Genomic DNA, 72,089 nt, shown 5'->3' on the forward strand with positions numbered 1-72,089 from the left:
ATACATTCAGGATATGAATGAGAAATTTACCAAGGAGATAAATATCTTTAAAAAATAACAAGTTTTGGAATTAAAAAATTCATTGAAGGAATAACAAAATACATCAGAAAGCTTCAATAATAGACTGGAACAAGCAGAAGAACAAAATCTCAGAATTTGAAGACAGTTCTTTTGAAATAATCCAGTCAGACAAAAGTAAGGAGAAAAGAATAGAAAAGTATAAATAAAGCCTTCAAAACGTTTGGGACTACATAAAATGACTATAATATATATTAAAATTTGTATTATCTTTTACTATTGTATTATAATTTTAAACTCTTTTTTCCAGATAGTTATGTGTTTTATTGATACCCATTTTTGATTTTCATACTTGATTTGATCTCTTTTTTAAATTTTATTATTATTATACTTTAAGTTTTAGGGTACATATGCACAATGTGCAGGTTTGTTACATATGTATACATGTGCCATGTTGTTTTGCTGCACCCATTAACTCGTCATTTAGCATTAGGTATATCTCCTAATGCTATCCCTCCCCCCTCTCCCAACCCCACAACAGGCCCTGGTGGGTGATGTTCCCCTTCCTGTGTCCATGTGTTCTTATTGTTCAATTCCCACCTATGAGTGAGAACATGCGGTGTTTGGCTTTTTGTCCTTGTGATAGTTTGCTGAGAATTATGGTTTCCGGCTTCATCCATGTCCCTACAAAGGACATGAACTCATCATTTTTTATGGCTGCATAGTATTCCATGATGTATATGTGCCATATTTTCTTTTTCCAGTCTATCATTGATGCACATTTGGGTTGGTTCCAAGTCTTTGCTATTGTGAATAGTGCTGCAATAAACATACATGTGCATGTGTCTTTATAGTAGCATGATTTATAATCCTTTAGGTATATACCCAGTAACGGGATCTCTGGGTCAAATGGTATTTCTAGTTCTAGGTCCTTGAGTTTTCATTCATTTTGTCTTCCATTGCTGATACCCTTTCTTCCAGTTGATTGCATCGGCTACTGAGGCTTGTGCATTCATCACGTAGTTCTGGTGTTGTGGTTTTCAGCTCCATCAGATCCTTTAAGGACTTCTCTGCATTGTTTATTCTAGTTAGCCATTCGTCTAATTTTTTTTCAAGGTTTTTAACTTCTTCGCCATTGGTTCGAACTTCCTCTTTTAGCTCGGAGTAATTTGATCTTCTGAAGCCTTCTTCTCTCAACTCGTCAAAGTCATTCTCTGTCCAGCTTTGTTCCATTGCTGGTGAGGAGCTGCGTTCCTCTGAAGAAGGAGAGGCGCTCTGATTTTTAGAGTTTCTGGTTTTTCTGCTCTGTTTTTTCCCCATCTTTTTGGTTTTATCTACCTTTGGTCTTTGATGATGGTGATGTACAGATGGGTTTTTGGTGTGGATGTTCTTTCTGTTTGTTAGTTTTCCTTCTAACAGTCAGGACCCTCAGCTGCAGGTCTGTTGGAGTTTGCTGGAGGTCCACTCCAGACGCTGTTTGCCTGGGTATCAGCAGCGGAGGCTGCAGAACAGTGAATATTGCTGAACGGCAAATGTTGCTGTCTGATCATTCCTCTGGAGGTTTCGTCTCAGAGGGGTACCTGTCTGTGTGAGGTGTCAGTCTGCCCCTACTGGGGGGTGTCTCCCAGATAGGCTACTCAGGGGTCAGGGACCCACTTGAGGAGGCAGTCTGTCCATTCTCAGAATCAAACTGCATGCTGGGAGAACCACTACTCTCTTCAAAGCTGTCAGACAGGGACATTTAAGTCTGCAGAGGTTGCTGCTGCCTTTTGTTTGTCTGTGCCCTGCCCCCAGAGGTGGAGCCTACAGAGGCAGGCAGGCCTCCTTGAGCTGTGGTGGGTTCCACCCAGTTCGAGCTTCCCGGCTGCTTTGTTTACCTACTCAGGCCTGAGCAATGGTGAGCGCCCCTCCTCCACCCTTGCTGCCACCTTGCAGTTTGATCTTAGACTGCTGTGCTAGCAATGAGCGAGGCTCCATGGGCGTAGGACCCTCTGAGCCAGGTGCAGGATATAATCTCCTGGTGTGCCGTTTGTTAAGCCCATTGGAAAACCGCAGTATTAGGGTGGGAGTGACCCGATTTTCCAGGTGCTGTCTGTCACCCCTTTCTTTGACTAGGAAAGGGAATTCCCTGACCCCTTGCACTTCCTGGGTGAAGCGATGCTTCACCCTGCTTCAGCTCATGCACGGTGTGCTGCACCCACTATCCTGCACCCACTGTCTGGCACTCCCCAGTGAGATGAACCCAGTACCTCAGTTGGAAATGCAGAAATCACCCATCTTCTGCATTGCTCACGCTGGGAGCTGTAGACTGAAGCTGTTCCTATTCGGCCATCTTGGCTCCACCTTAAACTTATTTTTAAAGAATATTTTCAATCTACACTTCATTGAATACACAGATGTGGATCCCATGAATATGGAGGGCTGACTGTATTATCCAAAACAAAATGAGCCTTCAACTCCTTCTGTAAAGGGGAGATCGGCCTTCACCACTTCAGTCATTATACTAAAACATGATCATTTCTTTCCCATTTCAATCACAATCTTCTTTTGATAGCCTGTAACTTGTGTGTGAACTATAAAGTTAGCCACCTGCAACAAAACCTATATGCAATAGAAGGGTAAAGAAAGAAGGAAACATTAGTATTAAATATACCAATTCATACATGCATAGATATGGCTAGCTACTGTAGTACTTATTTCTAAAAGGCAGAAGATGACATTTTTAATTTCCTTTACCATTATCTACACCATATTCTTTTCAGCTGTGGAATGCTTTGACCTTCCTAGTGTATATCTGGTGGGACTGAAACCTTCATTTGTGAAGTGTCTGAGTCTTCAGTGATTCTGCTATATTAAATTGCTGCTGTTTTCCATCATCTTTTACTCCTGGATATGACAGTACAGGAGATGCCTCAGAGGACCCCATTGGTTGTTTAACAGCAACACCCTCCCCTATAATAATCAGAACCATTCACTTCAGCTAACGAAATAATTGACTTTTATGCCCACTGTTTGGTGAAAAAAAATGCCAGTTGCTTTTTTCAACCCCTCATTAAACTAACTATGGTTGTGTACCCTGGTCTCTTGAGTGCTGAAATATCCAAAACAGCATAGCCAAAAGCCAGAATGATAGAAACAAACATTTTGTCAGTGGACATTAGGTGTAACAGGGACAGGCATCCCTTCTAATTTCTCTTTAAGAAATCCGTTTGTTCCCTGACCTATGAATTTTGGTTATGGATCTACAGAGCCTATTGGAAGATACATTCCATTTATAATCTGACCTCTGTAAGTCCTCACTTATAGAGGACTTACAAATACGCCATAATGGCATTCTGGTTCCTTCAGAATTAGAATTAACTCAGACCCAGTGAACAATAATCCCCAAAATGTTTGAAGATTTTCCTTTCTCCAGTGTGCAATGACCTTTGTAAATAGCTGTAGTTTTCTTCAGGGAAGACTAGGAAGGATGTTGGCAGTTCATACTGGAGAAAGCATCACAACATCATTCCCCAATGATACTCAGCCTCTCAATCATTCCAGATATACTTGTGTTGTAAACTTACCTAGGTCTCAGTAGTAGTTGAGAGATGATGATCTCACATTACGGTGATTTAAATCAAGTTTTTGTTCAGTCTACCTAAAGTTTTTGTCTGTTTGTTTTGTTTTATGTTGTTTTTAGTTACACAGATTATGTAGAAACATAGTGGACTTTGTATCTGATCTGTACTTGGAATGTTCAATTAAATAGCCACTCCTCAAATGCCTGTAGGTAAAACCATTCTGAAGACCAGCCTGTCCCTACTCACCATACTTCCATTGGTGCGGTGATGCTTCTTGTTCTCATTCAGGATCTTATCATTCTCAAAGAAATATGTTGTTTCATTCCACTGATAGCATCTCACACCTTCATTCTTATCTTCATATGACAATCATTGTGTCTGTTGTTTCTATTACCAATGTATTTCTCAATGCCTTTGTGGAATGAATTCCTTTCAGGGGACAAAGTCAGGAGATATTTTGATATGTTTATTTCAAATCAAAATCCTTGTTTCCCTGACTCTTTAGATTGCCTTTTCTAAATTTTACCAAGGAATTTATGACATTTCAACCTCATTCAATATATGTCACCTGCTATAATCTGAATGTTTTTTTGCCCCCAAAATTCCTCTGGTGAAATTCTTGCCCCCAAGGTAGTGGTATTGGGAGATGGGCCTTTGGGAGATGATGAGGTCATGGGGTAGAGTTCTTATGAATGGAATTAGTGCTCTTATAAATGAGACCCAAGAGAGACCCCTTGTCCTTTCCATCATATAAGGACACAGTGAGAAGATGACATCTATGAACCAGAAAATGTGCCCTCACCAGGGAATACACCAGTAGATTCAGATACTGAATCTGCTGCCACCTTGATCTTAGACTTACCAGTCTCCAGAACTGTGAGAAATAAAATAGCTTTTTTTTACGAGCTACCCAGCCTATAGTATTTTGTTATAGCAGCCTGAATTAACTAAGATACTACTCTTGAGATAAAGTTTTAAAGAAAACATTGAGCAAAAATTAGAACAATATTCAGCTTCTTGAGCCAGTGTATCAAATTCAGAATTTCTAGTAATTTAAAAATTACATATTAAAAATTCATGCTGACCTAAAATATTTTCTCTTTTTTTACCATATCACTCTCAAAATCCATTTTCATGAAGATTCTCCAGATATTTGCGGATGTACATCTAAAAAATCTTTCAAAATCTGTGGCATTTAAATGTTCTTCCTCCAGGCTAAACATTTGATTTGGCTGCCTGGAAAAAGCTGAGATGTGATTCTGATTATAAGTCTGGAAGCAATTAAAAATGGTGGGATTGGGAGAGGAGAAGATTTGACACTGTATTGCAAAGAAGAAGTCATTGCAGTATCTTCAAGCTAGTCAGAACTGGCCTTATAAAACAGGAAAATAAAGAATGTTTCAGATTGCAAGGAAACATAGTGAAGGGTAAGATTTAGAGCACTTGGAGTTATTTAAATCCTCCCAAATATCACCATTTCAATTTGAAAATTCTACTCTTTCAAGATGAATCATACCCTGTGTCTTAACCTGTATCTGATTTAGTTGATATTTAGATGAAACGTTGGAGTTTAGACTTGAGTAGATGTTGGAATGAGTGAAGATCTCTGGGGCTATTGAGATGAAATAAATGCACTTTTCATATAAGAAATACATAATTTGTGGGGGCAAGAGCAGAATGCAATGGACTTAATGTTTACATCTCCCCCAAATTCAAAACGATAAACCCCCAATCCCGAGTGTAATGGCATTTGGAGGTGAGGCCTTTGGGAGGTCATGAGGTCATGAGGTTACAGCCTTCATAAATGGGATTAGTGTCATTATAAGACATGGCACCAGACAGATGCTCTCTCTCTCTCTCTCTCTCTCTCTGCCATGTGAGAATACAGCAAGAAGGTGACCATCTGCAAATCAGGGAGAGGACTCTCACCAGACACCAAATCTGCTGGCATCTTGACCCTGGACTCCTCAGCCTCCAGAACTATGAGAAACAAAATGTTTGGTTTTTGAGGCATCCATTTATGATATTAATTATAGCAGCCCCAGATGACGAAGACAAGAGGCTACTAGTTGTTAACTAGAACCTTACTGCCTTTAAACTCAAATAAACAAAGTAATCAACTCCAGGTTCTGATCTTTGAAGAACTATTACATGTGGCCATTTTTGGTGTCTATTACTATAATGGTCAGAATTTTGTTTCAGGTAAGAGACACTACTAGCTATTTTAAACAAAAGTGATTTGACACAGCGGATTGAGCACTGACACATTATTGGAAGGTGTGATTTTATGTGTGCCTTTGTCTAGGCCACAATACCTGGATATTTGATCAAACCTTATTCTAAATGTTCCTGTAAAAGTATTTTTTAGATGAGGGTAACATTTAATCAGCGGACTTTGAGTAAAGCAGGTTACCCCCCATAATGTGGGTGAGCTTCTTTCAATTAGTTGAAGGCCTTAAGAGAAAAAAAACTGAGGTCTCCTGAAGAAGAGTGAATTCTGCCAATAAATCGCACTTACACCTGAACTGGAACATCAAAACTTCCTTGAGTCTCTCACCTGCTGGCCCACCTTGTAGATCTTTGACTTGCCAGCTTCCACAGTGATGTGAGCCAATTGCTTAAAATAAACCTCTCTATCTGTCTGTGTATATACACACACGTCCTATCAGTTCTCTTTCTCTGCAAAAGAAGAAGAGTTGATTCTAAACTTGTCTCAGGGATTACTCTTAAAACACATTCCTGAAATGCCAATCTAGGAAGATAGCAACCTTGCCATAATTGAGGTATGGGTATCAGGAAACAGGAAACTGACATGGAAATTTTGGCTACAGAATTACCTCACTGTAGTTGAAATCCATGTATAGAAAGCACATCTAAATCCATACTAAATATTTTAGGTCTGCACTGCTAAATTAAATTAAATTAAAATAACAGAAAAAAATAAAATGAATGCCCATGTCCTGCCTCTTTCTTGACATTTATAAAACTAAGGAATTGTCACTGTTACTTTGGCTAACAATGTTGCAGAAAATTCAAGGTCCTCCATGACTCTCAACAGCAAGAAGTACAAGAACCTCAGAAGTGTGGCCTCTTCTTCACTTGCTCTTCAATATGTCCTGCACATCCAGCAAAATAATGGGTATCTTGACTCTTAATGCACATGCCATCTTTCCAGGTGGGTGTGGATGCATCTGGTCTTAGTGCCTAGAGGTGATGACTTCTAGCTCTGAAAGCTGTAGCTCTCTGAAGGTGCTACGTACACAGCCTGCATGGAGTTTTCTGCCTACCTTTTTCTTCCTATTTCAGATAGGGGAGGGGAAAATAATAATGGAACAGATGGAAATAGAAGATTGATATACTATATCTCTAGAGTATTTCAATTTTTATGTTTCTATTTATATTTTCAGTACACATACTACAATATTGAAAAAACTCTTTTAGATTCTCTAAGTGCAAATTACACTATTTCTGCCATCTTTAATCTCTGGAAAGCTTGCAAAATGTAATAACCCACAACAGAGGCCAAGATTTTCACCACAGAAAGGGATCCCAAGTGTCAGGGCTTACCCTGTTTCCTACAAAGGGCCATCTTCTGGTCCTGTGTTCTCCTTCCTAGTTTTTTCTTCCATACTGTTTGCATACCTTATCAGACAGCTGGTTACTATATAAGTAAGGAAATTATTGAAGTTACTGTAAGAAAGATGTAATCATATTTCATACCACTAATTGCAAGAATGGAATTAGTTTATATACTTTGGCTTACTTTTACACCAATTAGGTGCATACCTACATTTTACATCTTGCATGCAAATTTCTATCTTGCAAATGTAAGTTTTAATATACTTGTTTCCTCATTTATCTTTCTTACATTTTTAGGAGACTTCCAGCCACTCTTTGGTATTAATGAATCTTTAAGAAAAAGGGGTTCCTTTGTCCTAATGTCCAATTTAATCTTCTGGTCTCTGCTCTGTGGATTATGAGGAGCTTATGGAAAGCATTTGAAATAGTTCAAGGCCTCCAGTTCAGATGACAGAAGCCACTCTGCACATTCCAGAATCACCCCTCCCACATGTGAACACATACTGGTAAAACACTGGTAAAGTCCACATCAGGCAACATGTGGACTTTAGGAAGGGGCTTCCGTAAAGGGTGTTCCTGTTTGTTAACTCGTTAACAAATTCACTACTTGTAAATTCAAATTGTGGAAATTCAGGGATAAATATATAATGATAAGGGGATCTTCATATCACAAATTCATCTAATACTTGGTATTCTTTCTGTTATAAAAAGCCTTATCAGTATCAATCAAACACAGCATTCTGCTTTCCTAGTAGTCAGACTACCAGGCACAAATTATGCAGAAAGCATTAAAAAATAAAATTTATTACAGCAGACCCTTGCAGTTATTGTTTTGGGCTATTAGAAAGCCTTCACATTACTGATTTTTAATATCATGCTACCTGACCCTCCCTACCCTATTAACCACATTCTTAGTCCCCACAACATAGTTAGAGAAGTGACCCAGGCCTGGCTTGTTACAATATTTTATTCCTCTGGACTCTGGGATTGGCCCAGTAAGGGACACGTTATTCAAAGCAATCAGAGAGACTTGCTGTTGAGTTATTTAGAGAAGAAGAAAAAAATATTTTTTCCTCTTGAATCACATACTAGAAGGGTATGAAGTTGGGGCTGCTATCAATCATCTTCCCATCACGCTGAGGCCTGTCTTCAGTAAGAATGAATAAGGAAGCCAAGTAGACACAAAATTGATACCCTCTTTTTGCCCAGAAAAGCTGACTTTCAAATATAACACTTACTTGTTTAAGCAAGCAATAGGTTCAACTATTGGTTTCAAATATTCAGTAGTGACTCATTTCTTGTGTGAATGGAATGAAGAATATTGCTGAAAAAGTATTAGGAGGCCCAAGCTATAAAAAATACGACCTCTTCTGTCTCAGCTGTTGGTTGACCGTTCATGGTAATGGATCTATTGTTTTGTCTTGAGCATTGTCCTCTACTTTTGATTTATTTTAATTTACAAATGCTTCCATTGAGGAGGTAACACCTCAATTCCAAAATTTAAATGTAACCCAGTAAATCAAATCATTTTCAGGCTGAAATAAAAGGAGAATATTAAGGTTGAGATAGAGAACATATTGTAGTAGACAGGAGATAGACCTTGAAAGTGGACAGTCTTCCACATCTATTATCTATGTGCCCTTGAAAATATTCCTTAATGTTTCTAAATCTCAATTTCCACCATCTGTAAAAAGCAATAGTAAAATCTTCCTCACAAAGTTACTGTGAGGATGAATAACAAGACAAGAATGTCAAGTCTAATACACTGGAATATTAATTCTGACTTCCTCACCTATTAGATGGTACAGCCTTGGGGAAGTTTCTTTCTCTCTATGAGCCTTAGGCTCTTTATCAGTAAAAAGCATATTAATGTCTACTTCATAGATTTAAATTTAAAATAAGGTAAATTGTTTAAAATGCATAGTGATGGTTCTGGTGTATAGTAAGTGCTCAATAAATAGTATTCTATTTTTTGTTAAGATATATAAGTTACCAAGCACAGTGCTTCCAACACATTAATGCCCAATACATTTATTTCCTTATCTTCCCCCACCTTCAACCACTGAATATTGAGAAGAAACAGACATTGCAAGAAAGAGAAAGTGTCAATGGAGTGCTGAAACTGGCTTGTACCAGCCTGCAGGAACCACTTGTTAACTGATTTTTCTTTTTTTTTTTTGAGACAGAGTCTCACTACATAGCCCAGGCTGGAGCACAGTGGCATGATAGCTCACTACAGCCTCAACTTCTTGAGCTCAAGAAATTCTCCCATCTCAGTCTCCTGAGTGGCTGGGACTATAGGCACATAACACCATGCCCAGGTAATTTTTGTAGAGACAAGGTTTCACCATGTTGCCCAGGCTGATTTCGAAGTCCTGGGCTCGAGCAATCCGCCTGCCTCAGTGTCAGCACCCCACTGACACTTTCTTCAAAGTTCTGGGGTTACAGGTGTGAGCCACTGCCCCAGGCCCAATTGTTAACTTTTGAAGAATGTTGTGAGCCAATGTTTAAACAATTTTATTTAAAAAAATAAAATTATATAAACCTACAATAAAATAAGTTATACAAAAACAAAGGCAATAAATACTAAAAACTCATCACTTTCTAATTATTTTACTATTATCTATTTTAAGAGGTTATATAAATCTACTGTGTCTGTATCATGAAATATATTGGTGGGCTATTGCACATCTATTCCCAATTCCATGGTTACTGATATTATATTGGTAACTTGAAATTGGCCATTATGACAGTATTTATACCAGGGAAATCAGCCAATGCTGCAAATCAGATTGTTTTTCCCCTCAGAGAGCCAATAGTTAAGCGTGTCCAAGCGCACCACTGCAAAGGGCATCCATTGGATACCAAAGAGACTGTCCCCTGTTTACAGAACTTCCAAATCTGCACCAGGGTAACTTTTGGTTCTCAAATGATAACCTTATTCATTAGGAAGTTTTCAAACTTTTAAAAAGTAGTATGTTAAAAATAAGGTACAGAAATTGTACCGAGATTCTGATATAGTGGGTTTGTGTGGGCTGGGCAACTTGAGCTCCAGTTCCTATGTGTCATTGAGAAATGAGATGACAACAGCAGAGATGCAGCCATCAGAAGATGCCTCCGTCACCTCTGCTTCATTCTGACAAAAATGAAAGGTACATGGAAAATACAGTACCACTTAAAATCAGTCATAGACTTTCTAAATAAAGACTTTGATCATTAGAGCTGAACAATAGCACTCCATTTTTGTCTTGCAGTTGCCGCATTTAAAAATCCAACAGTTATTTGGTTTTCATTTTTATCCCTAATGACAGAGGAGATAAAGAAGAAGAAAAGAAGAAAGGGAAAAAGGGGAAACAAAGAAAATCACTTCCAGAAAGTTAGTTATTGTTCAGAGCAAGGACATTGGAGTCCCTGTTAAGTTATACATATAACTTTTAGATTAACTGAGAAAAATAATCATGGATGATCCTCAGCTACATATATTCTTAGAATTATTTACATAATTCAAGGTGCCCAGAAGAACAGTTATAGAATACATGTAATTAATGAGAACAGCTATTTTCCAGATAATAAACTGTTATTCCTCTAACATAAAGTTTGACCCAAATGTTAAAAAAATTAAGAGCACAGATAATATCTGTCAAGTTCCAAATTGATAAAATAAGAATCACTTTTATTCATCTTCTAGGACTCAAATGTCTGCTAAAAGTCCATCATAAAACAGGTAGACCCTTCTTCATGTTATACATATTAGATAAGGGGAACAGCAAGTGAGGTCTGATGGAAAGTGGCCAACTCTACAGATTATTAAGCAAAATGATTTCCGAAGGCCTGAGGATATGATGAAAATGGACACATTCCATGTAGCACATTGTATTTCTGGAGTTGTGTATGGACATTCCAAAGCACAACTGTGCTGTCCATGTAGCCTTGCTTAGATAGAATTGCCATTCCATATAGTGAGAGGGGCACTCTCAGGGTGGTACAGTTTTCATATGCTCTTTCTAACCTGTGTTTCCAGTGAATGATTGGCATAAACAACAGGCCAGGCTGTGACTCTAGAATAGACAGAAGTCAAGTCAGTGAAATTACGACTACAGATGGCCCTTATTTCCCTTCACCTAACCCCGTTTTCTTCAAAATGTTATTCAGCTACATATCAAAGACATTCACATGTTCATATAAAATGTAAAACTTATGAATTTCTTCTGCTGCACTGTTGATAGCCTGACCATTTCCATCAATATCCCTGTGCAGGCATAGAAGTCTGCTAAACTTCACAATTAAACATATTTTCAGTTAAATAATGAAGGATACTAATGAGGTCTTAAAATTAATTTTATTCTCATGAAAAGCTGTTACAGTCTTTCCAACTGTTTCTGTTGTTGTTGTTTATACAACAGTCTTATACTCAACATTATTCTTTTTTCTTTTGGCATACTGACTTTTTCATGGATTTCATTGTAGTGCTGTGTCTTCGGTTTATTCGGGCTGTTATAACAAGGTACCCTAGACCGGGCAACTTATAAAAAATAGAAATTTATTGCTCATAGTTCTAGAAGCTGGGAAGTCCAGAATGCCAGCATATTTGGTAGCTGATGAGAACTCACTCTGCTCCAGAGAGAGCATGATCTTGCTGCATCCTCACACAGTTCAAGGAGTGAACAAGCTCCCTCAGGCCTCTTTTCATGACATGTCTCATTCATGACAGCTCCACTCTCATGACCTGATCATCCCCCAAAAGGCCCAACCTCTTAAAACTATCACATTGGGGATTGGGTTTCAATGTGAATTTTAGGGAGGACATAGGATCATAGCACCCTTTTAGCAAGGGCCATTCTTACACTAAAGACTAAACAGACTGATTTTCATTCCCGTTTCACCATTTGACTTTTCAGGGACTTTTATTATCACTATCACTTCAGGTTCTGAGATCTTGCTCCCTCTGAATTAACACAGCTTATAGAGCACCTCACCATGGCGCAGTAGTCTTTTGCTGTCACACACATATAAATGCACACATGTATACAAGTACACCAAAGTTTAAGCCGTAGGCTCTGCTGAAAGTTTAGGAAAAATGTAGACTCCAAAACAAAAGTAACTTAAAACTGAATCTTAGATATCCCTGTTATTTAAAAAAAATCCTTGGGTATTCTCCTATGTTATTTGAGTGTCCTCTCTCTTTTATCACTCATATTTTTTTTCTTTTCTTCTCTGTTTTATTTTCATTCCCAACTTCCTGTTTATTTCTAACATACCAGCATTTAGGTCTCTGTTAATACCTGGTCTTCTACTGACCCATCTTTTGCCCCAAGCACTTTATTTAGGTAGCCGAAAAACAAACAGAACAAAGAAATCCGGTTTCTTCTTTAAGAGAATTTGTGGTTTTGGCTGTTACTATATGTTTTTACTCTACCTTATACTCATGAGTCAATCATATAAAGTAGATAAACAGCTTAAAGCATGAGTTGTGTGAACTAAGTTATGCAAATTAGCTTCACCTCTATGTATATTATATGTGAATACCTGTTTTTATGTGTAGAAATAGCCATGTGCAGCACATTCATTTACACAAATGCTCATTAATGTCCCCAGAATGTTTAGTTTCATGAAATATTGCTGGGCCACAAGGTGCGTTTACCACCATTTCCTATTCCTTATTTTCCTTCCTGGGAACATCTGAAATAGAGGAAAAATAATAACGAGTTATTTGGAGAAGTCTTCGAAACAGAACCACGATAAATGCAACATACAGAGCATGAACTTTAGAGTCAAACAGATCTGGAACTTAATTTTCATCGTTCTGGTTACTGAACGATGTGACCAGGAAAAATTACCTGAGCCTTGATATACTCTAAAATTGGTAATAAAATGCTCACTTTTTTTGTTAGACGGAGTTTCACTCTTGTCGCCCAGGCTGGATTGCAGTGGTGTGATCTCAGCTCACTGCAACCTCTGCCTCCCAGGTTTAAGTGATTCTCCTGCCTGAGCCTCCCAAATAGTTGGAATTACAGGCGCCTGCCACCATGCCTGGCTAATTTTTTGTAATTTTAGTAGAGATGGGGTTTCATTTTAATGTAGGCCAGGCTTGTCTCGAGCTCCTGACCTCGTGACCGGCCCGCCTTGGCCTCCCAAAGTGCTGGGATAACAGGCATGAGCCACAGCGCCCAATCGATAAAGTGCTCACTTTAAAAGATTATGTGAAAACTTAAAAAATGAATGTAAAATTCTGAGCACCATGTCTAGCATACAGTATGTGTTTAATAAATATCAGCTATTATTAACGGTTTTATTAAGATATCAATCATTACATGGGTCAACTATCTAGAGGCCAAGAAAACTCCTCTGGGCCTTCACTCTTCAAATGCAGTTTATGTTACCTGAAGTATTCATGCTTTAGTCCTTCCCAAATGGACATGGAAAATTGGATGGTAACTTGCTTCTTTGCATTATATGTCAGCTTCGCACACTAGATCTCATACCCCATGTGACCAGCATTGATCTCTCTTTCACAGTCACTACAGGAATAGGGGTAAAGGAGATGCACCTCCCTAAGTTGCTAGCACAGGATATCTAGTTGCTAAATAATAGGTAATAAATAATGTTATTTCCCTTCTCATCACTATTACTGATCCAATTTTTATTCAGAATCCACAGATTATCACCTTAACAAGATTTCTAGCCCAAGAGCTTCACTTTCCATTATCATTGCCTAAGCACTAGGGACAGTGGCTCTCTTTATACACCTACTGAGCAAAAGACAATGACATTTGTCTGTGATTTTCTTATGCCTCCCCGCCTGGGTACTCTGTCTGTGTGAGGGAATATCACTTGATCTCCCTCATGGCCATCCTGGGACTCACATAAATTAAGGGTTCACTCCTGTAAATTCAACATTTGTATAGAAATATACGTTCTTTCCATTGTCCCCACATTGCTCCTTCTCTATCCATGGGCCAGTGATTTGCATCCAGTATACACTTATTAACTATTGGCAGGGTTAACTATTTGCAGGGTCAATAGGACATCAGGAAATCTGAGCATGGGGTAGGGATTTTTTTATATGTATCCCTTATTAATAAAAACTATCAGCAGCATATCTTTTAGTATCATATCAGGGCATTAATCAGCCTACACAAGGATACATAATTCTAACATACATTTTTCCCTATTTAATTTTTTCTACTTTATAAAATTATTTTATATCCGTTTTAATTTTTGTCAAACATTTTTATATCAATAGTAACATTTTTATATCATTATAATTATATCTGTAGTAATTATGTGATGGATCAATTTGAGATGATAATCAGGATCCATATTTAATTAAAATATTGAATATATATACAGATGCTCCTATACTTAGGATGGGGTTACATCCTGATAAACCTATCACTAAGTTGAAATTATCTAACTTGAAATAGCTAGTAGCTAAATAATAGGTAATAAATAATGTTATTTCCCTTCTCATCACTATTACTGATCCCATTTTAATCAGAATCCACAAATTGTCACTTTACCAAAATTTCTTTTTTTAAAAATTTTATTATTATTATACTTTAAGTTTTAGGGTACATGTGCATAATGTGCAGGTTTGTTACATATGTATACATGTGCCGTGTTGGTGTGCTGAGCCCATTAACTCGTCATTTAGCATTAGGTATATCTCCTAATGCTATCCCTCCCACCTCCCCCCACCCCACAACAGTCCCCGGAGTGTGATGTTCCCCTTCCTGTGTCCATGTGTTCTCATTGTTCAATTCCCACCTATGAGTGAGAACATGCGGTGTTTGGTTTTTTGTCCTTGCGATAGTTTGCTGAGAATGATGGTTTCCAGTTTCATCCATGTCCCTTCAAAGGACATGAACTCATCATTTTTTATGGCTGCATAGTATTCCATAGTGTCTATGTGCCACATTTTCTTAATCCAGTCTATCGTTGGACATTTGGGTTGGTTCCAAGTCTTTGCTATTGTGAATAGTGCCACAGTAAACATTCGTGTGCATGTGTCTTTATAGCAGCATGATTTATAATCCTTTGGGTATATACCCAGTAATGGGATGGCTGGGTCAAATGGTATTTCTAGTTCTAGATCCCTGAGGAATCGCCACACTGACTTCCACAATGGTTGAACTAGTTTACAGTCCTACCAACAGTGTAAAAGTGTTCCTATTTCTCCACATCCTCTCCAGCACCTGTTGTTTCTTGACTTTTTAATGATCACCATTCTAACTGGTGTGAGATGGTATCTCACTGTGGTTTTGATTTGCATTTCTCTGATGGCCAGTGATGATGAGCATTTTTTCATGTGTTTTTTGGCTGCATAAATGTCTTCTTTTGAGAAGCATCTGTTCATATCCTTCACCCACTTTTTGATGGGGTTGTTTGTTTTTTTCTTGTAAATTTGTTTGAGTTCATTGTAGATTCTGGATATTAGCCCTTTGTCAGATGAGTAGGTTGAGAAAATTTTCTCCCATTCTGTAGGTTGCCTGTTCATTCTGATGGTAGTTTCTTTTGCTGTGCAGAAGCTCTTGAGTTTACTTAGATCCCATTTGTCAATTTTGGCTTTTGTTGCCATTGCTTCTGGCATTTTAGACATGAAGTCCTTGCCCATGCCTATGTCCTGAATGGTATTGCCTAGGTTTTCTTCTAGGGTTTTTATGGTTTTACGTCTAGCATGTAAGTCTTTAATCCATCTTGAATTAATTTTTGTATAAGGTGTAAGGAAGGGATCCAGTTTCAGCTTTCTACATATGGCTAGCCAGTTTTCCCAGCACCATTTATTAAATAGGGAATCCTTTCCCCATTTCTTGTTTTCGTCAGGTTTGTCAAAGATCAGATGGTTGTAGATAGGCGGCACTATTTCTGAGGGCTCTGTTCTGTTCCATTGATCTATATCTCTGTTTTGGTACCAGTACCATGCTGTTTTGGTTACTGTAGGCTTGTAGTATAGTTTGAGTCAGGTAGCGTGATCAAGTGGGCTTCATCCCTGGGATGCAAGGCTGGTTCAACATAAGCAAATCAATAAATGTAATCCAGCATATAAACAGAACCAAAGACAAAAACCACATGATTATCTCAATAGATGCAGAAAAGGCCTTTGACAAAATTCAACAATGCTTCATGCTAAAAACTCTCAATAAATTAGGTATTGATGGGACGTATCTCAAAATAATAAGAGCTATCTATGACAAACCCACAGCCAATATCATACTGAGTGGGCAAAAACTGGAAGCATACCCTTTGAAAACTGGCACAAGACAGGATGCCCTCTCTCACCACTCCTATTCAACATAGTGTTGGAAGTTCTGGCCAGGGTGATTAAGCAAGAGAAGGAAATAAAGGGTATTAAATTGGGAAAAGAGGAAGTCAAATTGTCCCTGTTTGCAGATGACATGATTGTATATCTAGAAAACCCCATTGTCTCAGCCCAAAATCTCCTTAAGCTGATTAGCAACTTCAGCAAAGTCTCAGGATACAAAATCAATGTACAAAAATCACAAGCATTCTTATACATCAATAACAGACAAACAGAGAGCCAAATCATGAGTGAACTCCCATTCACAATTGCTTCAAAGACAATAAAATACCTAGGAATCCAACTTACAAGGGATGTGAAGGACCTCTTCAAGGAGAACTACAAACCACTGCTCAATGAAATAAAAGAGGATATAAACAAATGGAAGAACATTCCATGCTCATGGATAGGAAGAATCAATATCGTGAAAATGGCCATACTGCCCAAGGTAATTTATAGATTCAATGCCACCCCCATCAAGCTATCAATGACTTTCTTCACAGAATTGGAAAAAACTACTTTAAAGTTCATATGGAACCAAAAAAGAGCCCGCATCGCCAAGTCAGTCCTAAGCCAAAAGAACAAAGCCGGAGGCATCACTTTACCAAAATTTCTAACCTGAGAGCTTCACTTGCCGTTGTCATCTCCTAAGCACTCGGGGCAGTGGCTTTCATTATACACCTGCTAAGCAAAGGCTGGTGACATTTGTCTGTGATTTTCTTATGTCTTTCTATGTAGAATTTCTATGGAGACTCCTAGAAAATCCCACGGACTCGTGATTTCACCTGTAAAAAGGAGAAATGAGAGAAACCATTCAATTAGTTTGGTACATTCAAACTAATTGTAACACACCTAACTTACCAAACATCATAGCTTAGCCTGGCATATTTTCAACATGCTCAGAACACTTACATTAGCCTACAGTTGGGCAAAATCATCTGTCAACACAATACACTGTAGAGTGTCGGTTGTCTACCCTGTTGATCACGTGGCTGATTGGGAGCTGTGGCTCAGTGAGAGAGTATCCTACCGCATATCGCTAGCCTGGGAAAAGATGAAAATTCAAAATTTGAAGTATGGTTTCTACTGAATGCATATCACCTTTGCATCATCATAGAGTTGAAAATTCATAAGTTGTACTATCATAAGTCAGTGACCATCTGTGTATATAAAATCACGTGTAAAAAAAAGGAAGAAAAATATAAGTATGTGTATGTGTATGTGTGTATGTGTATGGGCATATATATAAATGACACAGTTCGGATTTGTGCCCCAGCCCAAGTCTCCTGTTGAATTGTAATCCCCAATGCTGTAGGTGGGGCCTGGTGGGAGGTGATTGGATCATAGGGATGGATTTCCCCCTTTGGTGTCATTCTCGTGATAAAGTTTTCACGAGATCTCACTGTTTAAAAGTGTGTGGCACCTCCAACCTCTCTCTCTTCTTCCTGCTTTGGCCATGTTAAGACGTGCTGCTTCCCCTTCACCTTCCACCATGATTGTAAGTTTCCTGAGGCTTCCCCAGCCATGCTTCCTGTACAGCCTGTGCAACTGTGAGCCAATTAAACCTCCTTTCTTTATAAATTATCCAGTCTCAGGTAGTTCTTTACAGCAGTGCCAGAACAGACTAATACAATGTATGTGTAGGTATCTATATACATACATACATACATACACACACACACATACATATATATACATATTTATATATATATATATATATGTACACAGTATGCTTACTGGATGAGGTTGTTCAAGAAATAAAGATAGTAAAGACATTCAACTGTGTATGCAAAGCAATGAGGTTTGTTTTTGCTAATCAATGAAAAAAGAGAGCAAATTTGTTCCCAAATAGTGTCAAGTTAATCAGATAGCTATACTACAACCATTTATCATCAGGCACCCATCCTCTATTGCAACCATGTAACCAAATATCCTCTCACAATCATTTTTGATTTTGCCTTCCCAAGACTGGTTTCTAAATTTAGAAAAATAAAATTTTAAAATATCCTTTGACACTAAGATTATCTTTCAGATTTCCTAGTAGACTCCTAGAAAATGCCATGGATTTGTTATTTTACCTGTAAAAAGGAGAAATGAGAGAAGCTATTCAATGTTTGGTACATTCAATATTTTTTAATTAGTTAACACCACTGTAAGAGCTATATGGGGAGATTTGTAAATCAAAGAGAAGCTTGGCCTTCCCTGTGTTGATTTTTTAGAGATAAAATCATCAGCATGGCACATGAATACATATGTAACTAACCTGCACGTTGTGCACATGTACCCTAAAACTTAAAGTATAAAAAAAAAAAAGGAGATAAAATGTTACTAATATCAATGTCCCAAAGACTATATACTTTAAGGAATAAATTGGGGGGCCTTGGTGTCTTCTATATCCTAGCTGTGATTAGATGTTCTTATCCTCAGGGGAAACATTGATCAGGCCCTGATGGGATAGCTGTGCACTGCACCCAATTGAGCACTTTACTTTCTTCCATTTTGTTACCGATTACTGTAATAAATTCATGACAGCCCTTCAGTTTCGTCAACAGATGGTTTCTGAGTTATCTGATGCTTGCCTGAAGTCTCTGCTATACACTTCAAGTTACAGTCTGTTTCTTCAATAAAGTGGGATGGTCTCAGAACCTTGTGAAAAGGACCATACCTGATATTCCTAACTATTGATATTTCAACAAAAAATATGTGGGTGCAAGCTTCAGTGCTTAAAGCTGAAATAATTTAGACAGCTTTCTGACCATAGCAAACTGAGTCTTTTCAGTCCAATGAAATGATTTTATTAAAAGAGATTGCTGACTGAAACTCTAGAAGAAATAGTAATTACTTATGGAAAAGTGAATGAACTGATAAAGAAAAATTACCTGTGATTTTTTTTTAAGTAGCATGGATATTGTTTTAATGCTCTATTTTCTGATTGATATATAAGGGAGCACTTTGCCTTTCTCTTTATTTATTGCGAATCCTCAATTTAGTAGACTGTGCCTTTGTAACTAAAGCAAAACTTTAATAAATGGTATCTGATTCTCACTGATTCCTCAGAATTCTGAAAAAATACTTTTACTGGGCCTCATTACTTTTCATGGTAATAAATTTATTTGCACAGTTTCAATAAAAATCTGTTCTCTTACTTAACAAGATATAAATAGACAAATCTGAGATAGGAGGCTGGACTTGACTCTGGAGGCACAGCTCAGACACTGGACCAAATTGAGGACTAGCTAAAACAGGGAGAGGTAGAAGCAGCTTTCCACCAAACACGCCCACCAGTGTGCCATGCCAGTTTACCATTGCCATAGCAACACCAGGGAGTTACTGCCTCTTTCCATGGCAATGACTTGATGACTCAAAAGTTACTCCTCCTTCCCTAGAAATTTCTGCACAAGCTGCTCCTTAATCTACATATAATTAAAAGTAGGAATAAATATGACTGCAAAACTGCCCTGAGCTGCTACTCTTTGCCTGTGTGGTAGCCTTGCTCTGCAGGAGCACTCATGGAGCTGTAACACTGCTACTTCAATAAAGCTATTTTTCTTTTCTGCCTCTGGCTTGCCCTTGAATTCTTTCTTGGGCAAAGCTAAGAAGTGTTATGGGGTAAGCCTCACTTTGGGGCTTACTTGTCCTGCATCAGATTGATTTTGCAACAAACTCCATGGTTGGTGTGTTAGTCGTGTAAAGAGTAATGCTCATTTAATCAGCTATGACAAGCCTACCACTAAGGTGCGAGGATTTATTTGATATATGAAGTTAATGCCTGCAAAATCCTCCCAGGAAAGCCAGGTTGGTCTCTGTCTTTCTTACAGGGTTCCAGCTTCATAGCTGATTAAAAAAAAAAAAAAAGTCACTTCTTAGCAGGCCAGGGACCTTAGTTCACTTTAAGTAGATTGAAGAGAGAGAAATTCACTTACATTTATGAATAAAGCAGGTGAGGAAGTTTCTTGGGCTATGGTTCCTATCCCTAGGTAGAAGAATAAATAATTAGAAGCATTTATAAGTCAAATCTAAGAGTTTTTCTAAAAATTTCCAGGCAGAAGCTAATCACTGGTTCAGTGTTGCTCAATGCCAAATAGCTCTAGATTTACTGAGCAAACTCAAGAGGCTAACAAAAGTAATTAACTCCTCTTGCTCTACATATGTAAGTAATCAGGCCAAAATATGAGACTAGCCTTATTTTGTTAATCAAGAATATTTTTGCAGATTATTTGCAGCCAAAACGGGAGACTTAAAAAAAATAGTATCTAAAATCTAAAAACAAGTAAAAAGTTGGGGAAGGCATGTCCTTTCAATATCACTTGGGTGCTGTTTAACAAGACTACTGGGTGATTTATTTAATTCTCTAGGAGGATGTATATGTTTAATTTGTTATTCAGCATTTAGTTTTCATCCAGACATACGTTAATTTGTGTAATTCTATTCAGTTGAAAAGAAAACCTCAAATTTTGTGCTGTCATTGCCCTACAGGACATTAAGCAGTTTTTAAAACTTAACCCAGAAATCTTATTCTAACCTGCCTTTCCTCCCTCCCTCCTTCCTTTCCTTCCTCACTCTCTCCCTTCTTCCTTCTATTTTTTTTGTTTTTATTTAATGCTTGTAAGTATCCAGTTTCTCAAATGTTTTTGAAACTAGTTTTATCATCTCACTAGTTTCTTTTTTTTTTTTTTTTTGAGACGGAGTCTCGCTCTGTCACCCAGGCTGGAGTGCAGTGGTGCCATCTCGGTTCACTGCAAACTCCGCCTCCCAGGTTCATTCCATTCTCCTGCCTCAGCCTCCCGAGTAGCTGGGACTACAGGCGCCCGCCACCATGCATGGCTAATTTTTTGTATTTTTAGTAGAGACGGGGTTTCACCCACTGTGTTAGCCACGATGGTCTTGATCTCCTGACCTCGTGATCCGCCCGCCTCAGCCTCCCAAAGTGCTGGAATTACAGGCGTGAGCCACCGCGCCCGGCCACTAGTTTCCTCATTACTAACTTAAACATTTAAAAATATGCAACATTTATATCTATAGGAATTAATTCTTTGAGCTTCTGTAAATTATACTTTGATACCATTAGATCACACCATATAAGAATCTGTTTATTTTGGCTATGAGCACAGCCTCTTCTGCATTTCTTCTGTAGATAAAAATATAAGCTTTTACTTATGTGTGTATAATAACATTGCTCTCCTGCTTCTAAAAAGGAATTGAAGTAGCTTTCATTTAAAGTAACAGTGTGGCATGTTTGAACCCATGTAGAATCCTCTGCTGGATTTGAAAAATGTCTGAGCAAGTAGTTTGACAAATGAGTGGGAGATACTCATCAGAATACCATTTTCCTGATGATCTGTGAAATGTTTTGGCACTGAGTGCGTTCTAGAGAACAGAGTGCCCATTTGGTGTTATCATTTCAGAATATCAGTTTTTTCAATGGTGGCATCTGCAGTGGTACCCAACAGAGTGTGTGGTATCCAGTAGGAGCTGGTGATACCCAGAAGGAGAGAGTAGCATCTGCTAGAGTAGCAGCGGTGCCTAAAGCAGTGATGATACCCAACACAGCAGAACAGCCTTTGGAGGAGACAGCTGCCGTATTGGCAAATGGAAGCAGTTCAGAAAGGAATTAAGCAAATGTGGTCCAAGTGCATTGCTTATTAGAACTTGCTAGAAAAAAAAGAATTTGACATCAATATTACTTTAATGATGTCTCTTGAATATTATTAATCTGAAATCCATTTTTGATAGGAACTCCCTGGAGAATGACTGAAAGGCAGCTTTTTTGAGTTTTATTGTTAATTGTAAAGAAATTTGCATGCTCTCAATAGTGAGGTGGTAGTGTTGTTATTCTGTTAGGGAAATTAAGGAGTCTTAATGTTTTCACCTAAACAGAGCGCAAACCTCTTCCCACGCAAGGTGAGTCATAGCATACCCAGAGGCAGAACCAACAAAGCCTTCAGAAAAGAGACTCAAATCTGATCCAAAGTGCAAACGAGTGAAGCTGGGAACAGTCTACTATCAGCGGTTTAGAAACCACTTGATAATTAGGATGTCTACAATAGAGATTTTATTCTCTTCTTTCTTTTCTCACTTTAGTAGATTGGTGATAATAAAGAAGTTCACCAGCTTACTCAATTAATCTAAAAGACAGACTGTATTACCTGAAAGAAAATTAGATAAGTGTAGCAATTAGTAGAAAATGTGTTATTAATACTATTCTGGGAATGCAATGGATTTAAAGTATTGTCAATGACAATGAGAATACATATAGCTACTGTGGTAAGTGCAGGGTGTTTGTTAAATGAAAGTTACTAAATAACATCCAGTATTGAGTCCATTGGTTACAATTCTAAGTATCCCAGTTGTTTTTCTCTTATAACAATTGTGAGACTATTGAGAGCAAAATGGAAACTGAGTTAAGTAATAATTGCTGAATGAGAACCCAGTGTTGTAAGCCTCCTTTGATTGAAAGGAGGCACTATCGATTTCATTGCTTTTAAAACCCAAATTCTGCTTCTGAAAAAATCTGACTTTTGAATTACCTCACGTTGCTAAGGCATGTAGTCAGTAATGGAGCTAAACTATGTTGGATTTTGGAGACTAGAGCTGTGAGCTAACTAATGATGCAGGGAAAATAGCAAGCTAAAATTTATTTTTCTTGCTAAACATGTTGCTGCTTAAGAAGGCCATGCCCTTCATGACTAAGAGAAAGATTTTGGTAGAAGAGAGAAAAAAGACAAGGATGATCTTGGAAGAAACTGTCAATCTGCTGCTCACTTCGATAGTAACTGGGGCATTTTATTATGACTTAATGTCATGAAGGAGAGATTAGGGAGAAATTTCTGAAAATTTTTTTTTTTTTTGAGACGGAGTCTCACTCTGTCGCCCAGGCTGGAGTGCAGTGGCACAATCTGGGCTCACTGCAAGCTCCGCCTCCCGGGTTCATGCCATTCTCCTGCCTCAGCCTCTCCGAGTGGCTGGGACTACAGGCGCTGGCCACCACGCCAGGCTAATTTTTTGTATTTTTTAGTAGAGACAGGGTTTCACCGTGGTCTCAATCTCCTGACCTCGTGATCCTCCCGCCTCGGCCTCCCAAAGTGATGGGATTACAGGCGTGAGCCACCGTGTCCAGCCTCTGAAAAATATTTTAACACACCCATATCTTAAACATTCTTTTGGACTTGTGTAGTATTCAAAGTATTTGCATAAAATGGAAATGCAGGTTTTGTAGAGTTCATTAATCATGGTATAATTAATGAGGGTGTTAGGGGTCTTGAGACAGCTGGTCCATTTCTTCTACAGAAAGATAAGCAAACTCTAAAGAAAAGATGTACTTGACCTGCAGGGATGCAGTTACAGAGTAGGAGGTGAGCCTTGGTCTCTGGATTTGTGGATGATGTTCTTTCACAGACTGCAGTGCAGTACCAGAGGAAGCTGTATTAGATAGAACCTTGAAATAGTCCAGGGCAACATTTCTCTTTCTCCTCTCTAATCAGCCAGGATATACTGAAAGTTTCTTGTTTTGATCAGTTTTGTGTGGTAGATTTGATGATTCCTGTGTCTATACAGGTTCTTGCTACCATGAGGGACCAGATTCGGCTGTCAGTTGGAGAAATGTCTTTGACTTTTTCTAACTGTTAATTTCTTTCATCCTTTCCCTCTAAGTCTAACAAAATGTATTCAATGTTTACTATATATTTTAATTCAAACTTTCATTAAAGTACTAAATGATAAAAGGAAAATCATTTTATCATGAGTTCCAGGTCAAATCAGTCAGTGTTCTCTGGATGTAAATTCAGACTGATTCTCAGCAGCAGATGATCTAAGTAAGAAAAAATACTTTTATATCTATTAGTGCTACCTATTCTAATAATTCAGAAAGGAGTGTGAAAGGTAGTCAGCAGTAGATAGGGAAAGGTTTATGAGAGCCTTAATTGCTACTTAAAGGAGACCAAGATCAATAGAATTCAGATTCAGAGGTGGGCTTCTGTGTGTTATTTGGCTGTAAAACTCTGATGTGCCTGAAAGGTAAGGTGTATATAAGGCATGCCAAGGGGGGTGTCAAAGAATGTGGCCACATTAGAGATGGCCTGGCTTGCTGGGCTCTGGAGTTTGGACACTGTGGAAGCCATCAATTATTTGAGTCAAATGCATATCAGAATTGAAGCTGTTTTTCATGGATATTAAGCCAGCAGCAATTTACAGGAGGGATTCCAAGAGGTAAGAGAGGAAGCATAAACAGCATCCAGGAGGCTGCTTCAAAAGGCTACGTTAGAAACAGTGAGAGCTTGAGCTAGGGCTTTGACTGAAAATCTGGAAAAGATAGGGTAGATATAAATGTCCCTGTCGAAGCAGAATCAATTGTACTTAGTGCCCAGTAAGAAGGCTGGATAGTGGAAAAGGTATTCCAAAGAAACACTAACATTCGAAGCCTGAAGTGTTATGGTGTTAACTTTAACACAAGGGATAGGGGTCAGGGATAAAATTTGTTGAATTTTGTTTGCTAAATTCATTCCTTCCCAATCAAGATTTGATAATTTCAGAACTGCAGAATATTCAGGTACAAAATGACTTTAAGAGGCAGCTGTTTCCATAAAACATACTTGACAGTGCTTCTATTTTTCTTCATATGTACAAGGAGACTTCAAAAAGTTTGTGGAAAACTGGTATTAAAAGATAAAAATATAAGATTTATTTCTTGACATAAGCTCTGTCACTTTCAAGACAGTTTAGTGAGTGATGATACCAGCCATTTAGTCTATCACTAAAGAACTGAGGGTCCTGGGAATTTAACCATGTCAGTGCAGTATTTTATATATATAAAGTTAACTGAGGAAAAATGGATGCCTTTCCAGATTTTTTAAGATTAGGAAACAAAAAGAAGTTAGAATGAGCCAAATCAGGATTGTAAGGTAGATGCCTAATGATTTTCCATTGAAACTCTCTAAAAAAAAAAATTACCCTGGTTTGCAGGAGCATTGCGGTGGAGAAGGACTCTCAGGTGAAGCTTTTCCAGATGTCTTTCTGATAAAGCTTCAGTTAACTTTCTCAAATTATTCTCATAATAAACAGATGTTATTGTTCTTTGGTCCTCCATAAAGTCAACAAGCAAAAGGCTTTAAGAATCCTAAAAAACTGTTGCTATGAACTTTGCTCTTTATTGGTCTGCTTTTGCTTTGATTGGACCCTTTCCACCTCTTGGTAGCCATTGCTTTGATTGTGCTTTGTCTTCGGGATTGTGCTGGTAAAGCCGTGTTGCATCTCCTGTTACATTTTTTTGAGGAAATGCTTCAGGATCTTGATCCAATCTGTTTAAAATTTTCATAGAAAGCTCTGCTCTTGTCTGCAGCTGATCTGGGCACAACAGTTTTGGCACCCATCAAGGGGAAAGTTTGCTCAACTTTAATTTTTTAGTCAGAATTGTGTAAGCTGACCCAGTTGAGATGTCTATGCTGTTGGCTTGTTTTTGGTGCTGTTAATTGTTGATCCACTTCAATTAGTGCATGAACAGGATGATTTTTTCCCTTGCAAACTGATGTAAATAGTCCACCGCTACAGATTTCATCTTCAACATTATCTCGTCCTTTCTTAAAATAAATTATCCATTTGTAGACCAATGATTTATTTGGGGCATTGTCCCCATAAACTTTTCATAAAGGCTCAGTGATTTCACCATTCTTCCACCCAAGTGTCACCATAAATTTGGTGTTTGTTCTTGCTTCAATTTTAGCAAAATTCAGGTTCCTCTGCCAGGAGCTCTTTTCAAACTGATATCTTATCCTTTTTAGTTCCTCAAGCTAGACCTTGTTCAGGCATGTTACAATAAGTTAGTAAAGTTTATTTTGGTGCAAACAATTTTTTAATTTAATGCATAGTTTTTCTTTTGTTTATGTATTTATTTATTTTTATTTTAAGTTCTGGGATACATGTGCAGAACGTGCAGGTTTGTTACATAGGTATACGTGTGCTATGGTGGTTTGCTGCACCTATCAACCCATCATCTGGGTTTTAAGCCCTGCGTGCATTAAGTATTTGTCCTAGTGCTCTTCCTCCCCTTACCCTATACGCCCTGACAGGCCCTGGTGCATTATATTCCCCTCCCTGTGTCCATGTGTTCTCACTGTTCAACTCCCACTTGTGAGTGAGAACATGTGGTGTGTGGTTTTCTGTTCATGTGTTAGTTTGCTGAGAATGATGGTTTCAGCTTCATCCATGTCCCTGTGAAGGACATGAACTCATTCTTTTCTATGGCTGCATAGTATTCCATGGTGTATATGTGCCATATTTTCTTTATCCAGTCTATCATTGATGGGCATTTGGGTTGGTTCCAATTCTTTGCTATTGTAAATAGTGCTGCAATAAACAGTTTTTCATAATACACATTTTTCCTGAAGTTTTTGAAGTCCCCCTCATATTATCTTTAGAAAATATATCTCTATGGCTTTATTTTTATTTGCAGATAGCTTGCAAAGTATTCTAAGCTGATGTTCTTGTTTTTGAGAAAATGGTTCTCCAAATAAAGACCAATAATTTTCTAATATTTAATCTGAAGTTTCTAGGTGATTATTTATGGTACTACAATTAAGTGACTCAAACTTTGCAATTAGACCTCATTATTTATTATCTCATAATCTAATAACATTTTTATATTACTGAGAGCTGCTCATGTTGTTAATGACTCATTAGCATGACTCCACTTGCAATGGGAATGCAAACCAAATACTTCCAAAAGTAACCAATACCCAGTTTTGATTCTGTGGAGGGCAACAAAGCAGGAGTCAAAATAAATGGAGAAGAATGAGAAAGACATTTTTTTTCCAGAAGAATGCTAGTTTAGACATAACATAAATGTAAAAATTTTCCCCATTTTAATTTTTCTAGCATACTAACATTGAAAGATTACATTATGGATAACATTCCCTTGAATTGAGTGGTTAAGTTTATAGCCACAAAATAGCCAAATTTGCATAGCTTTGCTTTCAGATATTTCATTTACTACATGGAATTATTGCAAGCAAGTTTACTTGGCCATCCCTTAGCTCTAGTAGAAAGTAAATATACTTTATGTATTATGTATGTTATATGTAACTAGCAATCCTTCAGCTTTGTGTGGATTTTATTTCTCTTTCCCAGCTGTAAATTTGAAATGTTAAAACCTTAAGGTCACATTCAAAAGTGAATTAATGAGAATCCTAATGCCAATGCAAACTCAATATGCCTAAATTTAATGATAGTTAAAACTAATTTCATGCTCATTCTATACCAGGCCATGGTAAGTACTTTACATATATCACTTTATGTAAACCTTTCGCAGCTCCTGTGGTGGTATTTTATTCTCCATATTTTCACAGACAAACTGAGATTTTGAGTATTCCAAGGTCATGAAACTAGGACATAGAGATCAAGAATTACACTGAAATCTTTCACTAAATTACTAATTGTCCCCTATATTGACATCCAAACTCTGGCCTAAATAAAATCATGTAAATTGTTGGTCAATAAATTAAATAAAATAATGAATTTGGCAAGGATAGAACTGTGAATGTCCCTTGGCAAAAGGCAGCTGCAACCCAGAAATCATATCAAAAGGAGCTTTAATGGAGTCTGTAGCTTACAAAAAGCCCCTTGTCTTCTACCTTAACTTTCCACAAGTTAGAAGGTAAGTCTAACCTTATCACATATTTTTCACAATCACATTTGTAAAAGGAAGCCACTCTCATTGCCTTTCCTTTGGATTTCTCTTTATAAGCAGCTCTAGTTGTCTTCTTCGTGGATATGGTGACAGTTTCCATGTAGAGAGCACAAATGAAATTCTGCTATAATCCCCAATCCAGATCCCATTGCTCCTTAGTAGGTTAGCTGGTATATACTGCAGACTTGTAAGAAAAATGGCCATTGCATGTAAAAATAGATTTGTTCAAAGAAAAATCAATATACAGATATTTGACAAGAGGCAAAGGACAGCGACACCAATTTCCTTTTGAAATATGTCTTATTCTCTCTCAGTTTTTCCATCCAGGGTTCTTTTGTGTAACAGATGGTATTCCATGGACACTCACCATTTAATCCTCTACATGATAACTTCCAATGGCAAGCCCCTGAGACTCTTCTGAAGGCCTTTCTCTGCCACCAGAGACCATTCAGCCTGAATAGGACAGATGGGAAAATTTGAAAAGTTACTGTCCCTTGGGAACAGCCTACTAGTGACTCAAGGGTGTTGGGGATAAATAGTCCAGCTGGCCTAACTCTCTACTGGCATAACTCTAGTCATATCCTATCTTGTCTCCCAGAGTTCCCAGTGGGTCTGAGCTCGATTCACCCACAGAAATAACCTGTATGCTAAAGCACTTTTGTTGGCTTCTCTCCCCCTTGTCTCATTTTCCCACATGTGGCATCACCTCACAAATAAACTAAGTATATCCAAATCTCTTTCTCAGGGTTTACTTCTGGGGAAACCCAACCCGAGACATCTAGATATTATCAAGGCAGCCTTAAAATCTCCCTCCTGCTGTGACACTGCTAAGGAGCACAGAGGAGGGCTCCTTGACTTCGGGAGGGCAAGAAAGGACTCCCAACGAAAAATAAACGGAATTTAAGCTGAATCCCAAGAGGGAGCTATGAACTAGTCAAAAGACAAATAGAGGCAGGGAGTTGGGAAAAGTGGACACTGTAAGTGGTAGAGTCCACATATGAAAAGGTCTGAAATTTGGCAAGGCCCATGGTAAGTATGGAGCATGGGCAAAGGAAAGTTCTCTGCCTCTATTCCTCCTTTAATACATGGAGGATTTTAAGGCTGCCTTGATAATATCCAACAGCCTGGAACCCAGAGCTGTTGACCCCAAACTGTGCACCAAGGCATCCTGGAGCACCATAGCAAACTCACAGGGACATCACAGGTTACTTAAATTCTGTGTAGGCAATGCAATGATGCTCTATATGTATGTATAATGAAGATTACTTAAGAAAAAATGGAAATACTTTTCCTTCAGTTTATATGAATTACATCTTTACTGGCTACTAAGTTGCCAGGATATAAATACTCATTACATTGTTTAGACCTCACTATGTAATAGAGGGAACTGTTAGGCAATTCTTTGTACCTAGGGATAACATGAACATATTGAGATTCTAAGGATTCTGTTAACTGAGGAAGTTTTGGAACCTCTGACCTAGAATAAGGAAGGGATATGGGTGGCCAGAAATAAAGTTGGAGAGGTAAACAGCAGACAGGTTTGAGGAGTCTAAGTTTTGTCCTGAAGGAACAGGAAGCAACACGTTCAAAGTCTACAGTTGAGAATAATTAGGACAAGAAATGGGGGAAGAAGGGGAGGGACCTATGGCACAGACAGGTGGAGGCAGGGAGAGCCACATGAACTCTTTAACATTTTTAGCAATAATATAGCTGTATGAATTTTCAATTGCTGTTATAACTTCCACCAACTTGGTTGCTTAAAACAACATGAATTTTGTCACCACCAGCCGTGCCTTACAAGAGCTACTGAAGGAAGCACTAAATACGGAAAGGAAAAACTAGTACCAGCCATTGCAAAAGCATACCAAAATGTAGAGACCATCGACACGATGAAGAAACAGCATCAACTAACGGACAAAATAACCGGCTAGCATCATAATGACAGGATCAAATTCACACATAACAATATTAACCTTAAATGTAAATGGACCAAATGCCCCAATTAAAAGACACGGACTGGCAAATTGGATAAAGAGTCAAGACCCATTGGTATGCTGTATTCAGGAAACCCATCTCATGTGCAATGACACACATAGGCTCAAGATAAAGAGATGAAGGAATATATACCAAGCAAATGGAAAGCAAAAAAAAAAAAAAGAACAAAAACAAAGAAAGCAGAGGTTGCAATTCTAGTCTCTGATAAAACAGATTTAAATCAACAAAGATCAAAAAAGGCAAAGAAGGGCATTACATAATGGTAAAGGGATCAATGCAAAAACAAGAGCTAACTATCCTAAATATATATGTACCCAATACAGGAGCTCCCAGATTAATAAAGCAAGTTCTTAGAGACCTACACAGAAACTTACACTCCTACACAATAATAGTGGGAGTATTGATAGTGGAACACCCCACTGTCAATATTAGACAGATCAATGAGACAGAAAATTAACAAGGATATTCAGTACTTGAACTCATCTCTGGACCAAGCAACCCTAATAGACATCCTCAGAACTCTCCACCCCAAAGCAATAGAATATACATTCTTCTCAGCACCACATCACACTTATTCTAAAACTGACCACATAATTGGAAGTAAAACACTCCTCAGCAAATGCAAAAGAACAGAAATCATAACAAACAGTCTCTCAGATCACAGTGCAATCAAATTAGAACTCAGGATTAAGAAACTCACTCAAAACTGCACAACTACATGAAAACTGAACAACCTGCTCCTGAATGACTACTGGGTATATAACGAAATGAAGGCAGAAATAAAGATGTTCTTTGAAACCAATGAGAACAAAGACACAACATACCAGAATCTCTGAGACACATTTAAAGGAGTGTGTAGAGGAAAATTCATAGCACTAACTGCCCACAGGAGAAAGTAGGAAAGATCTAAAATCAACACCCTAACATCACAATGAAAAGAACTAAAGAAGCAAGAGCAAACAAACCCAAAAGCTAGCAAAAGACAAGAAATAACTAAGATCAGAGCAGAACTGAAGGAGATAGAGAAATAAAAAAACCTTCAAAAAATCAATGAATCTAGGAGCTGGTTTTTTGAAAAGGTTAACAGAAAAGATAGACCACAGGCAGACTAATAAAGAAGAAAACAGAGAAGAATCAAATAGACACAATAAAAAGCGATAAAGGGGATATCACCACTGATCCCACCGAAATACAAACTACCATCAGAGAATACTATAAACACCTCTATGCAAATAAACTAGAAAATCTAAAAGAAATGGATAAATTCCTGGACACATACAGCCTCCCAAGACTAAACCAGGAAGAAGTCGAATCCCTGCATAGACCAATAACAAGTTCTGAAACAGAGGCAGTAATTAATAGGCTACAAACCAAAAAAAGCCCAGGCCCAGACAGATTCACAGCTGAATTCTGCCAGAGGTACAAAAAGGAGGTGATACCATTCCTTCTGAAACTATTCCAAGAAATAGAAAAAAAGGGACTCCTCCCTAACTCATTTTATGAGGCCAGGATCATCCTGATACCAAAACCTGGCAGAGACACAACAGAAAAAGAAAATTTCAGGCCAATGTCCCTGATCAACCTTGACGTGAAAATCCTCAATAAAATACTGGCAAACTGAATCCAACAGCACATCAAAAAGCTTATCCACCATGATCAAGTCGGCTTCATCCCTGGGATGCAAGGCTGGTTCCCAAATAAATAGATCAATAAATGCAAATCAATAAACATAATCCATCACATAAGTAGAACCAATGACAAAACCATATGATTATCTCAATAGATGCAGAAAAGGCCTTCAATAAAATTCAACACCACTTTATGCTAAAAACACTCAATAAACTAGGTATTGATGGAATGTATCTCATAATAATAAGAGCTATTTATGACAAACCCACAGCCAATATCATAGTGAATGGGCAAAAGCTGGAAGCATTCCCTTTGAAAACCAGCACAAGACAAGGATGCCCTATCTCACTACTCCTATTCAACATAGTATTGAATGTTCTGGCCAGGGCAATCAGGCAAGAGAAAGAAATAAAGGGTATTCAGATAGGAAGAGAGGAAGTAAAATTGTCTCTATTTGCAGATGACATGTTTGCATATTTAGAAAACCCCATCTTCTCAGCCCAAAAACTCCTGAAGCTGATATGCAACTTCAACAAAGTCTCAAGATACAAAATCAATGTGCAAAAATCACAAGCATTTTTATAGACCAATAATAGACAAACAGAGAGCCAAATCATGAGTGAACTCCATTCACAATTGGTACAAAGAGAATAAAATACCTAGGAATACAACTTACAAGGGATGTGAAAGACCTCCTCAAGGAGAACTACAAACCATTGCTCAAGGAAATAACAGAGGACACAAACAAATGGAAAAGCATTCCATGCTCATAGATAGGAAGAATCAATATCGTGAAAATGGCTATACCTCCCAAAGTAATTTATAGATTCTATGCTATCCCCATCAAGCTACCATTGACTTTCTTCACAGAATTAGAAAAAAACACTTTAAATTTCATATAGAATGAAAAAAGAGCCCATATAGCCAAGACAATCCTAAGCAAAAAGAACAAAGCTGGAGGCATCATGCTACCTGACTTCAAACTATACTACAAGTCTACAGTAACAAAAATAGAATGGTACTGGTACCAAAACAGATATCTAGACCAATGGAACAGAACAGAGGCCTAAGAAATAAAACCACTCATCTACAACCCTCAGATCTTTGACAAACCTGAGAAAAAAGCAATGGGGAAAGGATTCCATATTTAATAAATGATGTTGGGAAAACTGGCTAGTCATATGCCAAAAACTGAAACTGGACCCCTTCCTTATACCTTACACAAAAATTAACTCAAGATGGATTAAAGACTTAAATTTAAGACCTAAAACCATAAAAGCCCTAGAAGAAAACCTAGGCAATACCATTCAGGACATAGGCATGGGCAAAGACTTCATGGCTAAAACACCAAAAGCAATGGCAACAAAAGCCAAAATTGACAAATGGGATGTAATTAAACGAACGAGCTTCTGCACAGCAAAAGAAACTATCATCAGAATGAACAGGCAATCTAAAGTATGGGAGAAAATTTTTGGAATCTATCCATCTGACAAAAGGCTAATATCCCAAATCTATAAGGAACTTAAACAAATTTACAAGAAAAAACAACCCCATCAAAAAGTGGGTGAAGGATATGAACAGACACTTCCCAAAAGAAGACATTTATGAAGCCACCAAACATATTAAAAAAAAAAAGCTCATCATCACTGGTCATTAGAGAAATGCAAATGAAAACCACAATGAGATACCATCTCATGCCACTTAGAATGGCGATCATTCAAAAGTCAGGAAACAACAGATGCTGGAGAGGACGTGGAGAAATAGCAATGCTTTTACACTGTTGGTGGGGGTGTAAATTAGTTTAACCATTGTGGAAGCCAGTGTGGCGATTCCTCAAGGATCTTGAACCAGAAATACTATTTGATCCAGCAATCCCATTACTAGGTATATACCCAAATGATTATAAATCATTCTCCTATAAAGACACATGCACACGTATGCTTATTGCAGCACTGTTCACAATATCAAAGACTTGGAACCAACCCAAATGCCCATCAATGATAGACTGGATAAAGAAAATGTGGCACATATACACCATGTAATACCATACAGCTATAAAAAAGGATGAGTTCATGTCCTTTGCAGGGACATGGATGAAGCTGGAAACCATCATTCTCAGCAAACTACCACATGAACAGAAAACCAAACACCACATGTTCTCACTCATAAGTGGAAGCTGAATAATGAGAACACATGGACACAGGGAGGGGAACATTACGCACCGGGGCCTTTAAGGGGGTGGGAGGCTAGGGGAGGGATAGCATTAGGAGAAATACCTAATGTAGATGATGAGATGACGGGTTGATGGGTGCAGCAAACCACCATAGCACATGTATACCTATGTAACAAACCTGCATGTTCTGCACATGTATCCCAGAACTTAAAGCATAAGAAAGAGAGAAAGAAAAAGAAAGAAAGAAAAAAACAAAATACCACAAATTTATCGTCTTATAATGATGTTGTTTACAAGTTTGATGTGGGTCTCACTGCACTCAAATCAAGGTATCCAGAGGGCTGCATTCCTTTCTGGAGGTTCCAGGGGGAATCTATTTCTGTTCCATTTGCATATTTTAGAGGCCATTGAGATGCTTTGGCTCATTGGCCTTACTCCATGTTCACATCTGGTAACTTTACATGTATCCATCTTTTCTCCCTGCTAACATTGCCCTCTGATCACAGCTCAGAAACAATTTCTGTGATTACAGTAAGCAGGCCTGGAAATGCAAGATAATCTCCCCATCTCAAGGTCCTTTACCTTATTCACATCTGCAAAGTTCCTTTTGCCACGTAAGGTAAGATTTACAGGTTGTGGAGATTAGGCTGTGAACATCTTGGGAGGCTATATTCTTCCTACCATGGTTTTTGTTCAGAAACACTTTCCTGGATTTGAGGAGGAATTTACTTAATCCATTTTGCTTTATGCTTACCTACTTCTACATTTGCAGCAATTATTAGGCTATGTGGTCACCTTGAGTCCTCCAGAGTGACCTACCCTCCTCTTTTTTGAAATTCAAAGTCTTCCCTGCACTACAGGAGGCCAAGTGGTCTTGACTCCATTTGTAGATGGGTGAACAGAAGAGTCATCCCATTATGTGGTCTTCTCCACCCATTAATGTCCCAGCCAAACTGCCTGAAGTCAGTGCACCTACTTCCCACTGATGCAGGAGCTGGCAGGACATTCTGCCTTAACTTACTCTCATTACATAGTGGTACATCTAATAGCCAGATGGTGTACCTAATGATCAGATTACCTTGGAGTCCCAATTGTAAGTGCTTAATGTGGTCACAGTCTCACTCAAGGTGAAGCCTTGGTCATAGATACTCCAGAATTATTCTCACTATGAGAGCTGCTTCCATTCTAAGAGAGCTCCAAGTCAGAGGAAGTCAGACTCTGAGGCATTTGGTAAGTACAATAGTTCCCCTTTATCCTTAAGGGGTTTATTTCAAGACCCCAGTGGATGCCCAGAAGTATGGTTAATACTGAACCCTATATATACTATGTTTTCTCAGTCTGATAACTGAGAGGGCTACTAAGTGACTAATGAGCAGGTAGCATATATAGTGTGGATACTCTGGACAGAATGGATGATGCACGTCCTGGGCGGAACGGAGCAAGAGGGTGAGATTTCATCATGAATTCAGAATGGCACTTAGTTGAGAACTTATGAATTGTATATTGTTGGAATTTTATACTGAGTATTTTTGGATTGCAGATAACTGAAATAGCGGAGAGTGAAGCCATGGATATGAGGAAAATACTGTATATTGAGTTTTGAGCTGACACACTTTGAGGGAAGCAGTTAATACGTTTAGTAATGATAGAAAAATAAAGATTGTAAGGTTTGAAACCCTTGTGAGGTGGTGAAGAGCCACCTGGGGTTTCTGCTATGGGAGCATGACCCACTCACCACTTCCTAATCACCATTTCATTTTAGATATGGGGGCTCCATGGGCAGAGGTAGTTTTTGAGGGGCTCTTTCCCAGGATTTTGTTCACATAATTTGACATGGGATAAGCTCAGGGTCAATAGTAACCTATTGGTTTAATCCAAGTAGGTTTAATCCTAATCCAATAGTAAACTAATCCAAAAACTTAATAACAAAAAATGTGAATTGTTAATGGTTTGTCTAAAATAGAAGACATGTATTTTAAATTTAAATCCTAGCAGGTTGTTTCTAACACCAACAGCCTACACTTGCTTTCTTGTACACTACATTGACCTTCAGAACTCTGGTCCAGAGATTCTCTCGGTGAGGGTCTTGGTAGTAACACCCCATTGCAGACTCACTAGACAAAGAAAATTGTCTTAGTATTCAACACTCCTTGAAAGAAAATAATGAAAGATAAAGAGCTCAAAGGAAGGCAGCCATAATAACTGAAGTTTTTTCTTTTTTTTCTGGAAGGGCTCTATTCTGAAGCACTCCAAGTGGAAACAGAATGGAATGGTAAAGCTGAATAGAGAGACCTATAGAAGACAGAGAACTACAGAAATCTATTTTTTATGCATAAGTTAAGGCAAAACAAATATATCCATTTTACTAAAGCTTTTCAATACTTAGACCCTGACATGTGCAAATGTGAATAAACATACATATACGTACAAATATGTACCTTTAAAATAAAATAAGAGTGTAACTTGGTGATGAGAAAAAAGAGAAGCAGTAATAGCCAAAGTGTGGACTCAGAGGGAAGAAGAATGAAGTGGAGCCTTTCTTTCTTTTTCTGGCCTCAAGTTTCCATATGGAGAGGGTTCATACTGTAGAAGTATCTATCTACTACCAATCTGAGATCCTCCCCCAAATCCTTACTCACTCCTTCTTAGGGGAAGAATCATGGTTTATCTGATTCATCATCACGCTTTAGAGTTATTGAGCTTTACCACTGATTAACAAATTAATCTGGTGAGCAAATAATCAGAGTAAAATGATACAACATTTAATTAGATGAAAACTACAAGGCATCTGGTGTCACCTAGGAAAGAAACAGGTGTCAGTGGTGACATATTTCAACGCTATTGCACAAATTCAGCAAGAGAACACTCACAATCCACATGTTACTGTGTTTGCCACACCTACGTTATTATGGGAATCAGGAAATCTGGAGTGACTGGCGCTAAGATATTAAATAGAAATCTGGAAGTCACTATCATTTATATTGTCTTCCTATGGAATTCTCATATATGCAGGTAAGTGTCCCAAAGGGAAGAAAATTGTGCTGGGTTTGATGGCTATAATTGACATTGCATAGGGTGATCTACTCAAAAGACAATGCAAATTCAATACCAATAAGTTGAATAATAGGGTAAAAGGACAAACTAAAAGCTTATACATTTTTACTGTTCTTACTGGATGTATGTACTTATTATGTACATGTATGAATATAAAAATATTATAAGTAGAGATACTTTAAAATGTGTATCAATGTGTGCACATTCATATTTATAAGATCTATAAAAGTATATATTATATATACTATATATAAGTATATATATTTATATAATATGTAAGTATATATTATATAAGTATATATAATATATAGCTATACATATTATATATACTTATATTATATATTTTATATATTTATATAATATCTTTTCCATAAAAAATACATTATGGAAAATTTCAAACACATACAAAAGTAGAGACAGTGGTATAATGAATACCTCATGTACCAATAACCCAGGTCAACAATTATCTTCTCATGGCCAATTTATTTCTTTTGTACCTCCACCCATTTTCCCCTTTCCCCTTCCTGATTATTTTGAAACAAATCCCAGACATGATATTATATCATCTGTAAGTATTCTAGTGTTTGCTTCTAAAAGGCAAGAACCCCACTTTTAAATATAACCACAACACCATCATTACATTTCACCCCCTACCTTTCATTATGTGAAGTAGACAAATAATTCCTCAATAACACTAAATAGCCAGTCAGGGTTCAAACTTCAATTGTCATACAAACGTTGTTGCTTTTTAATAGTTCATCTGCATTGGAATTGAATTGAATTGAAGTAGAAAAAATCCAGATCTGAGGTTGGCTAAAGGTCTCTTAAGAGCCTTTTACTCTACAAGTTCCCTTTCACCTTTTTATTTTATTTTTCTTGAAGTTTTTTGTTTGTTTATTTTTGGTTGCTGTTGAGGGAAACAGGTTGCTTGTCCTGTAGTGTTTCTCATGTCCTAGAATTTAATATTGCATACTCTTAGTCTCATCCAATGTGTTTCTCTCCTATGAACTGACAGTTATCTATAGGTTTAATCAAATTAAAAGTCAATATTTTGGCATGACTTTATTATAGAAGAGATTGTTTACTTCTATCAGGAACTGAATCATATCTACGTGTCTTTCTTTTTTAATGTTAGCAGCTATTGATATTCATTTTCTGGGTCCATTCATTTAGTATGGGATATAAAATGATTACGCATCTTCTTCATTTGGTAACAAAAACTTTCCCTCATCAAACTGTTTGTTTACCTTATGATACAACTTGTATGTGAATAAATACTTACTTCCCTTTATCATTTTTTAAAATAGCAAATTGGTGGTGACCAATTTTTTCCTTCTGAATAAAATAATTAATTCATAAATTTAAGTATATTTGATATACTTTAGTCTGCAAAAGTTATTATCTTTGTTGACATTAATATTGCCCCATCTTTGGATAATAAGAGCTTACTATTGTGGGCTCCAGGGTCCTTTTGACGTAAATCTAGCAGTCATTGATAGCTTTATATTTTATTACAATAAGATAGTCTGAGCTTGTCCTGTATTTTCCAACCCAGAGCTAGTATTGCCTATCTTTCAAAATATTCATCATTCCTTTTTTATGGAAATGGTATTTACAGACCAAAATCTAGGCTCTCATCACTACTGGGTCAATCTTTTGTCTAAGATTTTTTGTGGATTCGGTTAGATAATACATGTTAATATAAACACTAATACATCCAAATAAAATTCAGAACTACAGAATTTTGACTTAACCATCTTATATTACCTTTCTTCACATCAAAACTTCTAGTTTTCAATGAAGCTAAAATAATCACTCAATAACTTTATTTATTTATATTATATATAACACTCGTAACAGGCCTAAAACTCCCTTTAATAATATGATTGCTGAAAAACAGTTTAAGATTTGTTCACAACACTGTGTGCTTGGGGACATACTCTCAAATTACTGTGTTTTAGTCATTTGGAATAGTTTCTATCTTGGTTCCACCAGCTGGGTACACAGATTCATTCTGATACATTTTGCCTTGATGTTTAGGGCTTACTTTTAAGTTTGAATTTTATTTTATAAATATGTAAAATATGTATGTATGTGGTTCTAAAATCAAATCCATAAAACAACTTATATTCATAAAAGTTTTACCTCTATTTTTGTCTTTTCCATATAACTCTCTCCCTATTTAGATAACTCTGTTACATTATTACTACTTTATAATTAAGACACATACATAGGCATATACAGGCATTAACTAGCAGCATACTATATGATATGGTTTGGCTGTGTCCCCACCCAAATCTCATCTTGAATTTCCATGTGTTGTGGGAGGGACCTGGTGGGAGGTAATTGAATCATGGGGACAGGTCTTTCCCAGGCTGTTCTCATGATAGTGAATAAGTCTTACAAGATTTGATGGTTTTAAAAGCAGGAGTTTCCGTGCATAAGCTCTCTCTTTGCCTGCTGCCATCCATGTAGATGTGACTGCTCTACCTTGCCTTCGGCCATAATCGTGGGGCCTCCTCAGTCATGTGGAACTGTAAGTCCATTAAACCTCTTTTTCTTCTCAGTCTCGGGTATGTATTTATCAGCAGTGTGAAAATGGACTAATACACTCTACATCCTTTTTCACCTTCCTTTCTGATTTAACTATACATTCCTGAGATTATAGTAATATATAGACGTATTAACCATTGCTATGATAGGTACATAGATTTCCATTGTGTTGATGTACCATAGTTTCTTCAATCTATCCCTTACTGTTATTTGAACTTTGTTTACAGACATAAAAGATATATTCTAGTCCTTAAAAAAAAGCTATATTTGGCAGGGCATGGTGGCTCATGCCTGCAATCCCAGCACTTTGGGAGGCCAAGGCGGGTGGTTCACCTGAGGTTAGAAGTTCAAGACCAGCCTGGCCTACATGGTGAAATCCCGTACTAAAAATACAAAAAACTTAGCTGGGCACGGTGGTGGATGCCTGTGATCCCAGCTACTTGGGAGGCTGAAGCAGGAGAATCGCTTGAACCTGGGAGGCAGAGGTTGCAGTGAGCTGCAATCCCGCCACTGCACTCCAGCCTGGTCAACACAGCAAGACTGTATCTCAAAAAAAAAAAAAAAAAAAAAAGATATATTCAAGCCCCGGTACTTGTAAATGTGACCTTATTTGTAAATAGGGTTTTTACAGATATAATCAAGTTAAGATGAGGTCATCCTCCTATGTTAGTTGGGCCCTAATTCAATATTTTGGTGATCTTATAAGAAGAGGAGAGAAGCAAACAGGGAGAAGATAGCCTGTGAGACAGAGACAGAGATTGGAGACAAGAACTGCCAAGGACTGTCAGAAACCAGAAGAGGCAAGGAGAGATTCCTTCCTACAGGTTTCAGAGGGTGTATGGCCCTATCGATAGCCTGATTTTAGATTTCCAGCATTCAGAACTGGGACACAATTTTTTGTTTGTTTGTTTTTTAAACCACATAGTTTTTTATGCCATAGTTATTACTTTTTTACCGCAATCCTGGGAAACTAATATACTTACTGATTGCCATTTTGGTAGTTTCTAGTCTTCTGCTCTTGGAAACAATGCTGTGATGAAAATCTTTGTAAATACATCATTTTATGTATTTTTTTCCAGAATCCTTTGCAGTGGATTTTTGGAAATGAGATTGTTGGTCAAAGGGTAAATACATAGGTAGTTTTGGAAGACAGTCTCAAATTCCCTTCTATAGGGATTTTATTATTTTGCTTCATGAGCAATAATTTTCAATGTGCCTATTTCCTTACACTTAAAATTTTGCCCATCTGATAGGTGAAAAATGATTTTTCTATATAGTTTTAATTATAATTGTCTCTCATTGGTAAGGCTGACTGTATTTTCATATGGTTAACAGCCATTTGATTTCTTCTGGTGGGGGTACTATCTGTTCATATATTTAGCCCATTTTTCTATGAAGGTAAGTCCCCCTTCCCATCTAGAGTTATTTTTATATTGGAATTATTAATTATTTGAGATATGTTAAAAATGTGTTTTACCCCAGTTCGTTTTTTGTCTTTTTATTTGCTTATGATTTTTTTGATGTATTTATTGCCATCCTTAAGACATTTTAAAGTCTTTATTTCTTGAATTGATCAGTGATATATAATCAGTTCATGGGGAAAAGATACTTTTATTAAGAATAAAGCTAACATACAGGACTTTTTAGATGGTCTTCCAGATTTTTTTGATAATGTAATGGTATATTGTTGGTTTTATGCTTAAAATTGATTTTGAGGAATTATGACACAATTCTAAGTTGCATGGCTTATAACACTCAGAAAGATAAAGGAATCTTTGCTTTAATTAACACTTTCTCATCAGCCTTTGGTGTATGGATAGGAAGTACCAGATTATCTATTAGTAAGAAATGAATTAGCACTTACACATTTGAAAAATACATTCACTCTTTAAAATTCACTCAGTTGACATTTAAATATGCCACACATATTCTTTAGCAATTCAACTTTTATCAAACACTAAACATTTATTGTCTGTTGCCTATGAATATGTGCCTTCTTCCAAGTGAATTTATCATCTAAAACTGGTCTATTTTACCCCGACCCTACAAGTAATTATCTCTACAACCTTGAGCAAATGCGCTTTTAGTTCCTGTCTGTGTAAGATGAGGTGGCTAGAATAAAATATTCTAAAGCCCATTTCAACTCTAAAATATATTAATCTGCTTCTGCAGTAAGGATCTCACATATCTTAGGAAACCCTTGAATAGATCTTATCTCTTTTCATTTGGACAAAATTAATTTCAGCACCTCTTGGTTGATAGATACAAAAATGGAACTTCACACAGCTCCATTCCCTTTCTGCCATGCAGAGTGAATGGCCTGAGCACACATTTATAACTGAGAGGTAGGGGAGCAGGCTGACTCACCTGCAGGGCCTTGACTTCTGTAGATATCTGGCTCCTTCAGGAAGAGCTGGGGAGTGCTCTCATCCTACCTCCACGAGGGAAGGAAGACAGGCAAGAGGAGGAGAGGAGGTTCACCAGATTCCTCCTAAGCTGACATTGTCCCTGATAACTTCTATGGCCCAATTTGGAGCCTCAACTTCAGTAAATTCTGACAACTCAGGATAAAAGGACCCCACCACATTGTGCTCCCCTATGACCTATTCTTTTCTTTCATGCAAATTATATTTAAAAATCATGTATTTTATGTTTGCTTATGTGTTTACTGCTTACCTTTGGGACAAGATTGTAAGCTCTCTAAGGACAGGGATCAGATTTTGTTTTATTTTAAACAAATGAATATGTAATTAATTTTATATTTTAAATTTATTTTTATTGCATTTTCCATTTGAATTTATTATTTAATAATTTTAATAAATTTTAATAATGAATGTGATTGTAGCTAATTCTCATTATTTGGGGATTCCCTATTTGTGAGTTTACCTATTCACTAAGATTTATTTGTAACCTCCAAATCAATACTCCCAATGCTTAGTAGTCATTGCTGGACATACCATGTGCAGAATGGGGAAAAGTGAAGTGGCCTGATGTGCACATTCCTGGCTGAGGGTCCCAGCTGAGGTTGAACAAGATGACATTCTCTTATTATTTCAGGTCTCATACTGTCAACAAGCGTACTTCCTGTGATCTATTTAGTGCTACATTTTTCACATTTTTGTGTTTTATTATTGATGGTTTTCTTGTTTAAAATGGCCCTCAGGCATAGTGCTGAAGTGCTATCTAGTGTCCTCAAGCACAAGAAGCCTGTGACGTGCCTTACAGAGAAAGCACTCATGTTAATAAGCTCCCTTCAGGCATGAGTTCTGTGTGGTTGGCTGTGAGTTCAATATTAATGAATAGACAATATATGTTTTGCATGGTGTCTTTAAATAGAAACATAAAACATACAACAAGCAACAAGGCTATGTATTGATTATTTGATTAAAACATTGTGACCAGAGGCTCCCAGGAACCCAACCCTGTATTTCCTCTCTGTGACAATGATTCAGTATGTGCTAATTCAGTATTCACGGAGACTCTATAGAACATAACTACTTCAAATAATGAAAATGAACCGTGTTTAATTTTTATTTTTCTTTTAAACAAATGAATATCAAACTAATAAATATTTATACCTGGCATATAGTTGGTTACTAATAAATGTTTATCAAATGAACAATTAAATGAATGTTGATTGTGATCAGAACCATGATCTTGATAAAAGGGTTTTTTCCCTTTAATTGGTGTGGTTACAGTCAATAGTCACTAATGTGTGGGCTGCATTGTGCCATGTGAAAAGGACATATGTCACAGCTTAGCTCTACCATTTACTGGCTGTATTTCCTCAACCAAATCCTTTAGTATCCATGCCTCCATTTTCCTTTTCCCATCCATGAAAGAATGATTATAAGAAACTTGCTTTTGAAGAGCACTATGAGGTTTTAGCCAAAATCTTTTCATAAATAATTACAAAAGCACTTTCCAGGCTAGTGATCATTATTTAAGACAAGATTGCAGGTCTGGAAGTCAGGGGCCTATAAGCCAGACTTGCCTCTAGAACTCATTGTGAGATGCCTACTGAGTTCTCTCCTTTCTCCATATCTGTCTCAGAGCTCTTCTTTTTTAAAATGAAGATGTGATATGACTGATTTCCAGGCTCTTTTCTGGCAATAAACTTCTGACACCCTATGCTGTAATAGGTTTGATCTCTGAAGGGATTTTGAGAAAGTTGTGAATAGATCATGGATTAAATCTCATGTCCAGGACAAGGACAATGCCATCATTATGTTCCTGGTCCTTGTAATAATCTTGATTTTTCTCAGGCTTTGGTAAGCTGATTGTCTCTATGGGAGGCCCTCTGTTAAACCTCTATTACCACGACATTTTTCTTCCAGAAGCTAAAGTTAAATAGCGCTGAAACTTGAGGTCTTCCCTGGAAGTGTAAAGCAACATTCCTGAGAATTAAGGGGTATCTGAGAACTCTTAAGGCTCGTGTCTAAGAGAACGACAAAACTAGGAAGTTAAAAGTGAAATAAAGATAGAATGAAGCTCTAACTTGGTTTATTTATTTTGTATAAATAGGATCTTATAGACAGGTCAAAATCTCCTGTTCACGTACAACAATGAACCATCTAAATTTCATAAAGCTTAATTCTAAAGACGTATAAACTAGTTATGGGATATAGATAAAATCGCATGAGTCTTGAGCTTTCATTTTATCAGCAATAAGGCAGGGGTAACAAGATTCTGTCTAGGCTACCTCATAGCGCTGATACAACAAATAAGACATGCTTTCTGAGCACACAAAGAATGCGAGAAAATCTCATTAGTGCTATTTATTATAGCTTAGTAGAAACTTGGGAATCATTACACAATGACAATTGCATGTGACTCTATTACATACATATCAAAAGCCAAGGGAAAAACTCATAAAGTTTCATTATGGTTCATTGTTTAAGAAATTGACAGAAAAAAGAATTTAAGGAAAAGCAGCAGTTTTAAAATTCTTAATACATTGTTCTCTGAGAACAAAACTGTTCCCTTTTGTTCTTATGTTGAAGCATCCAGTTCTTTTCAATGACCCAAAAATGATGAATGCAATAATAAAAATATGTTGTGTGTAGTTTCTAGTATTGAGCAATCCCAAACTAAATAACAAAATTAATTATCCAGCGATATATTGAGTAACAAAATAAACTATCATCCACAAGTACCCCAGTCTGAAATTGAATTTTAGTCTCGAATAATAAACTACTTCCAAAGCCAAGTACTATAGTGATTTCTGTTTAAATTTGACATCTGCCTCATTAGGGTTGAAACTGGCAAAATAGCCAAGGTGCTGGTAGCTGGGGGCATATTCATATTAATTATGCTTATTTTGGCAAATCTTTTTACCAGGAAGCAAATAAATAAAATCAAGGCAAAACAATATAGCTAATAGAGATAAACAGGCTCATTTTCTGGAGGTAAATACTCTATTCAGTTGCTGAAATGCCCTGGCTGTTGCTATTCTTTTCTTTGGATCCAGGGCTATACTTTCCACTTGCATAACTGTCATAGTGAAGAACAAGGTTCTTTCAAACCTCCGTGTGGCTTATTCCTAAAGTCATTATCCAGTAGCAGCATGATGACTCATCTATACACAATGACCTTGTAAAAGTCAGCTAAAGAGAGGTGTAGAACCCTTATTTGAATTGATAAAAATATCAAGAAGTCCATGTGTAACTCAAAGCAACCTTGATTTTCTGCTCTCTGTCAAAACTAATTTTACTGTCAGGTATTTTCTTTTCTTAAATAGTGACACTGGCTAAAATTAAAAATAATAATATAAACAGAAAAATATCTTCAAATATCAACGCAGGGAGAATTACCATTTTCTATGACCAACCAGAACTCCCAAATATTCTGAAATATGTTTCTTTATTCAATTTTTAGTGAAAGTGTAATTTGTATAAGGGCACTCATATAGATTTGGTGAAAAAAATAATTTACACGGAATTCTTGGGTTCTTCTTACATTGTCTTATATTTTTAAGTCTATCTCTGCCATTAACTAGCTGTGGGATTTTGATAAGTCTCAATCCAGCATCATTATTTCTGGGGACCTTTCTAGCCCTAAATCCATGATTCTACAATGAGAACATCATCTAGAATTATGACCAATTTCAGTTAGTAGCAAGGTTGGGAGAGGGAAGAAAAGCATTTCTACTGAACCATAAATAACTTTTAAAAGCTTAAAACATCCTATCCCTAAGCACTCCGGTTAGTTATGAGATTTTATTAGAGAAGCTGGTTAAAAATAATATGCAAACCTTGCAATATTTTAGTATTGCAAACTTTGCCATGTTATGGCTCATTTGGTTCTGTTTTATGCCATATGATAAAAATGGACATCCATTAGAGATAAGTAAACACTTTAGCTAGAAAATACAGATGATCTAAGTAATGTGGCCAGTGATCCAGAATAACTGGGCACATGTGCTTCTTGTGATTACCTTAGCAAAGGATGCAGATTCTTGCCTAATGCCGCAGTTTGAATATCAGTCCTGATGACAGACATAGTGAAACGAATGCATATAAACACAGCTTTGGGATGTCACTTCATGTATAAATTACAAAAACATTAAATTCTTACATGAAGTTGGAAATGGTGGTGTTAAGAAACAAGAAGCAGCTGTCTGTGGGGTCCACTCTGTGTGAGTCCCCAGGCTCCCTCTCTTCCAGCTACTCTGAATCATGGCCGCCGCTCCAGTGGGGAGTTCTGTCTGATGGCACCACTGTCTTGTGTCCTAAGAACCATGGTTGCCTTAGACTCCCCAGGGATCTGGGACCTAGGTTCAACTTGACCAGACTCCTGAGACTGGGGCCCTTTCTGCCACTTTGAGATGCAGATGAAGCCCAACTTTACTACTGGTATAGAATTTGGCTTCTCCATCAAAGGGGCCAGATTACTCAACTCCATGAGGTAAACTAGTGTCAATTGCCATGACACCATTTTCCTGGCCAGAGTCTATCAAGTCCTTGGGGCAGGAATAGCGTTTAGTCTATTTCCTTGTTCCCCATCACTTAGCACCGTGCTTTAGAGATCAAACAATGTTTGTTTGCTAGATGAACACAGTGTAACATTTTTTCTCTTCCACATTTAGACTAAGATAATGTGACCAGATCAAAACTACTGCATTTAAAGTGATCTTACTGCTGATCCCTGTGGTCTCTCAACCTGATGATGTGCAATTCAATACAACATGGAGAAAAGCAGCAAGGCTAGTGCTTCTGGTGTCTTCAGCGTTTTTGGTATCCTGGGCATGCATTGTCAGTGTTATCTTAAATTCCCAGTTGTCTGTTTGTTACAGTGAGATAATATTATCTGTAAATACGTTGAACTGGGCTCAAGTAACCTGCACTGTGTCCCAATATGCAGAAAACAAAGGAATCGACTGCATCAGTGCTGCCAACCCCTGAAGAGGAGCTGGATTTCCCTTGTCTCCTGTCCGAGGTATGATGCTGAGCAGGGAAGGCTTAGAAGGGCAAAGCTCACCTGAAGTGTCCATTAATTTCCTGACTAGGACTGTGACAGACTTCATCTTTGAGGAAGTTAATCTGCATGACTGAGTGAGGACATTTTAATGATTTTTAAATGCCTTAATTTTTCTTCCCTTTTCATTACATTCTCACTCCTTGATAAAGAGCAAACACTTATCCCCCACCCTCCATTTTTACCATATTCAGAAATCCCTTTCACTTTTCCTCATGGAGGGCATTTCTGACCCCTGCTGACATGTGGTCTTGGAGTGGTGGCTCCCCACCACTCCAACCAGGCAGCATCAGGCGAGAGCACCCATTGTTTCTGCTGGCTACCCTCATGCGAGATTTTTGTTTGCTTCCTTTCTCTCCCCAGATACTTCTGTTACTACTTCACTACTGTGGGGAACTTCACAAAAATGCCTCCCTCAGCACCCTGGGCTCTGTGTCTGAACCACTTCACATGCCTTCTGTACTGCATCCCAGCACTCCGGTATTCCTGAGCTGAAATCTCAGACCTCGTAATTACCAATCACTGTGCTTTTGACCTCCACCCCTGCCACTCACTACCAGCTTCTCTTTCTTATCTTTCACCTTATTCCGGTTCACCAATGAAAACAATTCTTCAAGCCCACTGGGGCCTCAATCCATGTATTCATTATTGGCTGCTCTCGTGAGGTCAGATCACTTTTGTTTTTACTCATCTTAGATGTCATAGACTATCACGTGCCCCTAGCTTTCTTTGTTGTATTTGCCTATAAAGGTTTCAACCTTGCTCAGATTTAACTCTTCAACTGCTCCCCACTTATTCCTGTGTGGATGAATGTGGCTAGAGAAAAATGCACAAACATGATGACAAATTTATGATCACAAATCCCAAGTAAGCCTCAACACCGCTAGGCCATTCTACTCTATGGCTTTATTCAGTTCCCAATGCCTCTCATTCCACCCCAAATTTTAAGAAGATAATTTCATCTCTTTTCAAAATTTCCAAACTATTTCCTCTTATTCTTTTTAAGGCAAACTCATCCATATTAAGAACTCATGGACACAGGAAGGGGAACATCACACTCCGGGGACTGTTGTGGGGTGGGAGGAGGGGGGAGGGACAGCATTAGGAGATATACCTAATGCTAAATGACGAGTTAATGGGTGCAGCACACCAACACGGCACGTGGATACATATGTAACAAACCTGCACATTGTGCACATGTACCCTAAAACCTAAAGTATAATAATTAAAAAAAAAACAGTAGACAAAACACAAGTTCAAAAATAAAATCATTAAGAGTTTCAAGACTGTGATAGCAGGACATTACGCTAAGGGTGAGCCCCATCTGAACACAGGGCCTTGTGTGACTGCATTGGCTACAGGCCTGCTCAGCTGGCCCTGCTCAGGATCACACCTCAGACAGGAGACAAGGGAAATCCAGCTCCTCTTCAGGGGTTGGCAGCACTGATGCAGTCGATTCCTTTGTTTTCTGCATATTGGGACATAGTGCAGGTTACTTGAGCCCAGTTCAATGTATTTACAGATAATATTATCTCACCGTAACAAACAGACAACTGGGAATTTAAGGATAACACTGATAATGCATGCCTTAGAAGGCGGAGGAAGCAGAAAATGGTAGAGTTGACACCAAAAATATTATGAACTAATAAGATCTCATATGCTGCTAATCAAAATTTCAAAAATAATAAAAGGACTATTGAAAATATGAATTTATTGGTATAATATAAATTGTGTTTGTTGTTAATCATAAACTTAGTGTATTTTGTGACCTGATAAATTAAGTACTAATCATAATTATAATGGAATTCATGCTCATTGTTTTCATTAATGAGTATGTGATCTCTATTTCATTAAATATCTATGTTATATGATGATGTAGAATTACAGACGACACAGGGACAAAGGCAGAGCATATTCTAGAAAATGAAATTCTTATGTGTCAACTAATTCAGTCACTAGCCTCTATAATGTAACCTTGTGCTTAATATATATGAAGCATTAAAGAGTACTTTGGACATATGTGTGAATGAGCTATTCGTTTTCTAAGAATCTTCCCTCGGAAACATGTCTACAATGAAGTAGCCAACTTGTTAATACTTGAACACCCTGATTGATGGGGAATTCATTTCCTTTGAAGACGTTGCTAAAATGTTATCACGCACACACACAGGACACACAGAGAAAGGGGGAAAAAATAAGATTCTGAGTGCCTATGCAGTGTAGAATATACATACCCGTGTTTCCCCCAAAAAGATGTTGAAAACTTAGTTCAAATAAATCAGCATCTCCTCTACAGTCTTATTTAGTGGAAACAACATGTTTTAAAACCATGAGAACAGAACCAAGAGGGCAAAAAGCATGGGCAATGGGAAAAAACAGAAGTGCATTTTACATAAATAAACAAATAATCCCTAAGTAGTGCACATATGTGTGGTTTTATTAATTTTTCAATTTTAAGGTGTGGAAATCTGGTTTTATGCAATAAGCTCTTTTGTTAACCGCAGAGCTGCTCCCTCAGGATGCCTGGGATAACTTCCATAAGGCAGATGCTGCTGACGTGCCATTTCCAAAGGGTTCCTGCCATAGGACTGTGAAAGGTTTCCTGGAGCCTCCCTAGAAGACCAGTTGTTTATCTGCAGGGAAGCCCTGAAAGAGCCTGAGAGTGTATGCTTCTCAGGTGTAGTCAACGTGCAAAGAGCCCCAGGCACCCACGCAAGAACCATCCCTTGGGCCATTTATTGAACTGTAGAAGACAACTATAGCCAAGTGGGCTGGGGGGAGAGCTCTTTTGGGGAGTGTTGCTTTTGAACTCAGAATACCGTCTTTAACAAAGGCAGGTCTTTTCAAATATCAGCCATAGTTTCATTCTTCATACAGCATTATTTGAAAACCCATCCCTTTCATCCAAGGATTTATCCTAATTATAAAATAATCTCTGTTTTTATGATGCCTTCTAGTCAGTACGCCAGTGCCCATAGGTGGGGACAATCTAATGAGGCTTCTCTGCAGCCCAGAGCCTGGGTGACCGTTGTATCCCACAGATGAGGAAACTAACTGAATAAAGCTCGCGACTCTGAGCCAGGAATAGGACTTTTGTGTTAGCGGCTTTACTGCTCATACTGTGCAATCCTAAATCCTGGACAATACTGAGCTACTAGCACAATGAAAATAATTTACGTGAGAATGGATACCATACCTTCCTCTCAGGATATGCTTATCTGTTTAATTTTCACCCACATATAGGTGACACTGATTTATATTTCTAAAGCCGTAGCTTCTCTTAAGCTAAAATGTATCCTGTCCAATGAATTGAGTACTTTTCCAATGCAGTTATTTTTTAATATTGGGAAATGTTACTTTAATAATAATGTTTATTTTTGGTTTGTGTTTTTTCCCTCACAACAGCCAGCAAAGGATTAAATTCAGTTATCATAAATATGCAAATCAAAGTGGCAATGATCAAAATTTGGGATTTTTTTCCCCTTTGTTTCTCTGCCTTTCCTGGAAGGTGGAATTATTTTGCTAGGTTTATATATTTTCCTCAAATTCTTTTTGAAGAGTCAACATATATGTCCTTTTTGCATCTTTTGATGAGGTTGGATGGAAGGGGACAAAACATTAAAACAAACCTATTCGTGACTTATTAATAGATTAGGTTTTCCTAACTGGAGTTCACACGGAGCTTCTACCATGGCTCTGCTTTAAAAAAGTGAAGCTCTTTCCCTAATAAATACTCTGTTCTTTCCCTTCTTCTCCCACCAAGTGAGAACTAAGATAGCTGCAATTCACTTAAAGGTAACCAGGAAGTTTGCACAAGGCACCTAGTAACAGTATTCTTACTTCAAGAGACATGTTTTTCAAATGTAGGGTTGGTTGAAGTAAGAAAAGTAGAATCAAATTCCAGGTGTCAATTTCATCATAAGATTCTTTTTGACTTTTGTGCAAACTGATTTACATTAAGCAATCAATCCATAAGAGAACAAAAATTGCATTTCCAAGCAAAAGAATATATTCACAGCTGAATAAATGATTGAATTGTTAGAATGGTATTTCATATCTCAAAAGAATGAAGGGCAGTTCCCTTTAGGTTGGAGGAAACATCTATGGTGTAACCGAGGTCCTTAACACCTTTCAGCTTTCCCATTTATCAGAACTGTGACCTTAGGCCACTTACCTTAGCCTTACACATCTCATCTAGAAAATGTGATTCTGCTATGGACTGAATGTGCCAATCTCAAATTCATATGTTGAAATCCTAGCCCTTAATGTGATGGTATTAGGAGGTGGGGCCTCTGGGCGGTGATTAGGTTATGAGGGTAGAGCTCTCACGAATGGGATTAGTTCTCCTACAACGAGATACGAGATAGCTTGCTTTTTCTTTCTCTCTGCTTCCCACTATGAGAGGATACAAGGAGAAGATGGTGATCTGTGAACCAGGAGGCAGACCCTCACCAGACACCACATCTGTCAGCACCTTCATCTTAGACTTCCCAGGCTCCAGAACTATGTGAAATAGATTTCTGTTGCTTAAGCCACCCAGTTTATGGTATAATTGTTCTAAGAAGCCTGAATTAAGGCAGAGTCATAAAGTTTACCTTAGAGAATTTCAACAATTACATTTCTCTTAAAATGCATATAATATGTAACACATGCTTAGACATTTAGGATGTTTAATAGGAATTGCCTTTTAGATAGATAATATGACTAGGTCATCTAACCAACTAAATAAAACTGCAACATCAACTACCAATTGTGGTTAAATGTCTTAGAGAGTTATTAAATTTTAGAGCAAGAATATTTCTTGAGGAATGTCTAATTCAATTCCTTTATTTGAGAAGTGGAAAAAAACAATTTCCAGGCAAGAAAAGTGACTTTCACAAGGACTTACAACTCCTAAGTATCAGCTCCAATCTCAGATCTAAGGTTTCTTGATTCTGAATTTACTCTCTCTCACCACACCATGCCTATGACAACACTCTGGAGAGAACCAAGTCTACATTCACTAGATGTCATACTTAGAATTATGGCCTTTGATGTTGCTGGCAGCAACACAGCCATTTGAAGACAAATATCAAATTGTCTCTAGTTTTCAGATACTTAGGTGATGCATCCATGAAAAAAATATCCATAGATTAGACTGTCTAACTTTCTGACTCTTAAGTTTTCAAATCCCTGCAAGGATATATCCATGCATTTGTTTATTTAAGAGACTAATTCTCTTTTAGCCATTTATTTCCCTAAGCCTAAATTTCACCTCTCATCATATCTCCTCCCAGATGAAAAGAAGAAGGCATGCTGCTTTTAAAAAAAGGAATTTATTACCTTTGGCTAGAGGCCTCACTATGTAAAATAATTACCTAACTACTATTGTTAGCTTCTTAGAGGCTGGTTGATAAATCCTGGTCTGTGGTAATTAATTATGAATAACTATTTTTTATTCCCATTTAAACCTTTCCTCTTTTTGTTTCTCTATTCCTCCAGCCTCAAACCTAATGGATTTGCCTTTATAACATTTGAACCAAATCTTTGACTTTTTTTTAATGCGTTCAATTTTATTTTTTACTTCAATGTCTAGGTCAATGCCTTTTAAACAATCATCAGAAAAGCTTCAGCCCAACTTCCTGTGGACTTCCTTTAATCACACATCCTTTGGACTCATTAAACCTTATCTGTGACAAAAGATGAAGCCCAACATTTCCTCTCCAGCTGAGGCTTTGGCCCAAGACTGTCCAAAGAACTGTTAACTCTTGAGCCTGGGCCAAGCCAAAGACTCGAGAGCAATCAAAGTCATGGCAAGGACAGAGAGCTGAGGAGTTCCTGGGTCACCAGGGCTTTCTCCAGCAGGAAGCTGGAGCGGCAGTGATGACATGGACGCAGGATTTATGGGGGTTGGGGGGACTGGCCCAGTGCTGTGCATAGGACAGAAATTGTGTCACAAGCACTTGTGTGGCTGGGCCCACCTCTAGCAACCTCTGCTGAGATACGAGTGTGCTTGGAAATTGTAAGCATTCCAGTCATGGGTAAATTCAAGCCAAGGACTCTTTGCCAGGATTTTAATCCTATTCCTCTCTCTCCATTCACATTGTCGTGCTTTCTTCCTAACTAAATTTTGACACTCACGTTGGAAATAAATGGATAGAGAAAATGGACTCTCAGATTTATGGAGGACCCATTGCCTGGGCTATGGTGCTTTAGTGTTTTCTTTGATCTTGTGTCCACCTTACACATTTATGCCTCTGGGATTGGTACCATGGTGTGTGATGGTCATCTGGCTGGAGGCTGCTTTCTGAAGTAAAGGTTCTGGTTCACTGTGTTCCTACTGTGTGTGCCATGTGAAAGTAAGGTAGAGGTTGGCAAGTGTTTTGCTCTAGTGATAGCATTCTGTCTTGCTGTAACTAAATTTTATGTGATTTTATTTGAAATTACTCTTAAACAAGACTTACCTGTTTGTTGTGAGCTAAGTATGTGGCTCTCTCTTTTGAGAATACAAGAACCATATAGAAGTGAGTCAAAAGTTTCTCTCTTTGGCTCTGTCTCTCTTTTGGTAGAGATATACTATTTTACACGAAGATAGCACAACTACAGAGTGAGAAGGAAGGCTCATGGGTATTATCTCCTAAACTATCCTATACTCCAGAAACTATAAACCACAGTTGAGAAGCACAAATTATTAGCTGATTTGATACTTATCATTTTATATCTAAATTCATTATTAAGCATGCCAAAGGTTCTAATAAGAATAAAACGATTTGCTGTGGCCTGAATATTTATGTTCTCTCAAAATCCATAAGTTGAAGTGATAGCTTTCAGGGTAATGGTAATAGGAGGTGGGACCTTTGGGGGGCGATTTGGTCATAATGGCAGAATGGGATAAATGCCCTTTAGAAAAGGCCCCAGGGAGCTCCTTCTTCCCTCCCATCCCCTGTGTGAAGACACGGCAAGAAGACACAGTCTGTGAGCCAGAAAGTGGGCCCTCAGCAGACACTGAATTTACCAGCACCTTGATCTTAGATTTTCCTGCCTCCAGAACTGTGAGAAATATACTTATGCTGTTGATAAGCCACCCAGTTTTGGTATTTTTTTATAGCAGCCAAAATAGACTAAGACACTCTTTTCCCTAAAACAGAGAAATATTCCAAATAAAACAAAGAAGGCATCTTGCAGTTTCTAAATCACAGTGTCTTTTATGTACATACATATTCACCCATTAAGACTCTTTGATCAAAGCAGTGCCTTCCAGATAATAAGAAAAGAATATACATTTAATGGAATCCCATGTTATTTCTGATATAAATCATTTTTCTGGAGAAGTAGTTGTAGGAGGTAGCCAGAGAGAAAAAGCATTGACTGACAAGACGGCGTTTTCACATAAACCACAAAAGGATATGCTTATGGTTAAAAAAAATCAGAAATAAAAAGGGGATGAATTGTTGGACCCCATAGTTACTAAGAGAGGATAAGCACATTTAGGCATAGTGGACATTTTGCTACCTTTGCCAGCACCAATATTTTCCTTTCTAGCATCCACTGATTCTTGGGATTTGGGGATTTATGGGATTTATGGAACTTGACTGTACTTCTGCCCCAGGGAAGCATCACCTGGTAGACTAAGCCAATTAGAGCATTTCATCCCCTCACTCCCACTGATTGCCTCAGTACTGGGCAGATGATCTCAACTACCCTAGAACTTTTCTTTGGAATGCTGAGTCAAGGATAATCTTTTTTCCTTGTGGGCACAAATAATAAAGATAGAGCTCAGGGAGCTGCTGGCAGCTTTCTCAGGACCATAAGGCAAGGTTCTTCCAAAATAAAGTGATACAGAAGAGTTGGAACTGGAAAGGGAGGAAGAAAACAGTAGTTTTCACGTATTTCAAGCCACTAGATTAGTATAACTTAAAATTAGCTCTGTTTAGGACTTCTGAGGACATGAATCAATAAATATCCTTTTGCTTAAGCCAGTTAGTCAGGTTTTTGGTTTCTTGCAATTGAAGGCATACTAATAAACCATTGAGTAAGTATATACAATAACTCTGAATCCTGTCCCACATCCCAATTCTGACTCTTTCTTCATTACTGTCTTGAACTCACGGAACTGCCAGCTACCAGAACTCAGTAGAATCCTTCCCAGAGGTCAGTGCTCCATGGAGAGCAGATTTCCCTGACCAGAGATCATCTTGGCTCTGTTTGGAATTTGTTGCTGTAGAAATAGCAGAGATATCAACAAACTCATGTTCCTGGGGCTGGACAGGCTGATGGGCCCATCTGCAGGGCAGGAATAGCCAGAAGAGAAAATTGAGCAAGAATCTGATGATGACCTAGAGGAGAACCAGGAAACAGAGGACCTGAAAACAACATGAATTTGGAAAGTGAACAGCAAATCAGTTACCCAACAGGGTAGGAGAGCCTACGTGAGACTTGGTGAAGAGTAGTCAGGCTTCCCAAGAAAAGACTGTGCTCGTGCCTCAGAGAAATCAGAGCTTGTCTGCTGCATCTGCTCACATGGGACCTTCCTCATGTCCTGGTAATCACAGGAGCTTTAATAAACATATGGGAGTCTGCAGGGCGTTACCTGTGCCTTCTCAGTTTTTCCTATCCTGGCACAAGAGGGGGAGAAAATAATCCAACCAAAGAGATGTAAAGAGTAATAACTATATTCTTCGTACAGCCCCTAAGCAGATTTGCTGAAACTTTGAGCCCCGAGTGCCTATTTCCTTTCCCTCAGAAAGCCCCTAAGGCACCTCCCATTCTCTCCTTCACCACGACAAAACAAAGGACTAGAGTCCATAATGGACTCAATTCTAAAATATTATTTTCTCTGTATCTGAATTATCAGAAAATTGAGGAGCAAGTGCAATTTATCCTTCTGGTGATACGTGATTTTCTTTCTTAAAAAAAAAAAAAAAAAACTTTGTCAGTTCTAGGACAAAGGAAGAGTAATTAGACTTTCTTAAGAATACATGCAACCACTAAAAGAATAGAAATGGAATGTATAATTAAAAGCTAGTAGCTGGGAGCGGTGGCTCATGCTTAGTAGCACTTTGGGAGGCCAAGGCAGGTGGATAGCCTGAATTCAGGAGTTCAAGACCAGCCTGGGTGACATGGCGAAACCCCGTCTCGACTAAAAGCACAGAAAATTAGCCAGGGATGGTGGCATATGCCTGTAATCCCAGCTACTCGGGAGGATGAGGTATGATAATTGCTTGAACCCTGGAGGCAGAGGTTGCAGTGAGCCGAGATCATGCCACCGTACTCCAGCCTGGATGGCAAAGTGAAATTCTGTCTCAAAAAAAAAAAAAAGCTAGTAGAGGAGAAAATTATGATAGAGAAAACTTGATCAATTTAGTAAGGCAGGAAAGGAGAAAAAAGCAAAGAAAATAAATGATGCAAAATAAGGTTAAAATAATACAGTAATTGTATTGAACATGAATGAATTGAATCTACCAGTTAAAGAACAATAATTGTAAAATTAGGTTTTGATAAATTTGGACATATATCGCTTACAAAATACATACCTAAATGATAAAAACCAAAAGTAATATAAAGAAATGAAAGGCATGCCAGACAATTACTAAGGAATACTAATATCAACCAAAGTATTGCCAGAGATAAAGATTGATTATTACAAGAAAAAAATGGACAAGTCTTCCTAAAAATGAAGGTTTTTTTTTTTTTTTTTTTTTTTTTTGATGGAGTCTCGCTCTGTTGCCCAGGCTGGAGTGCAGTGGTGCGATCTTGGCTCACTGCAACCTCCACCTCCCAAGTTTAAGCGATTCTCCTGCCTCAGCCTCCCTAGTAGCTGGGATTACAGGTACTCGCCACCATGCCCAGCTAATTTTTGTAGTTTTAGTAGAGATGGGGTTTCACCACGTTGGCCAGGCTGGTCATGAACTCCTGACCTCAAGTGATCCACCTGCCTCGGCCTCCCACAGTGCTGGGAATATAGGCGTGAGCCACTTCACCTGACTAAAAATGAGAGGTTTTAAACATTTCTCAGAAACAATGAATTTAACAGAAAAAGAATTACTAAAGTTACAGAAGACTTAAGAAATCCAGTTAATGAACTTTATCTTATGAATGTAATGCACCTAATAATTAGATAATATACAATATTTTTCAAGTATATATTAAACAGATTCTGAGTACAGTCTTCCTTATCTTGCTAATTGTTCCCAATCGTTGATATTCCTCTAAGCTGGCTTACAATGAAGTGAAATAGTAGGATATATGATGACTACAGCTTCAGAATTTCAATACACCAAAGGATAGGAATCCTGGTAAGGAGCTGGGATAGAGGGGCCAGTGGGCCAGAAACTAGTCCTGTGAGATTCTTTTGTAAAGAAAGGCATATTTTTACTTAGATTGTACGTTTCTTTGCATGAGGGAAGATCATTAGGAGCTGAGTCAACTCTCTTACCCAACAAAGTCATCCCTTTGTGCTTTGACTGCTCATTGAAACCTTCTTGGGATTGACCTATTCGTCTATTTCTTGTTAAAGGCTGAAGGTCTCTGATCTGTATTTGACACAATATGATGTCTTCTACTGCAAGACTTCATAAACAGAACAATGTAAGTTTCTATCTACTGCTACCTAAATTCAGCTATTAGAATTATTTGGAAAGTTTTTAAAGTATAGATTTCTAGGTCCTATAGGTGGTATTCCGAATTGAAATCTCTAGGGGATTAGCTATAGAAATCTGATTCTTAGAGACTCTCAGGTGACTGTGATGCAGGTGTCAGCTGACCAGCATTTGATGACTACTGCTTCAGCCAAAGGACTCAGTCTTGTGAATAGAGAAACATTGGTTTTCATCAGAATTCTGCAGCTAACTGCTGCCATAACAATTTCCTAACTTCCTAGTACATGTTCTAACCTGTGGCACATTTTCTAAAATCTGGACACTGATGTATAATTATACCTGTGGCTCATCTAACAACACCACTGAGTTTTTTGAAGGATGAATTAATTATGTTTGAACCATCAACTTAGAGCCACAAAAATATTTTTTTAAAGTTTTGCAATAAAATTTTTTCTCTCTCTCCTAAACCAATTTATTTGTTTTTCTTTGGTTTTTAGAGTGATGAAAATAAGTAAACAAGCTGTCCATGATTGGTTTTAGGTCAAAGCTTAACCTCAAAGTTGCTCATCTTAAAGCAGAAATGATGTGGCTTACAGGGTAAGATGTGTATCAAGGAATAACAGTACCTACATGATAATTTTATATGGGTGTGTATATATATATATATATATATATATACACACATATATCATATATATCAGAGATGTGCATAATATATGGAATATACATAATTTAAAGAAACTGGGATGGCAGGAGCTGGTTATAATGTGTCTGTTATGTGGAAAAATTCACAGATTTAATCATCTGCATAAAGATTTAACTACATGATAAAATTAGATGTGTCTTTTACATAAGATGTCACTTGGGATGATTAGTTTCTCAAATCTTAACCTTTTAGGTTGCAAAATGGTTCCTTGAGGGAGATGATAGCATTATTTCTCATCTGTCAATGTTACCTTATATCTGCTTTGCTCCCACTTATGTTTAGAGGACAAGAGGATTCAATAATGAAATACAATAAGATGCAGAATAGCATAGCTACCAGGTGCTAAAGATAGGAACAAATCTGGAGCTAGCCTCAACATCAAGGAAGAGGTGGCTCATTGAACTATAACCTTATGCAGAAGAGAGATTGGTATTACAATGATGAAAATTACAAGATGGTGAATTGCCCCAAACAACACAGGTTCTGGCTGGGGTCTTCTATTCACATGCGAGTGGGCGGTAACACATTTCAGAGTAACATCTCTCAAAAAGCAGTTATAGGTAGAAAACTCATCACCCCTAGTGAGGTGCACTGCATGAGCACAGATACCAGGCCCAGATGGAGTTCTGTGCACAAGATTACAGCTTTGCCATTTATAAAACTGAGCCATGAGATGCAAATAAGTTCTAAATGTTGTTTTTCTTCCAAGTAAAACTCAAGACTTGAGAACTTAATCTGTTGTTTTTGCTTTGAAGCTGAAATCTGCAGATTGCAAAAGTTGAGACTAGTAGCCTCTCTTTGTTTCCTTCTTTATGTTCTTATATAACATAGCAAGCTTTCCCAGAAATAGATGATAAAATTTCACATCAAAGGTACAGAGTAAAATTCCTGCAGACTTAAAGAACTTTCTTCCTTTGAGGAGGAATAGAGTTGTCAGTGGCCATTCTCCGGCAATAAAATTTTCTCAGGAGTCCTCGGTGATAAGAATCAGTGAAGGAATGTAGTCAAGGGTAATAAAATCCCCAAAGAAAACATAAGTTCATAGTCTACTTTTTTTTAAATAGTATACCACAGTTCTTTTGAAAACCTAAAGAAAAAATATGTATATATTCAGTTATTCATGCGTTTAACAAACTTCATTGCATAGTTACAATGTGTCAGGCACAATATTAGGACCTGAAAAGGCAAGAATATGACCAAGTCTCTACTCCCAAAGAGCTCCGTTCTCGAGACAGCTTGACATAACACCAATGATGATGATTATTATTCTGAACTATAATAAGTGCTTTCATAAAAAATATATTGGGTTTTAGGGAAAAGAGGAAGGGGGAAGCCGTTAATCAGTAGATGGGGGTAGGATAATTAGAGATAAAAGACATGGTAAAAGCAGAAATGACACTGGGTAGAGGAGAGGAGTATGAGTTACTGATGTCAATTAATACACATTTTGTTCTCATTTGGGGAAATTTTTACTGTCTCATCTGTGAACACTAAGACAGTGGAACCAAAAATGACGATCTAATTTTTATCTTCATGCTTGCCGTAAACTAATGATCTGCAGTAGTAGATATTTTATCACAAATTTGAAAGTCTTTCATTGGAAAAATCACTCAAATAGATGACTGTTTGAAACTTATACTGTTAAATATACTTTAAAGACCAAAGCATTAGTGGTATAAAACAAAGATATTCTGATAAAAGTATTAATGTTTAGGTCAACTAATCTGATAACTACCTTACAAGGTCAATTCCAAATTCATGAAGAAGATACTTTGATAGGCCCAGCCTAGTTCCTTGTCTCTAAATTTCACTATCTACCAGCCTGACCAGCTCCCTGTCCGTAGTACAAATTCTACCCTACAACTGGAGGTATTTACCCAGTTCCGTCTTGGAGTTCAGAGACTAAGCTTTGACCTTAAAGCCTAGCTTTGCAAGCTGGGATTCTAGCCTGTTTTTTTATTTTATTTTATTTATTTTTTTTATTTTTTTATTTTTATTTTTTTTGAGACGGAGTTTCGCTCTGTTGCCCAGGCTGGAGTGCAGCAGCACAGTCTTGGCTCACTGCAAGCTCTGCCTCCCAGGTTCACACCATTCTCCTGCCTCAGCCTCCTGAGTAGCTGGGACTACAGGCGCCCGCCACCATGCCTGGCTAATTTTTGTATTTTTAGTAGAGACGGGGTTTCTCCTGTTAGCCAGGATGGTCTCGATTTCCTGACCTCTTGATCCACACGCCTCAGCCTCCCAAAGTGCTGGGATTACAGGCGTGAGCCACCACACCCAGCCGATTCTAGCCTATTCTTATGACTCAGACACCACCATGAATCTCAATTATTATAACAACTTTTTTTTTTTTTGCCTTATATTTGAGCATTCGTTTTGCAACTGTGCCTGTTGCTGCAACACTTGAATGCCTAAGATCTGGTTCTGAAAATTCATCTTTGTCTGGGGTTTGCCTCCTGACAAAATTGGAGGCCATTGCATACTAATGGCCTACAACTCTGATTATCACTGGATTTTGGAGTCCTTATCGTCAATCTCCAACTGCATTTTGGAAAATAGCTCCGCTCAGGTTTACAAGTCCTTGATATCGATGGTGGCTCTGGACCACTACCTGTTGACTATGGTGTATTTAAATATCATGGTTCTAGGTATTATATTTGCCTACTGGACTGAAATTTCTTCCAACAATAGGACCAAGACTATTCCTTATAGGCTTCTACTCTTAATTGGTTTTGTCTTGCTATTTTTAAGAACATGAGCTTAGCTCAGCAAAGGAGAGCAAACTATGCATTATTATTATTATTATTATTATTATTTTGAGACAGAGTCTCGCTCTGTTGCCCAGGCTGGAGTGCAGTGGCACAATCTCAGCTCACTGCAACCTCCGCCTCCCAGGTTCAAGGGATTCTCCTGCCTCAGCCTCCCAAGTAGCTGGGACTACAGGTGTGTGCCACCACGCCTAGCTAATTTTTTGTATTTTTAGTAGAGACGGGGTTTCATCGTGTTAGCCAGGACAGTCTCGATCTCCTGACCTTGCAATCCGCCCACCTTGGTCTCCCAAAATTCTGGGATTACAGACGTGAGCCCCCACACCTGGCCTAAACTATGCATTATTAATACCATACCAGGATTCTAAAACAGGTATACTTTACCTCTTTGTATTAGCCATTTAACTTCTGCTTTTCTGGCTTGATGAACCCAGGTGACAATTGGACTTAAACTATTACTCTATTTTTGATCCCTGTGAGACCCTCAGATATAATTCAGATGATCTGGTTCTGAAGGTTTCTGCCTCAACTGCATGAAGGTGATGGCTGGTCTAGTGCTAGGCCTGGATGTCCTAGCTCCTTCACAGCTGACCATGTATGCCTTGTCACCACTGTTTCACTAATCTCTTATTCTGTTTCTGGCAAATAGTGAGGACTTAATAATGATTTGCAAATAAATCAATAAAGTCCATTGTGGGTAAGAATAATATGTCTGCCTAGGTCTCAAGGTATAGCTTAGTTCCCCACCACATCTTTTGTGCTTTCAAGTCATGTCCTGCCTTGACTTTATCAAACTTATCTGCACATAAATGTAATTGGTACTGTGGTATTCCTTCAAAGAGGGACTGGAAAGACTAATTGCTGAAAAATTTGAAGACATTAAATAACCAAATAGTTATTTGTTTTGCCTTGTTTAGACCAATCATCCTCCTGATTTTGCTCAATTCTTTTTAATTTAAATGCTTGCTAAAATGTGAACTCATGCAACCTGTCCAAATTTTGTCCATTTCTGAAAAATGGCACCCATCTGCTCCTGTAAACAAGCATTGTGTCTTTAAGACTTCTGATTGTTCTAAATACACAAGGACACTGTGTTTGTTTGACGTACAATGTTTATAAAATTGAGGATAGCACATAGAACAGTTAAGTTTTTGGCTCTCCTATTACAATATAAACTTCTTGAAGACATAGCATTATCCACAGCTGCTAACACAATGTTTTGTGCAGCATAAATATTTGTTACTGATTATTTTTCTAATTCATTATTTACATAAACATTTCCACAAATACCTGTAATATTAAATAACTTTCAAACTTTCAGCAATTGGATTGCATTTATGCTATGTTGGGAGAGTTAGAGTATAGTAGCAGCCAATGTCTCCAAACCAATTGGCACTTCTCAATGAATTGAAAATATCAGGAAGGGAAATCTTAAAATAATATGTATATTTTTACTAATTTTGTTTTAATTAAAACATATGTAACAGAGAACCACTAAGATGTAATTTATGCTTTGTTTCAAAGGGTTTAGAATAGTTGACACAGATAACTAAGAACTAGTTACAGAGTTCTTGAGTTCAGCTTCTAACCATTACATAATAATTGATGTAGGACTTGACCTTTCATGATAAACAATCATAAACCTGGACACAATATATGGCCCAATGTTTTTAGGCATTGAGAAATACAGAAGAGGTCTGTAATTCCTGAGAATAGAAAAGTAGCGATTATCCCCACATCTATTCCAGTTGCCTGCCTAGGGCACATTCCAACCATGGTGCTGGGGGCTGATGACCAAGCAGACCACAGAGGTCTCACCGAGCTGAGAAGGCAGGTATTGGAGAGTGTGACTGCTGAAGTGGCAGGAAATTGAGGTTCAGGGTACTGGAGATGGCGAAGCTGTATGGAAGGGAAACCCAAAAGTCTTTTCCCAACAGATACTGGACATGAGTTGGTGTGCAGAGTGAGTACCCTAAAGTTGGGTTGATATAATCATTTGACTTCGAAAATTACACTCATTGGTGTAGGTGCCTCATCCAATCAGTTGGTGGACTCAGGAGTAAAATTTGAGGTTTCCTGGAGAAGAGGGATTTCTGCTTCAATACTGGAACATAGAAATTTTGTCTTTCCAGCCTGTAAGCCTACCCTACAGATTTTGGACTGGCTGGCCCCATCATCATATAAGCCTATTCATTAAAATAAATCTAGGTCTAGATGTATATTCTATTGGTTCTGTTTCTCTGGAGAATTTTGACAGATGCAAGGTCTTCGGATGGGCTGTGCATGTACTGGGTAAGACTCTGCAGTCTAGCAGAGGCAATTGCTTTAGGGCTCTGAATTTAATGGAGATTAAGTAAGTTGTACAGTCCTGGGAATTGCAACACAGCCAAAACTGACAAACTTCATTGAGACCCTGGAGCATTCAATTTAAGCCCCAGAAAGGCCACACCTAATAAGTGAGAAACAGTCCATGGAGGAAGGGAGGGGAAAAAAACCAGAACTTTCCTAAAAAATAAATACATAAAAACAAAGCCAGACTGGATCAAACCTGCCAATAATTTAATTGCTTGTCAGGACAAAAATAAACAACTTTTTAAAGATGACATAAAATGACTCCATGCAGTGTATCATTCACATGTTCAGCTTACAGTCGTAACAGAATAGAATTAAAAAAAGCAGTCAGTGGAATTCACTTAAATGTTAGAATTTGACAACAAAAAAATTTAAAAACATTCATTATGGACACTTTCAAGGACATAAAGGAAGAAATAGATACAGTAGGTGAACAGATAGGGAATCTCATCAGAAAAAAAATGAACTATAAAAATCAAAGAGACATTCTAAAACTGAAAAATACAAACATTTAAAATTTTAAAAATTTACAAGCTGAGCTTAAAAGCAGATTGAAAATGGCAAAAGAGTAAATCAGTAAACTTTAAAGCAAATAAAGAGCAAGTCTTTATTTGAAGATTTAAAAAAAATAAAAAGTGGACAAGACTTAGTGTAATTAAACATACCAGCAGCTAAATCTCAGGAAAGAAGCAAATGGGGCAGAAAAGAAATATTCCCAACTTCCTCAATTTTTATGGCAAATGTATAGATCCAAGAAGCTCAGGAAATCCCAAGCAGAATAAGAACAAAGAAATTAACAAATAGGCACATCTTAGCCAAACTGTTAAAAATAATAAATAAAGAGAAAATATTAAAAGCAACTAGAATAAAAAAGATGATAGATAGATACAGAGAGCTAGATAGATATAGAAATAGAATAGCTATGGAGGCCAAGAGTCAATGTAACACCTTTAAAGTGTCTCCTCTTCCAAAATAAAAGTTGTCTACCCTGAATTAAATATCCATTAAACTACTTCTAAAAATTGAGGTCCAGTACATACATATGCAGAAAAAAACTTAAGATGATTTACTTCCAACAGATTCTTACTAAAAGAAATGTTAAAGGAAATTCTTCAGACTGAAGGAAATAATATAGGGAAAAAATGAAGAAAAAAAAAAATAGAGAAAACAAATAGCTGAATGGTATACTTAAATCCAACCATATTAATAATTAAAATTACAAGTAGAAATTTTCAGAAGGAATAAAAATGCGAGAGTATGCATTCTCTAGAAGGAAAGTATTAACAGCACTGACTAAACCTTCAAAAAAAGACATTTGTTCCATGCAAATATTAAGCACAATAGGACTACAGTGGTCCTATTAGTAGCAGTCTAATTAGACATCAAGATAAGCAGTTTTACCAGAGATAAAGTGGGATAGTTTAATGAAAAGGGCAATTTACTGAAGCATAGCAATAGTAAATATGTATGTACCTAAAAATAGAGCCTTAACATACATAAATCAAAACTGACAGAAATGAAGGGAACATGGAAAAATTCACAGTTATAGCTAGATATTTTAAAACCTCTGTTTCTGTAATTAATAGAAAAGTAGACCAAAAAATTAGTAATAACAGAGAAAACTTGAATACCATCAACCAACTTGACCTAACTGATATTTATAGAGTACTACACCCAACTTGTGAGTGTATATATATATATTTTTTATCAACTACACATGGAAAATTTACCAAGTTAAACTGTATGCTGGGCCTAAAACAAATCTTCACAAATATGACAGGATAAAATGTTACATCATATGTTCTCTAATCACAACAAATTTCAATTGAAAAGCTATAATAATAAAATATTTAATAAATTTAGAAATTAAATAGCACATTTCTTAACCCATTAGTCAAAGAGAAAAGTCACAGGGAAAATTTTAAAATATTTTCAATTGAATTACGAAAATACAGCATTTCATAAGTGCTGGGATGTAGCTAAAACAGTATTTAGAGATGTTTATCATTTTAAATGCCTTTTTTCTAATATAGGCAATACCTATACAATGCAGGTAATATAACTAATATAGGCATTATAAAATCAATAACCTTTCATTAAATTGATTCCTAAGTATTTGGTATTTCTGATGCTACTGTAAATGGTATTTTTAAAAGTTAAATTTTCTATTGTTTATTATATAGAAATGGCCTCTGTAAGGATTGAACAAGTAAGTCTTATCTAGTAAGTTTTAGTATTCACAGTTTTATTTGGAAATGAAGTGCTGCTTCTTTTAAACTAGTGTGTGGCAAAAAATATTTTTACACCAGTAGAAAAATCAGTTCTTCAGCTTCTCTATATGAAGAACTCTCTACCTCATGTACAAGTCACTCAGGAGTGGAGCTGGAGTTTAAACTCAGAGAAAGAGCCAGAGCCCCTATAACAACATAGCTTTTAAATGTTATCTGATCTAAACTGTTCCAGGTACAGCTGAATTCTCCCTACAACAAAATAATTAAAGATGGTTAAAAGGCTTAGAATATTCTTCCTAAATTTCATATGTGCAACATAAAATAGAACATCAGATTTTGATGGATGTTTTATTTACTATTTTTTTCCCTGTCAGGTAAATGAAGTGAGATTACAAATTGTCATGTCCACTATCATTGTAACATCAATTCTGTGATGGGAAGCACCTCAGAAGAATTCTGTTTCAGAACCGTGTTGCTACGCATGTAGGACATTACCAGGCTTGACCTCAGAGAAAAATGAGTTCCATGGAAGGTTTGAGTTACAGATGCAGTCTAGGTCTAAAACCACCTAGAATGCCTAAAAGAATTCTGCATTTCTGTAAGTTTGCTGCACTCTATACTGCATAGTATATAAAATTTAACCTAACACCTCAGGGTGGGCAGAAATGGGCAGGGCATCTTTATGAACCACGACTTGCTTCTCGGTGTCATCTGAGATCTACGAAGAGCACAGGGAAATGTGACAAGGAGCTGTCAGCCTACTTCTCATCTTAACGTCTTATATGACTGCAGTTTTGTTCATGACTGTCACACTGTGTTGAAAAGATTTCAGAAGAAAAACTTCTTGCTTGTAGAGCTTAGATTTGAGCAAGTGAGGGTACAAAGAATTGGGAGTTATGCCAACTCATCAAGCTTAACCTCTTGCTAATACCTTAAAAAATTGCATTTTGTTTTGAAGCTAGAAAGGCATAAAAATGTCCTTCATTACTGTTCACATAAGAAAAAAAATAATGGCAAATGTCTGGGTTATTGAATAACCAGGAAAGTTAACAACCTTGGTAAAATTCCAATGTGTTGATTAGATTTGGACATCTTAAAATATACTGGTAATTTCACTTAGATCACATTTTTGTCTTGCTATGCACCCTCCAAAATGTTGTTGTGTAGTCATTTCAAGCACTGCTGAAATGTAATCTCCTATTAATGTAGAGGATGCTGAGTTATGGTTTTCCTGAAATAAGTTGGAAATAAATGGTATTCTGCAGGTGCCTGTTATTTACTATCATTCTACCAGGACAAATACAGTTACCTGAGAGCAATTTTACAGGCTAGGTGCAAGTCATGTAACTTATTTAGTCAAAGAAATTTTTACTACTTGTTGTGTTTTCCATTTTGCTTGGCTATTTCATAACCTATTGTGAATTGTTGGAATTCATAGTTGATGGAATATTTTCAAGAACACACGTTGTCTCTCTGCAAGCAAGAGCCATATTAAGTAGAAAGCATTCTCATTGTTCTATATTGCTAAGGCCAAGACTGCTTGTGCAAGAACACTGGCCATTGATATTCTTGTAAATGCACCCCACCTCTTCCCCTATTTTGCATTCTGTTTCTAAATTGGAGGCTCCAATGACACAAAACAGCAACATTTCCTATGATTCCTCCCTGAGAACAAAAAACAAATGAAAAGCCAAAAAAAAAGACTTTAGAAAAATTACAAGACAAGCAACTTGGTAAGCCTGAGCAAAGCACTTCCCTTGCCTACTGACTCAGAACTTACGGCAAAATTTCTTAAACTACTTTAAATATCACCAGAAGTGATGGGACACAACAGGTTGTTTTTGGGTGGTCTACTGCTGCGAAAGGAAGTGACGGGGAAAAGGGAAGAGACATAGAATCGTGCTGTCAGATTTGACTTGATGGCCTGTTACAGTATTTCTGTGATGCTCCTGCAGTGCCTACAATTCCTCTGAAGCCCCTCCAACCCCACCTCCCACAGAAAATATTCTCTGAATCTCTCTGACCTACTGAGCTCTCTTCCCTGTGAGTGTGGCCACTGCCTGCCCCAACCCCTTGGTCCTAGGAATCCCTGCATGATGACTGTTTCTTAGGAGCACTTAGTGTATGAGAATTCCAAACACATAGGCCACTGGTGCAGTTTGGAGTCTCAGTGAATGTTATGCCCCTTTTTCCTCTGTCCTGTCTTCTCCCCTAGAAGTAAGCTCCATAACAAGAGGAACCATATCCTATGGACCTAGCTCAATTCCTTTCGTGTCTTGGTCACAGTCAATACTCGATAATGCTTACAATTTGAGGAAAAGCATCATAAGCAGTATTTATTAAAGATGCAAATCCTCAGGTCCCACTCCAGTCTTATGAGTCAGAATTTCTGAGAGTGGGACAAAGAATGGGCTTTTTAAGAAAAATCTCCTGGTGATGCTCAGGCATATAAAAGTTTAAGAATCACATTCTCTTCTATGATTGCTTTCAGGACTTGCCTTCTGAATTGGAACTATGCCACAACCAGAAAATAGACAGGGAAGATTAATTTTTCTACCATCACTTTCAACTCTTACCTTCTAGAAGTGTAGAGTCAAAGCCTCTACAAATTTCTAACAGGTCCTTCTTTCATCCCAAAGAAAGAAAGATTGTTCTAGTGTGTAATCTGATCCGGGGGGTTAGAGGAATCAGGGTAATAGAGAGTTATTATAAACAGCATACATAGATTATCAATTTTCAAGGAAAATAAATTCAAATATACTTATGACAACAATATTTCTCTGATGTCCAATTTCTCAGAAAAAAAAAAACAAAAAAAAAACAAAAACAACCAAGCAAAGCACCTGACCCTTAGGAGACATTTATTAAGTGTTGAGTAAATGAATATATACATGAAAGAATTAGTCTCTCAGGATCAGTATTCTTGAATTATCATTCTTCTGCAAATATAAAGGAATGTCAGTGTAATTCAACAAAATGGAGAATAAACTAGATTTCACTGCAATAATTTGTTAAACCATAGAAATTATTTTGTTTTTTAACTTATTTTCTGTGACAATTATGTAATCTCCTTTGGTATAATGTTTCCACCTCTAAAAATTTCAGTACATGGTAATAAAAATAAATTAATATTTTTAGAAGCTATGGGACCTTCGTTCGTCTTGTGCTGCTAGTCACAGAATATCTGAGACTAATTTATAAAGAACATAAATGTATTTCTTACAGTCCTGAAAGCTAAACATTTCAAGGTCAAGAAGCCACCATCTGGTGACATCTTCTTGTTATGTCTGCAAGTGGTAGGAGAGCAAGAGAGCGCAAACCTACACCTGCAAGCCCTTTTAATAACTGCATTAATCCATTCATAAGAACACAGCCCTCGTGACCTAAACACCCAAGGGCCCACGCCCCAGCACTGAATATCAGGGTTTAAATTTCAAACACATGAATTTTTAAGGTGGCAAAAACATTCAAACCATAGCGTGCGCGCACGCACACACACACACACACACACACACCTCCATACACCCATATATATGTGAAGAAATATTTGTTGTAATTTATCATTTATCATGAGCTTTTTTATGATGTGAGTCTCTTAAAAGATTATTTTGAAAGTTCTATGTAACCTAGTATATATTAGTTTTTCTTTGTTTTCTTCATCCTCACTCTTGCTTATTTGGCAATGATCATCTCTGTGTCCTCTCGTCTGGCATTACAGGTCAAAAGAAAATAGTTGGTTAACGTCAATTTTACAGAAAGACTTCAATGTCTGTAACTACATGTCTTTTAACTATTGGAGGTAATAATAAATTGCCGACATCGGTGTTCAAAGAACAATGTTCCTTATCAGTCAAAATCTGAAAAGGCTTTAGTAAAAATTGTGAAGTTTCATACAAAGTATGTATGAAAACGCAGAAGACAGAGGCCAACCAAGGCAAACTTGAAAAGGGACAAAATTGGAGGATTCACACTACCAGATTTTGACATCTACTTTAATCTTCCATAATTAAGGATGATCTGATACTGGCATAAGAAAAGATAAGTTGACCAATGGAGCAGAATAGAGAATATGGCATATACAATTACTTGCTTTTCAAGAAAGGAGCTAATGTAATTACATGAGAAAGGGGAGTCTTTCTATACATGGTGTTGGAGCAACCAGGTATTTGTATTAAACAATGAGCTTTGACCTCTCCCTCATAGCATACACAAAACTTATTTAAAGATGGATAATAGACCTTAATTTAAAAACTAAAACAAGAAAGCTTCTGGAATTATGCTATTAATATTGTAGCCACTAAACACGTATAGCTATTGAACATGTCAAATGCGGTTAGTCCAAATTGAGATGTGCTGTGGGTCTAAAATATACACTGATTTTTTTAAGTACTTAGTACACACAAAAAAGAAAACTAACTCATTAGTTATATCTGTATTGACTAGATTTTGAAATTACAAAATTTTGATATCTTGGGATAAACAAAATAAATTATTACAATTAATTTATCTGTTTCTTTTTACTTTTGTTTACAGTGACTACTAGAAAATTTAAAATTATATCTGTGGCTCATTTTGTGACTCACATTATACTTCTATTGGACAGTGCTGCTCTAGAAGAAAATAGGAAAATATCTCAAGGTCTTCAAGGGAGACAAGGATTTCTAAAACAGGACATACACACACACATACAAATAGTAATCATACAGAAAACAAAAATAGCCACCTGGACTTCATCAAAATTAAAATTTCTGCTTATCCAAAGACATTATTAAGAAAGTGAAAGGGCAAACCATAGACTAGGAGGAAATATTTTATATGCATACCTAACAAAAGACTTGGATACAGAATCCATGCAAAACTATAAACCAGTAAGAAAATGACAAGTAACAATAAGGGAAAAATGAGAAAAAAAACTTCCCACGAAAGAAATAGGCATCTCTCACAGAAGTTATCAGAATGGTATATGAAAAACAGCTTTAACATTATTGGTTGTCAGGAAAATGTAAATGAAAACCACAGTAGGTCTATGCAAACATAGTAAACTCTTTTTGACAAAGGCACAAAAGCAATTCAATGAAGAAAAGATATCCTTATCAACAAATGACCCAGCAAATGGTACTGCAACAATTAAATGCTGTGGTAGGTAAAACAATGGCCTCTAAAAATGTCCATGTGCTAATTCCCAGAACCAGTGGATATGTTAGGCTATACAGCAAATGGCAATTATGGTTACAGATGGCATTCTAAGTTCCTAATCGTATGGCATGATTAGTGATTAGCAAAGAATATTACACTGTATTATCTGGGTGGGACCAGTGTAGTAAACAGTCCTTAAAAGTGGAAGTTGGGTAAGAGAGGGAGAACCAGAGAGATGCAGCCTGAGGAAGACCGCGCATGACATTTCTGGCCTTGAAGATGGAAGAAGGGGTCCCTGAGCTTAGGACTATGGGCAGTCTCTGGAAGTGAGGAAAGGTAAGAAAATGGGTTCTCCCTTAGAGACTCCAGAAGGAAAACAGCCCTGCTGACTTCCTCATCTTTACTCCATGAGGCCCAACTTAGACTTCTGACCTGCAGAACTACAATATAATAAATCTGTGTTATATTAAGCCAGTAAGTTGGGGGCAGTAAAACTATTCTGTATGATACCATAATGGCAGATTTATGACACTATGTATATGTCAACATGCATAGAACTTTATAATACAAAGAGTGAATCTTAATGTATTGGGAAACTAAAAAAAATTAGGTGGTTAAGGGAACCTAAGATGGAATGCAGAATATTTTTAAAAAGTACTTGTGTATGTTGTAAATGTATCAAACAACCTTCATGAAAGGCAGGGGAAAAATGTGTTGACCTAAGAAGTTTGAAATGGGAGAAATCTATAAGACTAGAGGCAAAAATCTGTACCTATTTAATAAAGTTTTTTTCAAGGGAGTATGAATTAAAAATTCTGAAACTGCTATATATGTATATTGGAACTGCATAACTGAGTAAATGGATGGCTCATGATGGAAGTCAGATTTCTCACTGTAGGATTAGGAAGTTACAAATAAACAAGAGGATGAGTCTGGAACAGTCCATGTGTTAATGGGCTGGAATTAGACATCTCTTTGAACTTTAACTTACAGATACCAATTAATATCTATATTTAATTTAGCTTAATAGAGATACAGATACATTCATGCTGAATATTTATATGTGTTTCTATACACAAGAATTCCTTGCTCTGTCACTTGAAAGAGCCTAGAAGCAACAACGCCCAGTAGCAACTAGCACACCCAGTGCCAGGTCTTGGTTTCTAATAGCTTCTCCAATAAAAGGAACTAGGGCTTTTTGGAGAAAGGGCTAATTCTAGGACTGAAGCAGGATTATATTTCTCTGTGCAAGTAGGAACCTCTTATTGTGCTAAAAAGTAAGGAAGTGTTCACTGCATGCTCAC

This window comes from Hylobates moloch, unplaced genomic scaffold (genome assembly GCF_009828535.3).
Source record: "Hylobates moloch isolate HMO894 unplaced genomic scaffold, HMol_V3 SCAFFOLD_23, whole genome shotgun sequence".
Lineage (NCBI taxonomy): Eukaryota > Metazoa > Chordata > Mammalia > Primates > Hylobatidae > Hylobates > Hylobates moloch.